The sequence below is a fragment of the Triticum urartu genome, chromosome 7A, assembly GCF_056163025.1.
Source record: "Triticum urartu cultivar PI428250 chromosome 7A, HENAU_Tu73, whole genome shotgun sequence".
Taxonomy (NCBI): Eukaryota; Viridiplantae; Streptophyta; class Magnoliopsida; order Poales; family Poaceae; genus Triticum; species Triticum urartu.
Genome location: NC_141879.1, coordinates 31311777 through 31382192, shown reverse-complemented (window position 1 = coordinate 31382192; position 70416 = coordinate 31311777). Strand labels below are relative to the sequence as shown.

Sequence of the window (70416 nt, the reverse complement as noted above, 5' to 3'; positions counted from 1 at the left end):
GTTGTGGAGAGAGAAGTCTTCACTTTTTCTTCGCTTGTGCCCTTTGCTTATTGCGCTGTAACCATGGATAATCTTCATCGTTTATCAGGGTGCTTGGATCAGCCTTGACTTTGAAGGGAGGAATTTCATAAAACTTCTCATAATCTTCGGACATGTCTGTCTTGCCCTCCACTCCCACGATCTCTCTTTTTCCTGAAAGAACTATGTGGCACTTTGGCTCATCGTCTGATGTGTTCGTTTCCTTATCTTTTCTTTTTCTCGGTTTGGTAGACATGACCTTCACATAGAAAACCTGTGCCACATCATTGGCTAGGACGAACGGTTCGTCAGTGTACCCAAGATTGTTCAGATCCATTGTTGTCATTCCATACTGTGGGTCTACATGTACCCCGCCTCCTGACAGATTGACCCATTTGCACTTAAACAAAGGGACCTTAAAATCATGTCCATAGTCAAGTTCTCATATGTCCACTATATATGTTACCATAATATGTGTCCTTTCCCCTATTGTTTGCTGCATCAAAGCGGACACGGCTATTTTGTTTGGTGCTCTTTTGATCTTGGGTAATCGTGTAAATTGTATTCCCATTTATCTCGTATCCTTTGTAAGCCAATACAGTCGAAGATGGTCTCCTAGACAACGAGTACAGCTCATCACAAACAGTGTTGTCACCTCTGAGATGTGTTTCCAACCAACTGCCGAAAGTCCTGATGGGTTCACATGTAATCCAGACATCACACTGCTCTGGGTGTTTAGAGCGCAGACTGTTCTTGTGTTCATCGACATACGGGGTCACCAAGGTAGAGTTCTGTAGAACTGTGTAGTGTGCTTGAGACCAAGAATGCCCGTCCCTGCATATTATTGAGTCCCCTCCAAGCGTGCCTTTTCCAGTTAGTCTCCCCTCATACCGCGATATAGGGAGACCTATCTTCTTAAGGCTAGGAATGAAGTCAACACAAAACCCAATGACATCCTCTATTTGATGGCCCATGGAGATGCTTCCTTCTGTCCTAGCGCGGTTACGGACATATTTCTTTAGGACTCCCATGAACCTATCAAAGGGGAACATATTGTGTAGAAATACGGGGCCCAGAATGACAATCTCGTCGACTAGATGAACTAGGACGTGCGTCACGATATTGAAGAAGGATGGTGGGAACACCAGCTCGAAACTAACAAGACATTGCGCCACATCACTCCTTAGCCTTGGTATGATTTCTGGATCGATCACCTTCTAAGAGATTGCATTAAGGAATGCACATAGCTTCACAATGGCTAATCCGACGTTTTTCGGTAGAAGCCCCCTCAATGCAACCGGAAGCAGTTGTGTCATAATCACGTGGTAGTCATGAGACTTTAGGTTCTGGAACTTTTTCTCTGGCATATTTATTATTCTCTTTATATTCGACGAGAAGCCAGACGGGACCTTCATACTAAGCAGGCATTCAAAGAAGATTTCCTTCTCTTCTTTGGTAAGAGCGTAGCTGGCAGGGCCTTCATACTGCTTTGGAGGCATGCCGTCTTTTTTGTGCAAACGTTGCAGGTCCTCCCGTGCCTCCGGTGTATATTTTGTCTTCCTATACACGCCCAAGAAGCCTAGCAGGTTCACGCAAAGGTTCTTCATCACGTGCATCACATCGATTGAAGAGCGGACCTCTAGCTCTTTCCAGTAGGGTAGGTCCCAAAATATAGATTTCTTCTTCCACATGGGTGCGCGTCCCTCAGTGTCATTCGGAACAGATAGTCCGCTGGGACCCTTTCCAAAGATTATGTGTAAATCATTGACCATAGCAAGTACGTGATCACCAGTACGCATGGCAGGCTTCTTCCGGTGATCTGCCTCGCCTTTGAAATGCTTGACTTTCTTTCGACATTGATGGTTGGTCGGAAGAAATCGACGATGGCCCAGGTACACATTCTTCCTGCATTTGTCCCGGTATATACTTTCGGTGTCAGCTAAACAGTGCATGCATGCGTGGTATCCCTTGTTTGTCTGTCCTAAAAGGTTACTGAGAGCGGGCCAATCGTTGATGATTACAAATAGCAACACGTGTAGGTTAAATTCCTCCTGTTTGTGCTCATCCCACACACGTACATCGTTTCCATTCCACAGCTGTAAAAGTTCTTCAACTAATGGCCTTAGGTACACATCAATGTCTTTACCGGGTTTCTTAGGGCCTTGGATGAGAATTGGCATCATAATGAACTTCCGCTTCATGCGCATCCAAGGAGGAAGGTTATACATACATAAATTCACAGGCCAGGTGTTGTGATTGCTGCTCTGCTCCGCGAAAGGATTAATGCCATCCACGCTTAAACCAAGCCATACGTTCCTTGGGTCACTTGCAAACTCAGCCCAGTACTTTCTCTCGATTTTTCTCCACTGCGACCCATTAGCGGGTGCTCTCAACTTCCAGTCTTTCTTACGGTCCTCTCTGTGCCATCGCATCAACTTGGCATGCTCTTCGTTTCTGAACAAACATTTCAACCGTGGCATTATAGGAGCATACCACATCACCTTCGCAGGAACCCTCTTCCTGGGGGCTCGCCGTCAACATCACCAGGGTCATCTCGTCTGATATTATACCACAATGCACCGCATACCGGGCATGCGTTCAAATCCTCGTACGCACCGCGGTAGAGGATGCAGTCATTAGGGCATGCATGTATTTTCAGCACCTCCAATCCTAGAGGGCATCCGACCTTCTTTGCTGCGTACGTACTGTCGGGCAATTCGATATCGTTTGGAAGCTTCTTCTTCAATATTTTCAGTAGCTTCTGAAATCCTTTGTCAGAAACATCATTCTCTGCCTTCCACCGCAGCAATTCCAGTACGGTACCGAGCTTTGTGTTGCCATCTTCGCAATTGGGGTACAACCCTTTTTTGTGATCCTCTAACATGCGATCTAACTTCAGCTTCTCCTTTTGATTTTCGCACTATGTCCTTACATGAGCAATGAACCGGCGGAGATCATCATCATCGGGCACATCGTCTGGTTCCTCTTGATCATCAGCAGCTTCCCCCATTGCAGCATCACGATATTCAGGGGGCACATAGTTGTCATCGTCCTCTTCTTCTTCGTTGTCTTCCATCATAACCCCTATTTCTACGTGCTTCGTCGAAACATTATAGTGTGGCATGAAACCATTATAAAGCAGGTCGATTTGAAGGATTTTCCGGTCAGAATAAGGCTTCGTATTCCCACATATAGGGCATGGACAACACATAAAACCATTCTGCTTGTTTGCCTCAGCTACTTCGAGAAAATTATGCAGGCCCTTAATGTACTCGAAGGTGTCTGTCACCGTACATCCATTGCCGTTTCATCTGCGTGCATTATATATAATTATGTGTGTCAAAAGTAAGAAAATTAGACAAGTAACTATCTAAAGTAAGAATTGTTTTTCTTTCAGAAAGAAGATAAGAACAAGAGGCTCACCACGGTGGTGCCGGCGACGAGATCAGCGCGGGAGATCGACGGCGTGAAGACAGGGACGGGACGTGACGGACCGCTAAACCTATGCAAATCTCAGGGAAAATGGAGCTTGGAGGTCGAGCTTCGAGAGGAGAAAACTTAACTAGCGTGGCTCGGGCATTTCATCGAACACCTCATGTGCATAGGAGGTGAGCTAGAGCACACAAGTGCCCTCCCCTCGCTAGCCAAAAAAAAAACAGAGCACTGTGGAGTGCTCTGCTGCGGCGAGGGGGTATATATAAGCAACTCATATGTCTCGGTTCATGGCTGGAACCGGGACTAAAGCTCCCCCTTCTGTCCCGGTTCTTGCCACGAACCGGGACCAATGTATGTGGGCCAGGAGGGAGCCCCATTGGTCCCAGTTCGTGCCAGGAACCGGGACAAATGGATCCAGACGATCCGGGGCCAATGCCCATGAGGCCCCGGTTGGCCCCTGGGCTCACGAACCGGGACGTATGCTCCCCATGGGTCCCGATTCATGGCTGAACCGGGACTAATGGGCTGTCCAGGCCCGAACCAAAGCCATGTTTTCTACTAGTCTAATTACGTATTATTTCATACCTTATTTATATGAGGTAGAGGATAGGAAGTCATATGGTATAATCCATCAATTACGTATTATTTTCTTCATTGTTTGTGCGAGGTGATGGAGAAAAAATGTCATATTTTATTATCATTACTTATCCTTATAATTACTAACTTAGCATCATGCATTGATTACGTATTACTTCCTTGAATAATTGTACTAGGTGGTGGAGAGGAAGACAATTCATATAATTCTAATAATTGATCACTCTTTATATATGAACTTATCAGCATGAATTAATTGAGTATAACTTTGTGGTAGAGATGAAGAGATTAATTATCTCTGCTGCATTGGAGGATTTTCTCTACAAATCTACCATATCTCTAATGAGAGCACACTAAGAGCCAGAGATGGCTTGATACTTTGTAACAAATAAAGCTAGTTAAATAAAGAAAGGAGAAACCAAGTTGCAAATAATATCTATTTTGAACCCTCGTTAACTTCAGTACTTGCAATAATGAGTAAGATACTAATGCTAACAAATAGAAGATATGCCTTTTCTCTCCATCAGTTAACAATGGAGGTGAAAATGATGAAACAATCAAACAGCAAGCCTTAGCACCACACCATGTCGCCACCGTGTGGGCCCCCTTGGATGTTCTATCCAAAACAGATGCAAGCAAGGGAAGCAGAAAATGTACAAGTAACCCCGCCATCCAGTCCTCTTCCTCTTCGTCACAACTTTTCAAAATAAATGTTCCGATTTTCAATGAACGAAAAGATTTCGGGTGCAGTATATATTAACACACAAATATAAGTAAACTACATCCACAGTCATTCCATATGCGTAAAAGTTGGGCAGCTTTCTGGGATACCCATGGAAGAACTACATGAGATGGGAGGGGGAAAGAATTGTAGGGAGGTTGGACGAGAGAAGAATGAAACATAAACCTTACATTCTTTTTAAGTAATATATATAATATAAGCAGAAATAGTGATTATGTACCATTTTATTATTACGGCAATGCTAATAATCTGATGTGGGATTTTTAAGCATAGCAATTCAAATGTTTTTCATGGAAAATTTAGTTTGCATGAGGATGGCAAATTTAGTTCACGAGGATGGCAATTTCCTGGAAAAAAATATAATAAGATGAACTGAGGTGGATTTGCCATGCCTGCGAACTAAAATTGCCATCATTAGCAAACACAAATTGCCATAAAACACGTTCAATTTGCCATGGTGAAAAATTGGACGCCGGATTTGTAGTGGAATCCTATTAGCAATGTGGTCCGGAACTTAAAAAATAGGTTTTATTTGGTAAGAACTTATCCTAACAAAGATAATATTATTTTATTTGCTAAATTAATCCTCCATTCCTAAATATAAGTCTTTTAAATATTTTAATACGAACAACATACAGATGTATGTACATCATGGTTTTGGGTACTGCAAGAGAAATTCAGATACCGAGCGGTAATTGCATTTCTCGCCGCCCCTTGAGAAATACCTATCTGAGCAAACAAATCCAAATGAATAATATGAATTTAGATGCTCAATGTATACTAAATTAACTTTGTTTCTCATTTAAGCCAAGATCCTTACTCTGGCGTAACCATGTTCGAGTCCTCCTACCGCAATTCTTTTTTTTCAGAATAGGTAAGTAAATAATGTGAAAAAAAAATGAGGACCCAAAGATTTGAAATCGCAACCTCAACACATATAAGGCCGCACTTGTTTGACGTACCACTGAGCTACTACCTCTTTTCCAAATAATATTAGTTCAAGATATTTTTATATTAATTTAAAAGAGTTTGAATTCAAAATTTAATTGTAAATTGCATCCGGAATTTGTTCGGTATTTCTCAGTAACCGTGGTTATCGAGAATATCACCCACCCATGAGAAAATTTGACCATTTGGGATCCAAAATCTTGATATAGACATAATTTAATGTATATATTCACTCATTTAGCTCCGTATGTTCTCCATATTAAAATCTCTAAAAGGACTTATATTTAGGAACAAAGGGAGTAAGACATGCGGTAGTTGAGGTGGTTTTTAGGGAAACCATTAATTACCTATGTTAGTACTCCCTCCGTTCCTAAATATAAGTGTTTTTAGAGATTCCAATATATACTACATACGAAGCAAAATAAGTGAATATATACTCTAAAATATGTCTATATACATCCGTATGTAATGCTTATTGAAATCTCTAGAAAGATTTATTATTTAGGAATGGAGGGTACTAACTTATCATCATGTATTAATTGATTCCTTATTTGCACTATCGGATAGAAATACATATAGTAAATAATATCATTTATTGCAATTAAAGATTTGCTAACTTATCATCACGCTCTGATTGCAAATCATTTCCTTCTAATTTGTACGAATATTATTCATATAGTTAATTACTCTTTTTCTATAAACTTATCACCATGCATTAATTAAGTATAGACCACGATATTTGGCACATGTGTGCCATATAAGCAAAACTATCACACACACCTTTTTCCTTATCTCTATCTACATGCATGCATGGATTACCATGATTTCTCCCCTTTCCCGTGCACCCACTTCTTCTAATTATATGCATGCACTAGAGGACAAAAGAGTTGATGTCATCCTAGATTCTCCTTTTCCCAAAGATTTAAAATGTTTTGTAGCTCAAGCCGTCGGTCCGATGCAAAAACCGTTTTCACATAAAAGATTCGTCGCGACGAGATCTTCGAAACTAGATCCCATGTTGGTATGTTTCGACGAATTTTTCTAGGGGTCAAAAGTTACCACGTCTGTGCTACATAAGTTATCACGTCTGTGATATGCAAGTTATCGTGGTATTTTCACATAAGTTACCAGGGGCATAAAAATGGTTCTCCCACCATTTCCACATGCACATGCATGTCTACACAAGAGTACACAAAAGTTGATATCATTCTAGATTGTCCTTATTCTGAAAATTTAAAATGTTTTGTAGCTCAAACCATCGGTACAACGCAAAAAATCGTTTTCACATAAAAGATTCATGGCGACGAGATTTTCAAAACTAGATTTCATATTGGTATGTTTCGACGACTTCTTTTTGGGATTCAAAAGTTACGACACCTATGATATGCAAGTTATCATGGTATTTTTCACATAAGTTATTGGGAAACGTTTTTCATCAACTTTTTCCCAACTTGGTCAAACTTATCACGGTGTTTGTACATAAGTTATCGGGTACGTGACGCGTATATTATTGTGCTATTTTCACATAAGTTAGCAGAGTTATGTTTTTCAACAACTTTTTCCCCTCTTGATCAAAGTTAACATGGTGTTTGTACGTAAGTTATCGGGTATGTGGTTCATATATTACCGTGTTATTTTCATATAAGTTAGTGGGAGGGGGGGGGGTTATGTTTTTCAACAACTTTTTTCCGACTTTGTCAAACTTACCAAGGTGTTTGTACATAAGCTATCAGGTATGTGGAGTTATTGGGGGTATGTTTTCAGCAACTTTGACCCCCTCCTCAGTCAAAGTTACCACGGTCTTTGCATGTAAATTATCGGTATGTGTTCCTATATTACCGTGTTATTTTCACATAAGTTACTGTGGTTATATTTTTCAACAAAAAAAAAATCCGACTTCGTCAAAGTTACCATAGTGATTTTACGTAAGTTATCAGGTATATGGTTCATATATTACAGTGCAATTTTCACATAAGTTAGCGAGGGGGTATGTTTTCAAAAACTTTTCCCCCTCCTTGGTCAAAGTTACCGCGGTGATTGTATATTACCATGATATTTTCACACAAGTTACCGAGGGGGGGGGGGAGGGTGTTCAACAACATTTTTCTCTCCTTGGTTAAAGTTACCATGGTGTTTGGACATAAGTTATTGTGTATGTGATTCGTATATTATCGGGTTATTTTCGTATAAGTTACCAGGGGTATATTTTTCAAACAACTTTTTTTCCTCCTTGGTAAAAGTTACTGAGATGTTCCTACGTACTATTTTCACATAAGTCATTGGGGCTATGTTTTTCAACTACTATTTTCCCCCTTGATCAAAGTTACCACGGTGTTTCTACGTAAATTGTCGGGAATGCGGTTCGCACATTACCGTGCTATATTCACATAAGTTTTCAGTGGTATTTTGTCAATAACATTTTCCCCTCTTTGGTCAAAGTTATGCGTAAAGTATTGGGTAGGTAGTTCATATATTGCTGTTTTTACATAAGTTACAGGGGCATGTTTCAACAATTTTTTTTGCTCGGGTTCAAATTACCATGGTGTTTTCACCAAGTTCTCAGATTTGCGGTGCGTATATTATCATGCTATTTAAACTTAATTTACCATGTGTATATTTTCAAAAAAAAATCTTAACATGGTGTACATGGTGTTTCAAATTACCATGGTGTTTTCGCCAAGTTCTCAGATTTGCGGTGCGTATATTATCTGTGATACGTATATCCTCATGCTATTTCCACAAATTTTACCGGGTATCTTTTCAACAATTCTCTTCCCCATGACGAAAGTTACCACAGTGTTTGTACCTAAGTTATCTGGTATGTGGTGCATATATTATCATGCTACTTACAAAGAATTTACAATGTGTATGTTTTTAACAAATTTTTTCTCGGGTCCAAAAATACTGCGACGTTTGCACCTACATTATCAGGTCTACGGTGTGCATATTACCGTGTTATTTACACAAAAGTTACTGTTGTGTACTTTTTCAACAAATACAACAGAATATGGACATGGTTAATATGGGCAACATATGTTCATGGCACCTTAAGCAGAAATGAATAAAATACAATTTTGCTTGTTTAGAATGTCATGCTAAGATGCTAACCCAGGTCAATTACTCTCACAACAAAGATTCTGATGTAAACATGTTACTTTATAGAAGGCTTATGCATGTTCTGCATATGTACTAGATGAAAAATGTCACCATCCAACATTGGATGGTTCTCTGAACTAGCAGCAGGATGGTATGAGAAGGCCACATCCAGAACAGAGGTTGGACTTTCATATTCTTGTTCACAACATAAATTTAATTCACTATATAAACTATGAGCTAATCATGTGCACGTCGAAGACAATCAAAATTGTTGAGTATCGTATGGATGACTAAACTGAATCATGTCCAGATGTATGGAAGAAACCATACTCAATCAGACGGAACTACAAACTTTGGGAAAAAGAACAATGGCAAATAATCTTGATTACAGTCTGTTCTATCAAGGCAGAATAGCAATAGATCATAATAATGTGGTTATGTCACTGATACATGTGCTACATCGTGCATGTAGCAATCATTTTTGCACACCAGGATCGAGGCACATTTATGCGGCTTATTCTCTACTAGTACATCAGAATTCAGAAAAGTCCACCCGCAAAAAAAAAATCAGAAAACTCACCTACCTAGAATCTATACCTTACGGTTGATGCACTGGAGGGCTGCAGCCAGTGCCCGGGCCTATCAGTCCATGAAGGTGATGTCTAGCTTCCGCAGCTACACCTTCAGACTACTGCTGATATTGTATGGGATGAGCAAGACAAGGACGAGCTCGGACGTATGTAGAAGGAGGAGTCTGCTCGCTGATCTCAAAGAAACAAGCAGGACAGGAATGAGCACGGATAGGAACCTAGACAAGGACGAGCTCGGAGGTCAGCTCGACGGGGAAAGCGGCCAAGCCGGCGGCGTATGAGCAGAGGTGAGGTTGAGGGCGAGCAGCGGAGTTGAGATCAGATCGAATTACTGGGCATTGATGGCGTGGTCGACAGGGACGACCAGCCCGGCCGGCGGTCGGCTCGAGGACGAGCCACGGGATTGAGGTGGACGAATGCAGAGTATTGGCGAGTGGCGACTGCGGCCAACAAGAGTTTCCATCTTATCACGGCATGGTGCACGACTTTGATCAAGCGAATCGGTACGCTGGGTTCACTTAGCGGTGGCATACATGCGTGAATACGTACATCTCAACTCCATTTTCTGTGTTTCCAGCGCCTGAGTGGTGAGATCGCGACCTCGGCATCTACAAACGGACGGCATCCAGGTGGGTTGGCAGTTTTGCAAAAACGATTTGGGTTGCCACATACATATTTCGATTAAGTATTAGTTCCTTTTATATTTGTACAAAGGTGGTGGAGAGGAAGACATAGATGACGGTAACTATAGGCTTCAATTTTTTTTTTGAGATTACTATAGGCTTCAATTTAGTATCATATAGATTAGTCACTGGAGGAGGGTGATTTCTGAAACTCTGCCATATCTTTTAGGAGAGCACGCGAAGAGCCAAGGTAATATATTGGGATTGGCTTGATATACATGGTAGCAAATAAAAGCGAGTGAGATAAAGGAAGGACAAATCACCGCCGATCAAACCCGATGTGTTTTTATTCCCGAAAAGAATGTTCGTATGGAATCCTCCGTATATTTCTAGTACTTGCAATAATGAACAAGAAACTAATTAAGGGTAATAAATAGGGAATAGAAGATATGGCCATTTTCCATCAATGAACAAATAGAGGTGAAGATGAGGAAGCAGTAATGCAGCAAGCATTAATTTGCATCCAAAAGCGACGCGAGTACAAGTAATCTCCTTAGTGTTTGAGGAAGAGGTTCCTGCGCTCTATTCCCCCTTCCTCCTACTCCTCTACGAACGTCCGTTTCTGTGTAGCTCTACCCCTCACTCTTGCTAGCCTAGCCAAAATGAAGATGCTCTGCTGCTTCGCGATCGGCGCGAGACATGCTCAGCCTGTTCCTGGGAAGGATCAATCCGTCGTGACGGCCAGCGTCGGCGTGAACAACTTCCCCGCGGCCGGCCAGGGCGGAGTCGAAGCACCAAAGGGCTACGAGGAATGCCACCTGCCGGCGTGCCGCCTTCGCGGGAGCCCTCACCTCGCAACCGTCGCGAAGGAAAAGGAGGGCTCCGGTGCGGCAGTGCGGGCGGCGTGGCGCGGGGCGTACGGGGCGGCGGGGAAGCCGCGGGAGGACGCGGTGACCATGCAGGACACCGTGTCGATGCGCCCGTCCTTCTGCTCTTGGGTCGACGGCTCGCGCATGCACTTCTTCGCCGTCTTCGACGGCCACGGCGGCCCCGTGGTAACCTCTCTACGAACGTGGCCACACTCAAGCTCATCACCGACTTGTATGTACTCAGAATTTCCGTGGTGGTGCAGGTGTCGGTGGTGTTGAGGGACCACATGCACGCGATCCTGGCGGACGAGCTGACCCGCGCGGCCGTAGCCTACCGAAAGAAGCAGCAGCAAGACGAAGAGGCGGAGCTGTGCGCATGGAAGGGCGCGCTGAGGCGGAGCTTCGCGCGGGCGGACGAGCAGGCGGCGTCGGGGGTGCCGACGGGCACCGTCATGGGGTCCACGGCGGTGGTGGCGCTCGTGGTTCGCGGCCACATCCTCGTGGCCAACTGCGGCGACTCATGCGCCGTGCTCTGCCGCGCCGTCCCACTCTCCCAGGACCGCAAGGTGAGCATGCTGCTGGTGTCATGTGTAATTGTGTATTGTGTTTCTTTCCTCGTCCAATACGAGGTGCGCCTGTCCTTCTCCTCGCTGGGGATTAATGTGAGCTTGATGTGTATGTGGATGCAGCTCACACGGCTGGACGACATGGCGGCGCCCGGTGGCGCACGGATGTACCACTACGACGGGGTGCCGCGCGTGCAGGGGATCCTTAGCAGGTCGCGAGCTTTAGGTATGCACAAGTAGCGTTAACCTTCTTTCAAAATAGTTAATGTCTTTTTTTTGCGAGGTTAAAAAATTTTATGTCAAGAAACTAAAAAATGTCCACGCAAAAAAAATATAACAACAACTATCGTTCATGCATGTATGGAAAATTTGTTCTTAGCTATGCATGCGTCGTGTCATGTGACAAGCAAACAAAGAGTCCTTCCTGGCTTTGTCAGCTACTGCCTACTGCTCACTTAAAAAAAAAAAAGCTACTCCCTACTGCTCAATGCCTCTGTTAGCATTGGCCGTTCAATCGTCCTTATGAAATATATTTTTGCGACTATCTTTTTATGAGAAAGAAAGAAAAGCCTACTATATATTCGTCACGCTGGGTGAGGAATAGTTATTCTTCACCCACTTCTATTTTACCATCAATGCATCATAATTTTACGCTCCGTAAGTTTTGTCTTATTTTCGACGCAAAAAGAGACCCTAATAAAATATATAATCTCCGTAAAAAATATTTTATGTTATGTAAAATTACACACGTAAAAACATAGTCTAAAATACACATAAACTATAAATTTTCATGTCTTATGACCTATATTTTTTTATGTCAAATTTTACGTAGTGAATCAATAGGAATGTAACTATTTGAATTCCAAAAGTAATTTAATTATAAAATGATCGTAAGATTTACTTCGGTTGAAGAATAACTTATTCTGCACCCTGGGTGATGAATAGTAACACTATATATGACTATTCGTCACCCTGGGTGAGGAATAATTATTCTTCACCCCCTCTATTTTGCCATAAATGCACCGTAATTTTACGTTCCGTAAGTTTTGACTTATTTCTAACATAAAAAGAGACCGTAAGAAAATATATAATCGTCATAAAAAATATTTTATGTTATGTAAAATTACAAACGTAAAAACATAATGTAAAATACACATAAACTGTAAATTTTCTTATTTTATGACCTATATTTTTATTTTCTTATGCCAAATTTTACGTAGTGAATCAATATGAACGTAACTATTTGAAATATAAACGTAATTTAATTATGAAATGATCGTAAAATTACGTCGGGTGAAGAATAACTTATTCTGCATCCTGGGTGATGAATAGTAACACTATATATATATATATATATATAATAATGTGGTAATTTGTCAAGTAATTCGTTTAATAAGTAAAAATATGTCGTTTTGCTCACATGCATTATTAGTGCTGGATTTGTTAAGTTCTTTTTTCGTGAATACATTCGATGCGTGTATCTTTGCATTGATAGAATAGAGAAAAGATTACATAGTGAAATCGTCAGGCCACGTACACAGAGAGGCATGGTCGATGATGCAAAGTGAGCGTTAGGAGCGTGTGTTCTGACCTAGGTGTTGCTAAAGTTCAGGTTACATGCAGCTGGAATTTTGTCTATTCTAGGCCAGCCTAATAGCAGTTTCAGAAATTCTTAACAAATCCTAAAGGCCCATGTAGTCCATTTATACAAGGTAAGAGGTGGAACTAAAGTTTAGTGTCACATTGCTAGTTTAGAGAGAGTTGGACCTCTTTATAAGGAAGGTTCTTTCCTCACATGTATGAGCATGAGAACAAGAGGGACATACGCGCGCCTCCTACGCTGCCCGCCTCGCCGCGACGCGGATTGCGGGAATGAGCCGAGCCGATGTCTAATGTTTTTCCAATCTGAATGGCTCGCCTCTTCGACTGAAGTCTGTTCCCTTCGTCTCCCTCTTCCGCTTCATCTCCCGTCGCTGGCCTCTCGCCTCCTTCTCTTGCGTCTATAAAGGGAGGTCGCTCCTCTCAGAGAGATGCACAAGAACTTCTTCCTCTCGCCACCGGTTCCAATCTCTGAACTACTACTGTCTTCCTGATCCCGGCTTGCGGCGTGCACCGCAGGTCGGGACAGTAGGCCTCCGAAACCGCACCTCTTTGAGTCCTGTACGGGAGAAGGGTGATAAGGTTTTTGTGGAGCGCTCCGCGCGACTACTGACTTCTTTGTCACGGACACCCGGACTCCGACGAAGACTTCTTTCCCAACGTCGACAACCTCCTCGACGACATGGCTGGCGAGGATGTCGACCCCAAGTCCAATGCTTCTACTGCTGCTGTCCCGTACGTGTTCTTGTTCTTTCTGTTCGGGGTCCTACCACAGTTCCATATTCTAGTGTTTGCCCTAGATATGTTAGGTTCTACTTCATAATTGCAACTTGCTTTACTATCTGATCTAGATATGTTTGGCTACAGTTCATATATGCAGATGCTATTTACATTCTCTCTATCAGATCGCATGAATTATTCTATCTCTGCTATATTAGTCATGCTTTATATAGTATTTCTGTTAATAAAATCATTCGGTAAATTGCTCATATTTCCAACACATGCAATATCCTGTCTCGCACTTTCGCACCTGTGGCAGCCCAACGACGTGCTTCGTCAACTATGACAGTGATAAGTCGTGCTACTACGTTTCCTTGTCTTGTGAGCACAGGACACGGAGAGGCTCGTGCTGAAAACGGCGGGAGGCAATGCGATCAATAGTCCAGCATCTGTTATGGGAAGCAAACCAGACGAAGAATTTGACATTGAGAGGCGCCAGTTGCGCCAGATCAAATGCCAGAAGGGGTCTAAGGTTGATCCAAGGAAAATCGCCTTGTATCAGGATTTTGCCAAGTATTGCCCATTCTCGAACGAACACCAGGAAATTGAGCCTGGTGCCACTATGAGGGTGAGCTGCTGGATGCGCCTCCACAAGTCGACATACCCAACCATGGCGATGGGGCCGCCATGGATATACCCAATCAAGGTGAATTCATCAAGGGCTTCGCAAACCAGCTGAGAGTGGTGACTCCTATGGGAAACAAGAGTTGCAATTGATGACACAATTTTCAAGAATCCAAAAGTGGCAGGAGCGGACATCTCCCAAGGTCCAGACTGTTTATGCGTGGAAGAGGTCTTGCACCTCGAGATCACACAACAAGTGCAGATGGTGCCAGGGTCAAGAAGCCACAACTAGCGCGCATGCACAGGGAGATGCCCGTGCACTGCAAGTCTCAGACGCCAAGGCCGCCAAACTCAAGCTGTCGACAGATCTTTGTCGTGCTGACAAGGCAACAACCCACCTTTCATCCTTGCAACATTGACAGAGGAAGTCGTAGATCACTCTGGTGATCTTCTTGAGGATCGGCGGGGAGATAGCCATCGCCATTAGGATGTACGTGGGCATCACGATGAGGACATGGCAGACGAGGGTCTGCTCTCGCCGCACAAATGGGTCTATCCACCAAGGGCATAAGGATTGCAGAAGAAACTTTTTGCATGGACAAGGGAAGCCCAAAGAATTGAATGGGGAAGGCCATCATCGAGCAAGAGAGGGAGGAACCGATATCATCAGAAGCCTACTGTGAGCAGCAAATGGGCGTGTGTGAGCATTTGAGAAATTGGTGCACAAGGTAGAAGCTTTTTTGAACATTTGCAGAACTGTAGGGATGGCAGAAAATGACAACGTCATCGGCGAAGAACAAAACGCTCGATGTTGCATGGCATGCTGTGAGGCACTTCAACATACTAGAGCTAATCGCATGCTGCAATAGGGAATTGAGGGTGTCGATGACAATTGCGAACAAAATGGGTGAGAGGATCCCCTTGGCATAATCTGCGAACACGGGGGAAAGGTGGGCCTGGTTTCCCGTTCACCAGGGCCCGGGTGGAAGCGGTGGAGACAATAATCGAGATCCATTAACACCAATGGTTGCCAAATCTGAGGTGCCGCGGGGTATCGAGGTGGAAGAGTTCCACCCCACCTAGTCCATCTATTTCTTATGGGTTGTTGTTGTCGATCCAAATTCGAGCCCTACAAATTCCACCCTACCTTCCCCGGGGTTGGGTAACGCTACTTTGCAGTGTTGTGCCACCAATGTGCACCCCAAAGGAATACTTGTTGCTTTTGTCATGCCCCCCCTGCCCACATGGATCCCTCGGCTGATCCGATCGCTACGGATGTGGATCTCGAGGAACCCCCATTGTCTGGCATATTGGGCCATGCCACAGAACCCATATTTGCTCTGATCACTGTCACCCTACCGCCCTGGTACAATGACACGTGTGCCGAGCTGCATCAATCTATAAAAGATATGATGGTAGTTCGGTGGTTGGATATGAATTGTGTGTATGAAACTACATGAGACGTCTGGAGAGCTGCATCAATCTATAATGAGGTCGGCTACTTGTGCGAGGTTGGAAGTGGCAAAATTTGGAAGTGTGTAAATGTAGTAACATCTTATCAAATAGCCAACGCAATACACCAATTACCTTTTTTGGTGTGTAGTGGAAAGGTAATGATAAACATATGGGCACAGTTTCCCATAAAAAATTATCTACATGTCTAGTTAGACAAGATGGAAACTGAGGGATTCATAGACTGGTGAAAGGTTAGTCATCATGTATGTTTAGTCTCTAATACAAGATAAAAATTGAAGGGGCGTCATATGCAAAATTAAACAGAGTACAAGTCTACATAACGTACTATATCTAATATAGATTATCGTTGCAGTTTACATCATTGACCTCATAGGACCCTCATCGACTAACGCTGCTATCAGTAGACACATATCATTAGAGATAGAATGGCCCTCTGTATGATTGGAAGATAGTTATATCTAGGTAGCATGATTAAAGAGTTACAAGATGGATAAGGACAAATGTCAATTGTAGAGGTATCCTATGGAGGTGAAGAAGGGACACCAAAAAGGGATCGAGCTTCTCATGAACATGTCCAAATTATCTTTCATGTGATTATAATCCACACCCTATAAGGCATCTGCCATCGTCAAGATTACTACTTCATGGTCACCTAAGTAGACTATGTTACCAAGGCAAAGGACAAGGAGCGAATCTTTTTTACATCTCCACATGGGTCTTCTATCGATCATGTTGACTTGATCTTAGTTCTTTATGCTACCATGTAATCTTCTTTTCAAACTTTATGTCCACTCCGTCTGGTTACATGTTTGTTACCTCTATAAATTTGTACCATTATGTGCATTTGTTTGATGAAGAGAATCGAAGGGAATGAAGTTCTACATATGTATCTAAATAAAGCTATATGCATGTGCGGTGACCATTTACATTGAAGCGTACCCACCTTTATCAAACCCGAGGCCAAGTTACATTTGCGCTACACATTATCCCATGTCATAGATGGTGTATTTTGTAGTCCGAGCCTGATATTTATTATTTAACCATATGCAAAAATGGGGAGAAGCCGTGTGCAAATTTTTGTCCATAAGAAATGATTGCTCCCAATGAACCACATTCCAAAATTAACTGCCTCCGGTGAGAGTCAAACTATGGCCGATAAACATGTGCTATTGCAATGCAACTACAAGGCTATCTCAAAGTACTTCGTAATTCATAACTCAATGTACACCATAGGATGACTTTGACAATCACATGTACCAATGGGTACGAGAGATGTGGCATATGTGTCAAGGAGAGATGATAGTCTTAAATGATGTACATTGTAGAATCAAGTGCCTCCAAAGAGTGAAACCAAAGTCGACGAAAATGCACCCGCTCAATTCCACCACTAGGCTATCTTGAAGCCCTTAGTATTACATAACTAAATGTTCTCCATACTGTGATATTGATATACTGCAAACCTTTTGCTAAGCTTTTGTGCACCAATTACGATGAAGGCACATCTTTGGCCCACTAATGGATAGCAAAGTCATTTGAACCTGGTATCCAGTTTAGTATACCAAAATTTAACGTTAATATGTCATGGATTCAGACATTCATGTTAGATTTGCGTGTTATTCATCTCCACATATATGTTTCTAAGTCAGATATTTATGCCTTATTAATATTAACTAATATTTAAGCTCGTGATAATTTTTTTGATTTTACGTGGAAATTGTATCTACTTTGAAATGAAACTCGAGACCTAACCAACACATGTACAGTTCCCATTCAATGAGTACGGTACCTATTCAATACATGCTACTAACTAGTTCACCCAGAACCTTAATCTAACGAAGAAGAGTGGATAATATTTTTGAATGCTCAACTCGCATCTAGGCTCTTCTATACTCGATGGGGGGTTGACATAGGCCGCAACTATTTTTATTAGCACTATGTTGTCTAGGTGTTGAATTCAAGTTTTGTTTTATAGATACCACATTGAACCGCATGCACCTCATAACTTTGCCCAAAAGCTTAAGCTTACAAAGAAGTGTTGCCAATATATTTCAACATCCTCTTACTTGCATCTTTTAGAGGCACACGATGAATTGGTTGAACAATAAACTTTTCCTAAGCGTTAAATTTAAAAGGAAGCATAAGATTGAGTATTAATCTCATATTTTAATTATTTTGGTAAATTTAAAATGAGGGCAAAATGCTACTAGTTCCCGCAAAGAAAAAAAGACGAGAATTTGTTTTGATCATGGACTAGAGGGAGGGGTGAAAACTGTCAAAGCGCCCTGTGACCCTTGGGAATGTCTATATGGTGCAATGGGTGTAGTAAGAAATGTCACATCGTGTCATATATGTAACTAACAAAATATACAGGTTATAGTTCTTACAAGTTCAAATGGCTATATCATAAGACAAAACTACATGAGAATTTTTTATCTTCTATACAAAAGCGTTCGTTCTTGAGTCTAATATAGAAATTTTATTTTAAATAATCTACGTAAAGGCACTAGCTTCTCTAGTTGCCAAGGGGATTTTATGATTACTTATCCTATAATTTAGTTTATCAAATTATTGAAAACTCATAAATACAGAATTCTCGATTTTGATGGTTGCAAATCTATATGTTTTGACTTTGGAAATCACAGAAAGTAAGGTTATCACATATCATTGACATACTTTGTCCTTGGTTGTCCTTCTAAATTTGGTTTATTCCTTCATTTTTGTTGATTTCCATTGTCATACAAGGTTGATATATTTGTCTCCGACCTTAGGTTTCTTACTGATAGTTGAACCTTATCATATGTTGACCCGCTTACCATGACGAGTCACCCTCCTATTGGTGGCTCTGCTATAAAAACCTTAGATAGCTGCCACCTCCTTCCTCTCCTCCCTCTACCCACCTCTTTTGACGGTGCTGCGTGCGGACCAAATTAGTCTGGTTGATCGTGAGGGGGTGGTGGGGCTTTCTCCATGATGGAGCTAGTAGAGTTGCGCTTGGAGGGAGATTGTTCCCTATGTCGCAGTGGCGACGGGCTTTGTCACCCCTGCACCTAGTCGGTGCACTATGTGCATCGATCTGATGTGATCAACCATGCATGCACTGTCCTAGCCGGGTAGATTTGGCCGTAGGCTAAGGTAATATCGTTGCGGCTCTCAGAATGTGTTGCACCTACGTGAACAGCACCTGGGTGGCTTGCCCACGGGCCGAATCTTGGAGCAAGCAGGCCATGGTTGTCATGCACCATTTCTGGTGGCGGGGGCTGCTACACGCTGTTGTGGAATGCACCATGTCTGTTCAAGTGATTGCTCTTTTGGTCGGCTAGTTCGGGTGTGGGCAGGCCGGTAATAAGGTTGATGATGACACTTACGGTCAACATCTAGGTTGTGTGCACACCAGGTGAAATCCCATAATTTAGTGTTCTTGCTTGGTCTGGAAGCACTACCATCCGCACACCATTCATTCTTACAATGTGTTATTGGTTTTATAGTATGGCTGTTTACTAGAATCACCCTGTAGAAGTTGCAGATGCGGCAACTCACCATATATAGTTTGTACCACTTGATGAATGGCTATATTTTTGGTATTTGCAGCCTACTATCTAGTTATGTAATTTAGTGTGCTTTTGCACCTCGTTAGTCGGTAGTCACTAATTCTACCTTTTCTACAGTAAGTAGCGAATAGACATCAACAAATTTGATGGATGTCAAAAAAATAGTAGCCGTTCAACAGTATGTTAGCTACCATTGCTGCTCTACTTTTGGCAAGTTTTTTGAACAACTAGCTTGTATGAATAGTTTATTTGCATGAACCTAGAAAAGTGATTGATTTTGACCACCTATTATTTGAATAGATGCATATTTAATATACATTTTTTACTTTTGTGTGTCATTAAACTAAGTAGAATTAGTGAGGATATTATTTATAAAGCCCGGAGTATTTTGCGACAATACTTATGAAAATATTGTTTCCTTTGGTAAACTGTGACTTGGTATATTTTTAACAGTCTTACCTTTATGAAGGATGTTATTCTGTACTGTATCATTATCATTGATGTCGTATTGAGAGTTCATACTCCCTACAAAACACAAATGAAGGTTCATTTGGGAATTGTTATTTGCTTATAAAATCTTTGACGAGAAGCCTACTTATTTGGGTTTTGTAGATATGTGAGAGTTAATTCCCTAAGTAATTTCAAACGAGAAATAACATAAATTCCGTTTCATCTTTTTTGAGAAGTTCGTTCATTTCTATAACAAGTTTTATTTTCTTAGTATATAGTTCTGATTCTTCAGTTACTGAATCTCATTTGAATTCGAACTATGTTTGCAGGGCACACATTCCTCAATCCTCAAATGACATGTGAGCCTGATATTACCATAACCGCAAGGTCGGACGACGATGACTGCCTGATCCTTGCGAGCAATGGGCTGTGGGATGTGATCTCAAACGAGAAGGCATGCAGCATAGCTAAGAAGTGCCTGGAAGACAAGAGCAAGGGTGCGAATGCACCGGTAGGAAAGGAGGAAGAGGTTCAGTGTGTCTGTGCTGCTATCCGCCTAACAAATCTTGCCATCAATGAGCATAGCCTCGATGACATCAGCGTGGTCGTGCTTGATCTGAAGGTGAGGGGTTAGCTAGGTTGATCAGATTAAATCAGATCGTCATCATCTCCTTTGCAGCTTAGACTTGATAGGTAGCTTAGCTCTCTGCATTCTTAGCAAAGCAAAGGTTCGGAGCTATTTTCTTCGTTCATTGGATTCTTAGTTCCCTAGCTAGTTCTTCTAAAGTTGGTTGGTTTTATGTTTGGTGAAAAATGTCTTCAGCACAACTAGTAATATGGGTGGATGAAACATTGCCATGGATAAAAAAAGTGAGAATGTGTGAAACGAAAAGAGATCTATAGAAGGACGCATGGATGATTGATAATGTGCAAAATATGATGCTCACATTTATTTTTGTTGCTTAGAGCATCTCCAATAGGCGCCCAAAAAATGCCTCACATGCTATAAACCATCTTTTTTGCGCCGGAGACAAAAAACAGCGCCCCGGCAGATGCTGTAAAATAGAGCGTGCATAAAAAACTTTTAGCGCATGCGCTAAAAGTGGTATCCCAGGCGGATTGTGCGCCCTGCAAAATCTGGGCTGCTGCTGGTGGGGCGCCGGATTCGGCGCCGTGTTTTTGTGCATCTAGAAAACCACTTTGTCGCTTCCGCACGCAAAAAGACTATTTTGACGCTGTAAAAGAATTATACCGCACCGAGGCGAAGCGCGCCCAATGGAGATGCTCTTACCATTACCATTAAATTTCTTGTGGTAGCTTGGTGATTTGCACTGGGAACTATTGTTAGGGCAAGCCACGTGATGGCGGCCTGCCATTGCTCTTGCAAATTTGGCGTTTGCCTCAGGTTGAAAGTTGAGGGACGCAAGGCAGGAAATTGCGAGGCTGCAATTAAGGGCAGGCAAAAGGAACACTTTCCAAGAGCAACTGATATGTTTGGAGGAGATTCGGGTAGGTGGTGTGAAGATGCAAAGGTAAAGAAGATTGCAGCGGACCGTCAGTGGATAAGAGTGGGAAGAAGGGGGTTAAGGTCTTCAATGATCAGTAGCAAACATGCCCGTGCGTTGCAACGGGAGAAAAAAATTGACATGCTTCGTTGCGAAGCAAACGCCAATTATCATTAATGAAGTTGGACAGGTAGAGGATAAGTTTGATGATGACAACAATGATGGATTAATGAACAACAATATTCTTTGGGCGCTAGTTCAAAACTTGCGACCAGAATCGTAGTCAACTAATCACGTGAACACACTTATCTTTAGATTACCGTACTGAAAATAAAAATATCATAGATGTGGTGCTTATTGGACTTACCAACATCAGATAATAAAAATGTGGTATAGTTCGTTCGATGTCCAGGCTTTATTAATGACTTTAAATCATGGTGGTAGGATATAATAACTTCCAAAGTAATTTTACCTGGATGCTGCGGTTTCAAAGTAATTTCACCTGAATGCAATTATTGCTGTTCCTCCATAGAATTAATGTCTGGACCAAAAGTGTGTATAAAGTGGTTGCCAAGTTCCTTCATACCTCATCCAACATGTCCATCTTTAGGGACTTCAAGGCATGGCGTGCCTAAACCTATGTATATATGTTAGTCTAACATAGCATATATGCCCGTGCTTTGTAACGGGAGAAAAACTATATCCCAAAACACACATAACTACACATACATTATAATAAAAAGGTGCTGCCCTGCAAAATTCATTTTCTTAATACAGGTAAGGAAGCGAAAAAATGGCATTATACTCGCTCCGTCCCACAATATAAGAAGTTTCCATAAGCTATGTAAGCTTGCAAAAACATCTTATATTATGGGACTGAGGGAGTAGCCCTTTATAATAAGTGGTCGAAGTTTTTTTGTACATGATTGGAAAATAATCTAATTATTCCTAAGCACAGCCAAAACTTCTAAAAGAATAAGATCAGAAGATTTTTTTTTCTCACTGCCAAAATGCCCAGAATTGCACCCCCAAAATAAAGCCCAGAACGTTCTGGGCATTTTGGCAGTGAGAAAAGAAATCTTCTGATCTACCGTTGTGTGGGTTTCTCTGTTGGAATTATGCCCTAGAGGCAATAATAAAAGGATTATTATTATATTTCCTTGTTCATGATGATTGTCTTTTATTCATGCTATAATTGTGCTATCCGGAAATCGTAATATATGTGCGAATACATAGACACCAACATGTCCCTAGTAAGCCTCTAGTTGACTAGCTCGTTGATCAATAGATAGTCATGGTTTCCTGACTATGGACATTGGATGTCATTGATAACGAGATCACATCATTAGGAGAATGATGTGATGGACAAGACCCAATCCTAAACATAGCACAAGATCGTATAGTTCGTTTGCTAGAGTTTTTCCAATGTCAAGTATCTTTTCCTTAGACCATGAGATCGTGTAACTCTCGGATACCGTAGGAGTGCTTTGGGTGTACCAAACGTCACAACGTAACTGGGTGACTATAAAGGTACATTACAGGTGTCTCCGAAAGTGTCTGTTGGGTTGGCACGAATCGAGACTGGGATTTGTCACTCCGTATGACGGAGAGGTATCTCTGGGCCCACTCGGTAATGCATCATCATAATGAGCTCAAAGTGACCAAGTGTCTGGTCACGGGATCATGCATTACGTTACGAGTAAAGTGACTTGCTGGTAACGAGATTGAACGAGGTATTGGGATACCGACGATCGAATCTCGGGTAAGTAACGTACCGATTGACAAAGGGAATTGTATACGGGGTTGCTTGAATCCTCGACATCGTGGTTCATCCGATGAGATCATCGAGGAGCATGTGGGAGCCAACATGGGTATCCAGATCCCGCTGTTGGTTATTGACCGGAGAGCCATCTCGGTCATGTCTACATGTCTCCCGAACCCGTAGGGTCTACACACTTAAGGTTCGGTGACGCTAGGGTTATAGAGATATGAATATGCAGTAACCCGAAAGTTGTTCGGAGTCCAGGATGAGATCCCGGACGTCACGAGGAGTTCCGGAATGGTCCGGAGGTGAATAATTATATATAGGAAGTGCAGTTTCGGCCATCGGGAGAGTTTCGGGGGTCACCGATATTGTACCGGGACCACCGGAAGGGTCCCGGGGGTCCACCGGGTGGGGCCACCCATCCCGGAGGGCCCCATGGGCTGAAGTGGGGAGGGGAACCAGCCCATAGTGGGCTGGTGAGCCCCCCTTGGCCCACCCCCTGCGCCTAGGGGTTGGAAACCCTAGGGTGGGGGGCGCCCCACTTGCCTTGGGGGGTACTCCACCCCCCTGGCCGCCGCCCCCCTTGGGAGATTCAATCTCCAAGGGCCGGCGCCCCCTAGGGGGCTATATAAAGGGGGGGGGGGGGAGGGGCAGCCGCACCCTGAAGCCTTGGCGCCTCCCTCTCCCCTGCTACACCTCTCCCTCTTGCAGTAGAACGGTGAAGCCCTGCTGCGGTGACTCCTGCATCCATCACCACGCCGTCGTGCTGCTGGATCTTCATCAACCTCTCCTTCCCGCTTGCTGGATCAAGAAGGAGGAGACGTCACGCTGACCGTACGTGTGTTGAACGCGGAGGTGCCGTCCATTCGGCGTTAGGATCTCCGGTGATTTGGATCATGTCGAGTACGACCCCCTCATCCCCGTTCTCTTAAACGCTCCCGCTCGCGATCTACAAAGGTATGTAGATGCAATCCGATCACTCGTTGCTAGATGAACTCATAGATGGATCTAGGTGAAACCGTAGGAAAATTTTTGTTTTCTGCAACGTTCCCCAACATTTTCAAACATATTTATTAAGTAATTTATATTTTTTATTTCAAAATAGTTGACAGCTTATTTCCATTGATATCTTATTTTCATTCTTCAAAAAATGTATGGAAGATGGTAGGCAGAACCTACTATTACAATGATGAAGCACAATCAACTTATAAGGAGAAAGATGGTCTTATCGTATTTTTTACTGATCTTGAGAATTACAATAGCTATTATCAAACTCCTCCACATTATGGTCAATACGTGCCACTAGTGCACGTGTTGAACTACGGTACCATCAATGAAGATAGCATGGTAAGATTTTCTACTATTACGACATCCGTGCATCTTTTGCATAAATTCTTCTAAAACTAAACTACATTGCTAACTACAAAGTTATTACTATGTTTTTGAACAGAAAATCTTGATGGATTGTGTGCCTCATCTGATGTTGCCGAGAGGTCGCGTTGATGTTATGAGCTTACGACCACCACGACCAGGTGTCCATACTGGGTTTCTAAAAGCGAGGAAGCCATGATAATAAATGATTTGAAAAAATGTTTCGACCATCATAGAGAGCTACTTGGAAGCAACATTGTGCGTAGGCCAAGACTTGAAGACAAGATAATCTCCGTTCATTATTATGGAGAGTCCATTTACCTTAATGGAGAGTCAATGCCTATGTTGTTTTATAATAGTTTACCTAAGAGAGGGTAGAGTAGGTCCTATAAGAGGAGTAGGTCCTAGGTAGAATGTGTTATTATGTGTACAATGTGTTAGAGTTGATGATGATGAGGAGGAGTTGTGATTATGACTAGTGACCAACTTGTTATATGATGTCTCATTGACAAACATTGTTTGGTGGTGATAACTAGTGATAATGAATATGTTATTTAAACAGACTAGTTCATGATGAGTTGTTATTGTATAAAAGATATATCTATTTAAACATGTACAACGTCAAAATGAGAAAAAAAAAATTTAGCAGTGGCACGGGCCAAAATATTACCAGCAGCGCTCATTTACCAGTAGCACTTTCTAGTGGCGCGCTATTAGTATCTCAACATACCAGTAGCGCTGGCCTAAACAAGCGCTACTACTACAAAATAGCTGTAGCGTCGTAGCAGTAGCGCGGGCGCCTACGCTACTGGTAGCTCAAAAATCAGCGCTACTGGTAAGATTTTCCCTAGTAGTGGATGATGGTGGTTGTGTGGTGGGTAGCTGTCACGTGGCAGCAGTACGGATCTAGCGGGCCATCACCAACCAGCCGCACGGACCTTCTCGGGGTGCTGATCTGGGCAATGATTGGGCGGCATGATTTTTCTGGTTTGGCGGCATTGCGACCTGTGTTGCTGGTGTGCGCGAGTGCCTCGTCAAGGCCCTGTTTGGTTCAAATAAGTCACCTCACTTATAAGTCAGGTGACTTAAAACCAGTGACTTATAAGTCACGTCTGTTTGGTTTTCACCTGACTTATAAGTCACCTGGTCACACCTTCCCACCTTGTTTTTTTATGTAAAGATGATGAGACCCATGCAAAAAGGGGTGACTTATAAATTTTAAGTTAGGGTGGAGCAACTTATGACTTATAAGTTAGGGTGACTTATAAGTTGGGTCTGTTTGGCAAAATAAGTCATTTTTTTCACATTTCGACTTATAAGTTGGTGACTTATTTAGAACCAAACAGGCCCTTAGTTGGCTTCGGCGGGCGACAAGTATCTGTTTTGTGGTGGTGGATGACATTTCGCGATATTCAGGAATAGAGGGGGCCTACTTGGTGCACGATGGTGCAAGTTGCCACGTTGTGATCCCCTTGATTTTTGGCGTCAGCCTGAGTCGAGCTCTCTTGTCGCTTCTGCGTCACTGAACAGATTGGCACATAGGCCATGGAAAACTGGGTTAGAATGTTTACAAGTTACAAATGCAACACATATGACTAAGTTGACGTCTTATACTAAAGTACCTTCAAGAACAATAACTGATTATCCAGAAGTGTAGTGGATCACTACAGTCTTCAAGGGAAATATCACACAAGGGACCAAAAAATATTTGTAACCTTAGCAATTGAGTTATCAATTTAAGCACACTTGGAAACAAATACTTGGTCGAGAGAACGTATATAAAATAGATATAGTGGTTCTGACTGGATTGCAGTGATGTAATAGAATTCAACAGTTGCCATGTACTGCCTCCGTTCCATACTTCATGTCATGGTTTTCGTTCAAGTTTATTTGAAAGAAAACACAACATGAATTGTGGCACGAAGGAAGTGAAAAGTAAGTAAAGAGAGCGACAATGAGCATAGGCATAGGGATCAAACATGGATGTTGCATGGTAGAATCAATTATGTAATAGCAGCAAAAAGGCCACAATAAGGTAGTTCCAGTTCAGTAATTATAAGTAGGCTTGTATTCTGGTGTAGTTGTACATGCCTCAAATAAGAACATACACAACATCTCCTGTTCTACCCTCCCGTTTTAGCGGTGTTCTAATGGAAATAATGAAGGAAATATGCCCTAGAGGCAATAATATTGTTATTATTTTATTTCCTTATATCATGATAAATGTTTATTATTCATGCTAGAATTGTATTATTCGGAAACATAATACTTGTGTGAATACATAGACAAACCAAACGTCACTAGTATGCCTCTACTTGACTAGCTCGTTAATCGAAGATGGTTATGTTTCCTAACCATAGACATGTGTTGTCATTTGATTAATGAGATCACATCATTAGGAGAATGATGTGTTTGATATGACCCATTCCATTAGCTTAGCACCCGATCGTTTAGTATGTTGCTATTGCTTTCTTCATGACTTATACATGTTCCTATGACTATGAGATTATGCAACTCCCGTTTAGCGGAGGAACACTTTGTGTGCTACCAAACGTCACAACATAACTGGGTGATTATAAAGGAGCTCTATAGGTGTCTCCAAAGGTGAATGTTGGGTTGGCGTATTTCGAGATTAGGATTTGTCACTCCGATTGTCGGAGAGGTATCTCTGGGCCCTCTCGGTAATGCACATCACATAAGCCTTGCAAGCATTGCAACTAATGAGTTAGTTGTGAGATGATGTATTACGAAACGAGTAAAGAGACTTGCCAGTAACGAGATTGAACTAGGTATTGAGATACCGACGATCAAATCGCTGGCAAGTAACATACCGATGACAAAGGGAACAACGTATGTTGTTATGCGGTCTGACCGATAAAGATCTTCGTAGAATATGTAGGAGCCAATATGAGCATCCAGGTTCCGCTATTGGTTATTGACCGGAGACGTGTCTCGGTCATGTCTACATTGTTCTCGAACCCGTAGGGTCCGCACGCTTAAGGTTTCGATGACAGTTATATTATGAGTTTATGCATTTTGATGTACCGAAGTTTGTTCGGAGTCCCGGATATGATCACGGACATGACGAGGAGTCTCGAAATGGTCGAGACATAAAGATTGATATATTGGAAGCCTATATTTGGATATCAGAAGTGTTCCGGATGAAATCGGGATTTTACCGGAGTACCGGGAGGTTACCGGAACCCCCCGGGAGGTATATGGGCCTTAGTGGGCTTTAGTGGAAGAGAGGAGAGGTGGCCAGGGCTGGGCCGCGTGCCCCTCCCCCCTAGTCTGAATAGGACAAGGAGAGGGGGGCGCCGCCCCCCTTCCTTCTCTCTCTCTCCTCTTTCCCCCCTCCCGAATCCTATTCCAACTAGGAAAGGGGGGAATCCTACTCCCGGTGGGAGTAGGACTCCTCCTGGCGCGCCCTCCTCCTGGCCGGCCGCACCCCCCTTGATCCTTTATATACGGGGGAAGGGGGCACCTCTAGACACACAAGTTGATCCACGTGATCATATTCTTAGCCGTGTGCGGTGCCCCCTTCCACCATAATCCTCGATAATATTGTAGCGGTGCTTAGGCGAAGCCCTGCGACGGTAGTACATCAAGATCGTCACCACGTCGTCGTGCTGACGGAACTCTTCCCCGACACTTTGCTGGATCGGAGTCCGGGGATCGTCATCGAGCTGAACGTGTGCTAGAACTCGGAGGTGCCGTAGTTTCGGTGCTTGATCGGTCGGGCCGTGAAGACGTACGACTACATCAACCGCGTTGTGCTAACGCTTCCGCTGTCGGTCTACAAGGGTACGTAGATCACACTCTCCCCTCTCGTTGCTATGCATCACCATGATCTTGCGTGTGCGTAGGAATTTTTTTGAAATTACTACGTTCCCCAACAAATAAAGGGTATTTAAAGTACTCCTTTCACAAAGTAACAAAATGAAGCATTAATAATTAATTAATACATGTAATTCTCGTGTTACAAGCATTCCCTTTGATACCCTGATTACTATCACTCAACGTCTCCGGTTCAGTACAACAATAGGTGCATGCACCTTGCTAGAGATGATCCAAAACACGCGCATATTCATGAAAACATGGACAATTGATGTTTCAAAACATGGCACTCGGGTCCTAGTGTCAAGCATTATGTATTCTTAGGACATAATGGATATTAGGTATCAAACCCTAATAAATTTGACATTTATTACATAAGAGATCTCATCCACTTCCATCCCATGTGCCTACGGAGAAATTACTCACACAACAGAGGTGAGATCATGAAGCTGATGATGGGGAAGTGATCGGTGATGATAACGTTGAAACATCCCACTAGTAGATAAAGGGCCTTTAGTCGTTCTGGAACCGGGACTAAAGGGTTGTTACTAAAGCCTCCCCCTTTAGTCCCGGTTCTTATACGAACCGGGACTAAAGGCCCTCCACGTTGCCGCTGCCTGGAGGTTCACATTTAGTCCCGGTTCGTAACACCAACCGGTACTAAAGGAAATTTTATGATTTTTTTGAATTTTTTTTATTTTCAAATTTCTGAATTATTTTAACCTCTAATCTCTAATCACCCCTCATCACTGCTCAATTTAACCTCTAATCTCTGATCACCCCTCATCATTCCAAATCATCTAACTTCCCGGACGGTCACCCATCCTCTCACCACTCCAGCCTGAGCACGCTCAACATCCGGGTTCTATTCTCCCTCGTTTCCAAGTCTGCATTTGTTGTTTTCCTGACAATAGTAAGATGTCAATCCTATTAACCCTCAGGAATTTAGCTTGAGCATGAAGTCACACATTTCAATGTTTGAGTTTGAAATTATTTAGTAACACTAATATTTCTTGAATAAGTAGTTTGACCACGGTTTGACCATAGTTTGACCACAGCTTGACCATAGTTTGACCAATGTTTGACCAAATTTGACCAAAATTCAAAAAAACTGAAATAATTATTTAGTAACACTAATATTTCTTGAATAAGTAGTTTGACCATTGTTTGACCACAGTTTGACCACAGTTTGACCAGATTTGACCAAAATTCAAAAAAACTGAAATAATTATTTAGTAACACTAATGTTCTTGAATAATTATTTAGTAACACTAATACTTCTTGAATAAGTAGTTTGACCAGATTTAACGAAAATACAAAAAAACTGAAATTTGAGCATAACTTTTTTTCCTTTTAGAATTTGAGGATTATAAAAATTTGCAAACACGCCGTAGATATATTATACGTTTTTTTCCGACATCGTATGCAAAAGTTATAGCCGTTTTATGTTTTCCCTGCACTTTTTGCAAAACATGTCCAAATTTAAGTTTTTTAATTTTCCTAACTAGTAGATGTAGTAATATAACTACCTCTCGAAGGATTTTATTTTGAAGTTTTTATCATTTTCTTTTGATTTTTTCAAAACAAAAAAGGCGATCCCCGGGGGGAGGGGGGTACAGTTTGAGAATTGGACCTTTAGTCCCAGTTTGAGACACAAACCGGGACTAAAGGGCATCGCACCCTTTTGTCCCGGTTCGTGTCTCAAACCGGGACTAAAGGTCTAATCTTTAGTCACGGTTTGAGACACAAACCGGGACTAAAGGGCATCGCACCCTTTAGTCTCGGTTCGTGTCTTAAACCGGGACTAAAGGGCTCAGGTGAACCGGGACTAATGCCTTACCCGCACGAACCGGGACCAATGCTCACATTAGTCCCGGTTCATGACTGAACCGGGACTAATGTGAATATTGCCCTGTGACCAAAGCCCTGTTTTCTACTAGTGTCCCCTTCTCAGGACGCCAAATCAACCTCTAGTTAGACCTCCGGGATAAGATGAGTGATGGCGGCGGCTCTGTCCTGAACATGCTGAAAAATATGTGAAGGGTATTCGAGCGTAAGCCATATTATGCTAAACAGCATCGCGAGGTGTACCCCGGGGTCCCCACGCGCCCCTAGCTCTCCGCCAAGGGGTCACGAGCTTGGGCCGCATGGTGGCCCTGGGCATCCCTAGACCCCATCTTTCGGGTCAGTGGCTCATTTTTCGTGTGAACTTCGGGCATTTTTTTTCATTTTTCTGCATAACTTTTATTCGGCACAAAAATAACACCATTACAATCTTGATGAAAACAACACTGGTCTAGTTAGTATCCATTCAAATTATGCAAGTTAGAGGGCAAAGACATTGCAAAATTGTTAGAAATGTACATACGGTGGAGATGTAAACAATAACATGCCTCACGCTACTATTCTGTGTCTAAGTGAAGGTTGCCGGGACAAGGATTTTCATCCTTTATGTCAAGATCAACCATTCAAGGCCATCACACAGCCGATACATGACGCCTTAAAAAAGGTAACAGCACAAATTCTTCATTGTTGAGCCCGATTAATAAAGGCTAGAACAAGAGTTTTGACCCCCGACATGAAGTTGTGTTTAAGTCACATTCTTGATCATTGATTTTCAAAATATCATGCCAACCAGTACGCCCTGCCAGGAAAAGTGGCGCTAGTAGAGGAGTGCGACACAATCCCACCTGAAAATCAATGTTACTTCCTCCCTTATTTGTGCATGGTGCTGGAGAGGAATACGTACATGATAATGACCACATGCTCCAATTTAATTATAGTATTACACATAAATCATATAAGATGAATGCATTGGTGTTTTCTCTAAAAATCTATCACATCTCTTAGGAGAGCACACAAAGAGCCAGTGTAATGGGATGGGCCAGGTATGCTGTAGCAAATAAAAGCCAGTAAATAAACTCTGTGTTTTTACCTTTCTCCTACCATAATGATATCGGCAGAGAACTTGCTTTTTATTTAAAAATGATGAACGTGAAGAAAACCAAGGAATTTATGTATACGAAATGAAAAAACATAAATATTTTCTATCAAATTTCTATAAAAAAAGTCACCAATTTTTTATTAGAAATTTCTGCTATGTTGACTTCAAATTTTATGGTTTTTTTCCATGGTATTCATGACATCTGGAATTAGTTTTCCAGTTTTCTGTTTTTGTCTTTCGAAAATTTCTTATTTACTAACTTATCATCATGTATTAATTATGCGTTAATTCCTTGCTTATCTATACTAGGTGTTGGATAGAAAGACATATAGTATAATGCAAATTACAGATTACCATTATCATTTTCTAACTTATCATGATGCATTGATTACAAATTATGTCCTTCCATATTTGTATGAGTTGATGAGAAGGAAGATATATCATATAATCCATATCATTAAATATTCTTTATCTATTTACTTACGATCAAGCATTAACTAAGTATGCAAGGTTGTTGAGAGAAAAACATAGATGATGACGGCCATATCCTTCATCTTAATAGCATGTATTATATTAATCATATAAGTTACAATGCATTGGAGGGTTGTCCCTAAAAATCTACCATATCCTTAAGGAGAGCACACTAAGGGCATGTTCGGTAGTTGCCCACAGCCACAAAATCCTCAACTTCAGCGCCCAACTCCACCAGCCAGCTTCCCACGTGAACTCCTGGAGCTAGCGATCTGTTCGGTGCGGCAGCTCCTAGGAGCCAGCGATCGGCCAGGCCAAAAGGCCAGAAACTGCGTATTCAGCACGTTTTGGTTGGCCAGGCCTGGGCAGTAGTGGGCTGCTGTGTATGATTTTTTTTTTATTTGCATTGTGTACAGGAATGGTTGGCCTGTTCGTTGGTGATGTGTACTGTCCCTTTTCTTTGTATTGTTCCAATTTCGCTATATACAAAAGCAGTTTCAGCATGCATAGAGAGCAAGGTAACAAAAAGTAGTACTTTTTTTGCTTGTAGCGATTTTCCTAGTAACAGAGGCTAAACCGAGAGCAAGTACAGAGAGACAAAATCCATATTTTAAACACAAAATGAATGTGCAGATTTTGAAACAATGCATACCATGGCATGAGCATCAGGTTGCACACATGTTTCATAGTACTTAAGCCTCACATTTTGCATACGTTTGCAAATCAAAAGGGGCACATAAATGTCTCTAACATCAACGCTTTACCTCGTAGTTTTGCATAAGTTTGCAAATCAAAAGGGACACGTATCAACAATGCCTCACCAACTTACAGCAATGGTTGTAGCTAGTTCTTGCCTAAACACATCCATGTCTTCACCATTTTCCGCTGTAGTTGATGTATCTGATGCATGAGAAGGAACAGCAAATCTCTTGTATCGTTCCGGAATTGTTGGCACATAGTCCGGGTCCCTATCACATCGAACAAAGTGAATATCTTCTTCATCATGGAAGCGAACATAGTTGTGCAAAGTCATAGTAGCGGCAACAATCATCTTTGTGTTCCAATGGGGTAGCTTGGCATCTTCAGAAGAATCTGCCATTTCATCTTCCACACTCCAAAGGCTCTCTCTATGCAATTGCGTTTGGACGAGTGGAGCCTATTGAACTTCTCTTTAGGAGTATTGGGTGGAACACCTCTATGAAAGTCAGGCACATGATATCTTTCACCTTTGTACGGTGCGAGATATCCCTTTCTATTAGGATAGCCAACATCCACAAGGTAGTACTTGTCTACGGAAAATAAAGAGAAGAATGAATGTTAGAATTGGCATACATGAAATGAGTTCTAGCATTCTGAGTCATGGGGGAAGGGGCCCTAGTCCACATGCTCACCCTTTGGAGGATGGGGGAAGGTGGCCTTGTCCACATGCATTGCATGAAATAGCACACTTGTGTCATGCATAGAACCAGGTTGTCCAATTGAAGCATAAGTGAAATGCATATCAAAGTCACATATTGCCATCACATTCTGAGTGACTGCGCCTGTCCTTCCAATATATCGGATTTGCTTGTCTTCTAGAATCGAATCTCTAATGTGAGTCCCATCTATTGCACCAATGCAGTCTTTCATCTGTGGATATGCTCGTTTCTCACCAAGGATCCTTTGATGCACAATGTGAAAATTGGGGTCTTTCGGCTTGAGGTAGTGAGAAGACATCCTGACCACACAATGCAGTACATCATGGAACTTGCGATGGATAGTGTCAGGTGAACGTTTGAAACGATTTTGGGTCCTTCTATTTGATTCACAACCCCCAAGGTCCACAAGAACATAGCAACAGACTCGTAGCTGCTAACAAATGGAGAATAACCGAGACCATAGTCCTTCACCAACAAGTCATGAAGCTGAAAGAAAACTCTTGTCTTCATTCTGAAAATTGTAAAGGTCTCCCCTGGTGTTCCAATAGTCTCTTGCAACCATCCAAATCCCGTCAAGATAAATTTCCTAGGCTCATTCTTCATGATCCGACTACTGCAATACTTTCCAACTATTTTTGTTGCTCCTTCACAAATGACCGACATATGCTCAGAATGAAGACAAATCAATTTTTTCTTCAATTCATATTGGTTGTCATCATCACTATCATCATCACATGACATCTGCACATCCAGAATCATGCATTTGTTAGATACCAACTAGCATGCAAGTACCAATAATTCATCCTAAAAGTGCAAGTACCCAGAACAAGCAATTACCAATAATTCATCCAAATAGAAAATGGTGGTTCAACATTACATAAATATCATCCAGATAGTGCATACATAAAATGGTTCAATAGTGCATACATAAACAAAAGACATGAGCAACCATCTAGTGGAACCAACTATTTCCCATACATCATCGCAAACTTCCTATGAAGCCAATCTTTACGTGCGCCAGCACCCATTTGTAGAAACATCTCTCTTTGCTCTCTTTTGATGAACAACTCGGTAGCAATGTAGTGTTCATCACTTCCCTCTAAAATACCACAAGCAAGCACTTCATTCATGGTAGTGGCAACAGAAGTGGCATCCTCATTCTTTATGAATGATCGAACGGTTTCTTGGGACTCCTTAGCAATGTTTTTAATCTATGTAATCTCATCCTGCATCACTGTGCAGTCCTAGGTTTCTTGTGCTTGTCATCAATGGTTTTTCCAAGCCTCTTGTTCGTTGATGACACGAAAGGAGAAGGTGGCATAGTAGGATAAGGTGGCATAGCAGGAGAAGGTGGCACTTGGGGATCTTCTAACAAATCAACATCTGTGATCGCTTCAATATCAATGGTATCTGGTATTGCTGCACTAGAGGAGGGGAGTATGCCTGTTGAAGGACTCCAATGATCTGTGCCATCACTGGTGATGTCCTCAAACATAATGCTCAAGTTTTCTTCATTGCGTAGTCCACGCTTTTGGAACTTGCCGTGCGGCCTGGAAGGTCCTACAATACATTGCAAACAAATATTAGCAATAACAAAAGTTATACGACTTTATTAAAAATAAATGCAATCCATAAACATGACAACTCACAATTTTTGCTTTCTTCCACCACTCCTTAGCTTGTTTGACAGTGTTGATAACAAAGTCCCATCCCCCTCCGGTCTCCTTTAGCTTGAGCTTCTTGAATAAAGTGTATTCTGCTTTCAGCTTGTCCCATTTGTTTTTCATTTGGTGGCTCGTGTAGTCCAATCTGGTTCTCACTTTGAATTGCAATGCCACTTCGTCGAATGCACTAGGGGTCAAGATTTTGTTTGGCCTATTTCCAGCCCGCACTTGCGTGACCATCAAGTTGGTAACGATCCTAGTGTTCTCTTCATCCCACTCGGCAGTCATGCTCGAAGACATGCTTTGAACTTGACTATAAAAAATATGTGAGTGCTTAACTATAAAAAAACATGTACAAGTGCTGTTGCTATCATTATGTACTAGCAGGAAAATGCAATCAAGATATATAGCAGCAGAACATGCACTCGTCAATCAACTTGTAGCAATACTGCAATAGCAATATTCATGTCTTTTCTGAACATATAGGAACAGAGCATGTACTGAACATATAGCAGCATAGAATATACTGAACATATACATCTCTTTTCTGAACATATGGCACCAGAGCATATAGCAGCAGAGCATGTACTGTAACATCTACATCTCCTTTCTGAATATAGCAGCAGAGCATATAGCAGCAAAGCATGTTCTGCATCTCTTTTCTGAACATATAGCAGCAGAGCATATAGCAACAGAGCATGAACATGTACAGGGAGAGGTGGTCGGACAGCAAAGAGGGCATCACCTTAAAAAATCGGAAGAGGTGGTTGGGGAGGCAGAGAATCGACACAACGGCCGGGTTCTTCGGCGGAAGACGGCGAGCAGGACGGGGATGACTTGTCGGGGACGGAGAAGCCGGTCGGTGACGGAGGCAGACGAGGGCGGGGATGGGTGGTCGAGGACGGAGGAGACGGTCCGCGACGGCGGACGAGGGCGAGCAGGGCGGGGATGGCTTCAAAGCATGGACGAGCGGCGGCCGCCGGCGCTGAAGGTGCAGCCCGCCATGGCTGCTGCATGCGGTGGCTAGGGTTGCGGGAAGGGGAAGGAGGAGTTATGCGTCTGGTGGAGTTGCCTCGAGGGAACGGTCAATCGATCACTTGGCGGTGGCACTCTTCCGTAATTCTTTACGAATCCAACTTCTCAATTTCCTTGGAGCCAGGTTTTTCCAGCTCCGCGACTCCGTCAAATTTGTACGCAGGTTCGAGCCAGCTTCTTGGTCCAATAACCAGGAGTGGAACCGTTCGGCTGGAATCCGAGTCTGGATTCGAGGATTTCAGAAGCGAGAGAGCTCCCGAACACGCCCTAAGAGCTAATGTATTGGGATACATGGTAGCAAATAGAAGCTAGTGAAATAAAGATGGGAAAAACCACCGGTGATCAAATTTCTATTCCCAAAAATAATGTATTTATAATCCTCGTTATCTTCTACTACTTCCAGTAATGAACAACAAACTAAGGCTAATGAATACTCCCTTTGTAACTTAATATAATATGTTTTTTGACACTCTCATGGACTCTAAAAACACCTTATAAAAAGTTAGGCCATTTTCCATGAATTATCAAGAAGAAGTGAAAATGAAGAAGCCTTGGCACCCCACGCTCATTGCATTCAAAAGAGAAGCGAGCAAGGGAAGAAAAAAAAGTAAAAGTAACGTCCTCGCTGTTTGAGTGAGAGGTTTCCGCATTATTTCCCTCCTTCCTCCTCCAGTGCTCCTCCTCTTCTGCACTCCATCGATTGTCCGTTTATATTTTCCTCCTTCAGTTTCTTTTGTTTCTTCTATAGGATTTTACTCACTCATACTAGCCAGGACGGTTGTTAGAGGTGTTGGAGATGAGGACATTCATATCATATAGTCCATATCATTAATTACACCTTTTGTACTAGTTATCATGTGTTAATTCTTCCTCCCTTATTTGTGAAAGATGGTACAAAGGAAGGCATAAATGATGATGACGACCAAGGGCTCCACTTCAGAAAACTAAAGATTAGTCATATAAGATACTGTGGAATGTATTTGATCTCTAAAAATCTCTCATATCTCTTGAGAGAGAACGCTAAACGCCAATGAATTGAATTGGCTTGATACAGCATATATAGCAAATAAAAGCTCCTCAAATATAGAAAGGAGATACTCTCCCGCAAGAGAGAGAGAGAGAGAGAGAGAGAGAAACTGATGTAGAAAATTTATATGTTTTTTATTCAAAGAAAATGTGTGTGTGTGTGTGTGCACAGCCGGAATCAGCAGCTATGCCTACGGTCCAAGGCCACAATGTCGTCGGCATAGGCCTATGCCTACGGCTGCCGTCGGAATACCCCCATATCGACATAGAATGCTTCAGCGTACTCTTGTCAGACCGTCGACATACTAAAGCCGTCAGCATAGATACCTATGCCGACGGCTTCCGTACAGCCGTCGGCATAGTTTCACTGTCGGCAAAAAATGGACGAGACGGCAGCTGATGGCGCCGTCGCTATGTCCAACCAACCAGGAGCTGCCACGTGGCGAAACTATGCCTACGGCTTTGCCGTCGGCATAGTCCTGCCACATGGCAGCTCATGGTTGCTCCTGGTTGAGTCCTCGGCTAGGAGCTACCACATGGCATTTATGCCGACGGCTTTGCTGTAGGCATATATGCAAACCTATATTGATGAATAAATAACACAAGTGATATTGCAAAAAGTGAATAACAGAAACTATATTCACAATATATGGAACACTATAATTATTTGGTCTGAATAATAAACAATAGACTTTATTAATATAAATGTCAATTACAAGCATTCAGGAATTACACCAGTACCTAGCTCCCAAACTGGGAAAAAAAATCCATTCATATGCAGCAGCCCAAACTTGACTTTGAGAGAGCGGACTGATTAACATTTTTTTGTTGCGTCGAATTTTTCACAAATAGAAGCACTCTAGCAACTATCAGAATAAATCATATAGGCTGGCCGAACTAATTGGCACACTCAAACGATGCCTGAGAGCGGCCTGATGAACACATTGTTAGAGACGCACATCTAGCTAGTTTCCTGTATATCAATTAAGCTACTAGCTTGGTTGCTTCTTTTAGCTAGCTAGGCGGAAGTGAAGATTGACCAAAATCACATTCATATCAAGCAATGTGAAGCATCATTATACAAGGAAAAGGGGGGAACAGAGAGGAGTGCAGAGGGGCTTACCATGGGGGTGCTTTAGCCGATGCAGTGCACCGCCGTCACGCCGTGGACAGGGCCGCCGTCTCGCCGGAGTTTAACCGCCGCGTGCGTCCGCCCTGCAGCCACCGGGTCCAGGAGCACTGACCACGAGGCGGAGCCACCCGTGGGACTTGCCGTGGGCATCGGAGAGGGCGGAGCGCAGTCGCCAGCGACACGACGGAGTTGGAGGGGACGCCACCCTCGAAACCCTAGCCATGGGAAGGGGTCGTGGGTGAGCTCTCGGGGCCGTGAGAGGCGGATCTGGCTGGAGGGAAGGGAAGAGCGGAGGCAGGGGAGCACGGATCTGTGCTGTGCGCCGGCAAGGGCCACCCGAACACGCCGGAATCGAGCGGCGTAAGCAGCAGCGGCGAGGGTTTCGTGGGTGGGGGGAGGGAGCAGGGAGAGACGAGCGAGAGAGGGAGAGGGAGAGGCGTGCGGTGGGTTTCTGTCTTGTTTTTCGTTGTTCTTTTTTGCCTCCTTTTCTTTAGATGGATGGATGTGGCATGTGATGTGGAGCCGAAATTTTATTAATAATAATTAATAATTCAATAATTACGAAAGCAATAAAGGGTAAATAGAAAATTGAAAAATAGTAAGGACGCAGTAGATAACAGCGTCCCAGCCTGGACGCAGATGCAAAGAACGTCCCAATCTGGACGCTGTTGTTGCTAGCATCCACCATTTGGTTGGGCCTGACCCCGACTCCTAGACCCAGATAGCATGCTGGCGGCCGCTGCCTCATCCCTGTCGCCAACCTTCATCTCCCCGCCTCCCCCGCCAGCCTGGCCTCCGGCTCTCTCTGCCGCCCACCTTCCTACGGACTGGCCCGGCCTCCGCCTCGTCGCCCCGACCTCCGGCTCATCTCCGTCGCCGACCTCTCCACGGATGTCGCGAACCTCCTCACAGCAAAATGGTGGGCAGAGGATGACGCTGCTGCAGAGGTGGTCGTCCATGTCACTCCACTGCTTGTATGTACATCGTCTCAACCATTGGTAGTAGTGTGGAAACGTCGCATGATGCAATACGACACTGTCATTTGTCCTCATAATAGGTACACATTCTGCTAGTCCCCAATTAAACGGTAGATGCTTTCAAATTACATCTGATTAACGATTTACTATTTGTCTCTTATTCCGGTTAATAGATTGGTATTGTGCATTGAACCTAAATAATATAAATTTTAGAACTATTATGAAATAACCTAGTACTAAAGCAGTGAGCATAATTGATTGAGATGCTATCTTGATGTAGCTTTACTGATTTCACTAACTGCGTAGATGAAAACATTGAATTGTTTGAGCTTTATTTATTAGTGTTATATTGTGAAGAATTCAAATGATTGCTTTGATATTTCATTTCAACATCTTACTCGTTCTGTTTATGCTGTAATAGGGTCTTCCAATGGATACAAAGGGGCATTTCAATGATTTGTTATGGATGCCTCACAGCCAACACAAAATATCCTAGCTTGGGAAAATGTGAGTATCCTTCAAATTCGCATGTTCTCCGTTAGGCTTAGTGGTTAACTAAAGACTAATTGTGGTATCGTGTTGGCATGCCATTTGATCCTCTATGTAGCTTAGCTTTAGAGAACCTTGGTTTGTATCGGATTGCTAAGACGAGGAAAATCAATGTCTATCAATATTTGATATCAGCATTGGTGGAGCGTCGGCGGACTGAGACAAATAGTTTTCACCTACTTATACTAGAATTTAAAAATTCACCGATGGATGTTTGATGCAATGATGAAAGCATTGCACTTTCATACCTTTGTGATTCCCTTTCAATTGTTTGTGTGTTTCTTCCACCGCTGACTTGGCTCAACATGTCTCGATCTCGCATGAAATAAACATCTAACTCTGTCACTTGTCATGTTGTCTGGGATTTGGTCTTCTAAAACATGTTCCATCCTGTTTCCTCATATACTGGAATTAATTGAATATAATTTGGTCTAGGAGCCCCATTATCAAAGCGAGCTTGGATATTTAGGTTGTTTTGAGCACTGGCATTATCAGTTCCAATTCCTCGACATGTCTCACTCTTGATGTCTTCAAAAGTGGTTTTCTTGGAGGAAATGTTAATTTGGGAGGAACACTATAGTCCACACCTATGGACCATGTTGCACTTCACCATCCACCTAAACCAGAATGATTACCATGTTCTTATATTCACCTACAAAAATGAACGTGCAGGAAGTGAATATCTTAATTTTAAATTGATGTAATGTAGACTCACGAGTCACGACTAAAAATTTGGCTTCTCATAAACTAGGATAATTTAATTTCAGGGAGGTTCTATCTGTCAGTAGGAAACGACCAGGTTTAGTTCAATCTGATGGTTGAGTGAATAACATAACTGGACGCTGTTTGTGATAGCGTCCACACCTGGACGCAGTCCTCGATAGCATCCAGCCCTGGACGCCATTGTTCATTGCGTCCTTCCCATTTTTAAAATTTCCACCCACCATTGACTAGTTTCAGAATCAATGGATTATTATTTACTATTAATAAAAAATTCGGGATGTGGAGAGATGGATGGATAGATGTGATCCATGTCATCAATCCATGCCACAATTGGTTCCACCAATGAGATTTAAGCTATTGCAATTGTATTTTCTCCTCTTATTCCGAGTAATAAACACTTAACAATTTTGGAGAAGGGCATCGTTCTAAACAGCTCGCTCCTTCCCATGCTTCCCGACCAGGCCGAGCTAGCCACAGTAGGGTGTGGTAAAAGTTTGAGCATGTTTCGTAGAAGCCTGGCCGGAGGCCTCTTGTAAACTACACGATCTCCGAGGTAGTATATGGCTATCAAGAGAGAACTTGTCCGGTTTGTGTAGGAAGTGTGTTGCCCATTTCTCTAGGAAGTGTGTTGCCAATTTCTCTGCTGACCTCGAAACTTCTCGTGATCTCAAAGGGGGCCATCGCATGACAGGTGGCAGGACATGGAATTTTTCGGGGCCGCCTGCAATATTTGAGACATTTATTGCATCCGTAGGGTTTCAATGCGGGAAGTTACAAATCTACATGGCGACCACCTAAAATGATGTCCAGAAGTGTTTTGTCAAATCATATATGATGTCTTTGCGGTATGTGTAGGCCTAGTGCAACCAAAGGAGGGGCAGGCCCCACCATCAAAGGGTGAATGTGCCTCAGCGACATGCCGGATCTAGCCGTTAAAATCCATGGAAAATCATACGATGCTGGAAATTCTCAAGACCTAGCACGGTGGCATCATGTGGCCCCTGTAGGTTGTGGTAAAAGTTTGAGCGCATTTCGCAGAATCCTAACCGAAGGCCTCTTGTAAATTGTACCATTTCCGAGGTAGTATCTATCTATAGAGAGAATGTGCCCGATTTTATGAAGGAAGAGCACTGCATGTTGCTCCGTTGGCTATTTCAACCCTCCATCGCACTTGTATACATATATTAAGACACAATGCAAGTTTGGGTACCATTGCTACCCCCAAGGACCCCGACCGGCCTAATCCTAGCCCGGTTGACCCGAAGATCTAGACCTTTGACGTTCACCGGACGACCTTTGACCAACGTACTTTTCCACCTGGTTGTGACAGGTCGGCCCATAGGATCATTTCAGAACAAGGTCTGGGCCCAACCCACCAGTGGACCCCCCTCGTGTCGACCCGATGCGGCCATTTCCCCCCTCCAAGTGCGGGCGGCAGCGCCTTCCGTGAAGGGGTTCACACTCTGGAGCCGCATGTCGTTTGTTTGCTCCTAACAGCACACTTCCAGACATGTAAGATGACCTGGTGCAAGATTTGGTGGCATAGCTAGTCCCCAAAGGCCCCCGACCACACTCGTAGACACGGGAAGAACAATCTGTGCTGGGTTTTTTTTCACATACTCCTGCATCTTACAAAAATATAAGAAATTGCCACGCATATTATATCATATGTGTCTGCACTGTGTAAAAATCTCATGAATTGATTACGCTCCAAGTGTTCAGGAATATTCATGCAACGCCAAAACCGCAGAAGGTTTACTTCAGTTTCATCGCCGTTCATGAGGGTGAACCTCACACCAGAGCCGGGTATTGCCTCTTTAGACATGAAACCACACCTTTCGACATGTATGAGGACTTGGCGCGTTGCCCTGGTGGCATTGCTAACCCCCCCCCCCTCGAAGGCCCCCGGCCAGCCTAACACTGGATAAGTTGACCCGGAAATCTACGCTTTTGACTATCATCGGATGAGTTTTGACCAATGGACATTTACCCCTGGTTGTGATAGGCCGGCCCATAGGAACACTTGAGAACAAGGTCTGGTGTCCATGGCCGTTTCCTCCCTCCAAGTGACAGCGACATCGGTGTCCATGGAGTTTCACACTATTGAGCCAGTTGCCGACCGTTTGTACCCGCCACCATAATCCAATCCTTGAAACAATTTGATGGATGCAGATATAAAATTTGTCTCGTTTGGGCAAGGAATGACAAATATACAAAAAGTCAAAACAAGAGGGTGTTTTCTGTAAATCTGAAGCAAGCATGATTTAAGTTTGTTCAAATTTGAAACATAGTACAGCACAAAATCCTTTCAAGATTCTGGTAAAACCCATATAAATTTTGTCAAAATCGATCCAAGTATCGATTACTTATGATTTTAGCAAAGCATAAGGACCTATATGCAAAAGTACAGGAGGCCACATTTCTAACATACTCAAAAACAAAAATAAACTGGATATTCATAATCTATGGAAAATTCTATCCTAAATCGATGTAAAATTTGTGTATCTTTAAGTTTAGATTTAAATTAAACAAATTTTAACTTAAAAAATAAAAATAATTTAAAATAAAAACAAATAATATCTATGCATACGGCCTTGAGGTAGGCATAGATGGAAAACTATGCCTACGACTTTGCTGTCAGCATAGCTCTGCCACGTGGCAACTCCTAGTAAAAAAATATAGATAATATCTATGCCGACGGCTGCCTTTAGGGTCGTCGGCATAATTTGAAGGCGTTAGCCCACCGTTTGTCCCTGGGCCACCAGGGCTACATCTACGCCGACGGCCTAACTATGCCTATGGCCACCGTAGGCATAGATCGATATATGCCGACGACCTAATGTTGGGGAACGCAGTAATTTCAAAAAAATTCCTACGCACACGCAAGATCATGGTGATACATAGCAATAAGAGGGGAGAGTATCGTCTACGTACCCTCGTAGACCGTAAGCAGAAGTGTTATGACAACGCGGTTGATGTAGTCGTATGTCTTCACGATCGACCGATCTAGTACCGAAGATACGGCACCTCCGCGATATGCACACGTTTGGCTCGGTGACGTCCCACGAACTCACGATCCAGTAGAGCTCGAGGGAGAGCTTCGTCATCACGACGGCGTGATGACGGTGATGATGTTGCTACCGGAACAGGGCTTCGCCTAAGCACCGCTACGATATTACCGAGGTGGATTATGGTTGAGGGGGGCACCGCACATGGCTAAAGATCAATGATCAACTTGTATGTCCATGGGGTGCCCCCCCTCCCCGTATATAAAGGAGTGGAGGAGGTGGAGGGGGCCGGCCTCTCTAAGTGCGCCCCAAGGAGTCCTACTCCCACCGGGAGTAGGATTCCCCCCTTCCCCGTGTTGGTTCTAGGAGAGAAGGAAGGAGGAGGAAGAAGGAATGAAAGGGGGGCCGGCCCCGTTACCAATTCGGATTGGGCTTGGGGGGGCGCCCCTCTGTTGATTCTTTTCCCTCTCTTCCACTAAGGCCCAATAAGGCACATATACCTCCCGGGGGGTTCTAGTAACCTCTCGGTGCTCCGGTATACTCCCGATTTCACCCGGAACAATTCCGATGTCCAAACATAGGCTTCCAATATATTGATCTTTACGTCTTGACCATTTCGAGACTCCTCGTCATGTCCGTGATCAAATCCGGAACTCCGAACTACCTTCGGCACATCAAAACACATAAACTCGTAATATCGATTGTCACCGAATGTTAAGCGTGCGGACCCTACGGGTTCGAGAACTATGTAGACATGACCGAGACATGTCTTCGGTCAATAACCAATAGCGGAACCTGGATGCCCATATTGGTTCCTACATATTCTACGAAGATTTATATATCGGTCAAACCGCATAACGATATACGTTGTTCCCTTTGTCATCAGTATGTTACTTTTCTGAGATTCGATCGTCGGTATCTCAATACCTAGTTCAATCTCGACCGGCAAGTCTCTTTACTCGTTCCATAATGCTATATCCTGTAACTAACTCATTAGCTACATTTCTTGCAAGGCTTATAGTGATGTACATTACAGAGAGGGCCTAGAGATACCTCTTCGACAATCGGAGTGACAAATCCTAATCTTGATCCATGCCAACTCAACGAACACCATCGGAGACGGCTACCTCTTGAGCACTGCGTTGGATTTCCTTGAAGAGGTAAGGATGATGCAGCAAAGTAGCGTAAGTATTTCCCTTAGTTTTTGAGAACCAAGGTATCAATCTAGTAGGAGGCTACGCGCGAGTCCCTCATACCTGCACAAATCAAATAACTCCTCGCAACCAACGCGATAAGGGGTTGTCAATCCCTTCACGGTCACTTACGAGAGTGAGATCTGATAGATATGATAGGATAATTTTTTTTGGTGTTTTTTTGATAAGGATGCAAAGTAAAATAAAAGCAAAGTAAAAAAGCAAAGGAAATAACTAAGTATTGGAAGATTAATATGATGAAGATAGACCCGGGGGCCATAGGTTTCACTAGTGGCTTCTCTCAAGAGCATAAGTATTTTACGGTGGGTGAACGAATTACTATTGAGCAATTGACAGAATTGAGCATAGTTATGAGAATATCTAGGTATGATAATGTATATAGGCATCACATCCGAGACAAGTAGACCGACTCCTGTCTGCATCTACTACTATTACTCCACTCATCGACCGCTATCCAGCATGCATCTAGAGTATTAAGTTCATGAAAACAGAGTAACGCCTTAGGCAAGATGACATGATGTAGAGGGATAAATTCATGCAATATGATAAAAAACATCTTGTTATCCTCGATGGCAACAATACAATACGTGCCTTGCTGCCCCTACTGTCACTGGGAAAGGACACCGCAAGATTGAACCCAAAGCTAAGCACTTCTCCCATTGCAAGAAAGATCAATCTAGTAGGCCAAACCAAACTAATAAATCGGAGAGACTTGCAAAGATAACCAATCATACATAAAAGAATTCAGAGAAGATTCAAATATTGCTCATAGATAATCTTTATCATAAACCCACAATTCATCGGTCTCAACAAACACACCGCAAAAAGAAGATTACATCGAATAGATCTCCACAAGAGAGGGGGAGAACATTGTATTGAGATCCCAAAAGAGAGAAGAAGCCATCTAGCTAATAACTATGGACCCGAAGGTCTGAGGTAAACTACTCACACTTCATCGGAGGGGCTATGGTGTTGATGTAGAAGCCCTCCATGATGGATGCCCCCTCCGGGGGAGCTCCGGAACAGGCCCCAAGATGGGATCTTGTGGATACAGAAAGTTATGGCGGTGGAATTAGGGTTTTGGCTCCGTATCTGGTCGTTTGGGGTACGTAGGTATATATAGGAGGAAGGAGTACGTCGGTGGAGCAACAAGGGGCCCACGAGGGTGGAGGGCGCGCCTGGGCGGGGGGGGGGGTAGGCACGCCCCCCTACCTCGTGGCCTCCTCCTTTATTTCTTGACGTAGGGTCTAAGTCTCCTGGATCATGTTCGATGAGAAAATCACGTTCCCGAAGGTTTCATTCCGTTTGGACTCCGTTTGATATTCCTTTTCTTCGAAACCCTAAAATAGGCAAAAAAAACAGCAATTCTGGGTTGGGCCTCCGCTTAATAGGTTAGTCCCAAAAATAATATAAAAGTGGATAATAAAGCCCAATAATGTCCAAAACAGTAGATAATATAGCATGGAGCAATCAAAAATTATAGATACGTTGGAGACGAATCAAGCATCCCCAAGCTTAATTCCTGCTCGTCCTTGAGTAGGCAAATGATAAAAACAGAATTTTTGATGCGGAGTGCTGCTTGGCATAATTTTAATGTAATTCTTCTTAATTGTGGTATGAATATTCAGATCCGAAAGATTCAAGATACATGTTAATATTGACATAAAAATAATAATACTTCAAGCATACTAACTAAGCAATTATGTCTTCTCAAAATAACATGGCCAAAGAAAGTTCATCCCTACAAAATCATATAGTTTAGTCATGCTCCATTTTCGTCACACAAGAATGCTCTCATCATGCACAACCCTGATGACAAGCTAAGCACTACAAGAAACCTGTTAATACATGACAGGTTTCCAGTGACAAATTCAGAAACCGTCATGTACAAACTAATACAGCCCCGCAAGCCCACCTAAGCCCGCCCGAAGCCCTAAACCATTCCCGGTGTAAAAACCTAGCCCCAAAGACACTCCCCACCCCACTCTTTCCCCTTCTCCGCCGCTGCCCCATCGTCTTAGCCCTCTATACTTCCCGACTTCCTGCCCTCCCCACGCCGCGTCACCGTCTCCTCCATCTCCGCTGCACCGCCGCCGTCCTGCTCCTTCTCCCCTGCCGGAACCAACCGGAGCATGCCTGGAAGCGACGGAAATCCCCGTCCATCTCTCTACTGGATCTGGATCGGCTCCCATGAATCTTCCTCCCTCTGTTGGTAAGGACGTACTAGCTCTGCTACTACCTTTTGCAGTGAAGAATTGAACCAAATCCAGTTCAATACAGATGTATCTTTTATCTTCGCGGCCTTTTGCGCAGATCCGGCATGGAGGTCAAACTTGACATCGGCTTGTTGGGGCGGAGCGGCCGTGCGGTTGGTGGTCTACAGCGGCGGCTTGCTGGAGGAAGCAGCGACCGCGGCACAGCCGTCTCCATCACCATCCTTGAGGTCTGATCTCCGGCCCGCCCCCTACACTTTATCTCTAGATCCACATGTTCTTGTTTTTCCCATTTTTCTTTGGACTAATCTCATAGCTTCTTGGTCAGTTCGTATTTTATCTTCCATAACCCCAAGATAATTTCCACGAATCAGTATCTTAGTTCATTTTGGTCTGAGCCTACGTAAGGCTAGAGCTAAAATAGAATAGAATAAGGTTGAGTGGGTCGATCTGAAACTAAGGAGGCAAGCATTTCAGTCTAGGTTAGCTCGTGGTTTTGGAGAAATGTTGAACGCCCCTGAAAGAAATGATCTGCACACTGGAGAAGAAAGAAAATGGTATTTAGAAACATCTGAATAACATTTCAATGCACTGAGAGCGCCATATCTATGCTAGAGCTGCACTTGTCGTTTTTATTTCTTGCCATCTGATTTGCTCTTACGTTCTCAATGTACATATGTGCTTCATTTAAAAAAAAATCTTGATGATTAACACTTTTACTTGAGGAGATATTTCCACAAGCAAGTTTAGTTTCTTTCTGTGCTGGGTTCTACTGTGTTTGCTTATTCTGAATCTGAACATGACATGACGAACCACTGAAACAAGATCAAATCAATTTTTTCGTGTGTGTATATAACAAGGTCCTTTGATTGATTGGCAGACATCTCACTTGCACAGGCTGGATCCCGGCGGTGTTTCCAACCTCTGCCCTCCGTGTCCTCCTCCCTGATGGCAGTGTGGAACCAATTCTGTGTTCTGCTACCCCCGACCGTGGGCTAACACGCACGGACTGAAGTGTTGGTCAGGCGCCCACACCCACTGCTCAGGTCTGCACGTCTGGGTAATCAAAGATAATCTATTCTATCACTTCTTTAAAATGAGATAGTGTGCTTCTCTGATCCAGTTGTACCAAGTTGTACAAGGTCTTAGCTGGTTGTCAGGGAGGAACCTTCACCTCATGGCCGAAACTTGGGTAATACTGTGGGCATAAAAATACATCTTTGTTTTTGTTGCCTTACCAACATGGCTGTGAACGAACCGAATGTTGGCAAACAACTGTGTATCCGTTCTCACTTACTCTAATATTTCTGAAAGTGAAAGGGACTAAGGATAGCGTATAGAGCGAAGAACACATGGGTTATGTTGAAAAAATTGGTTGAAGTTACAGTCCATTAGCTGGCATAAATATAGCACAACGTTGATGGTTAGATATGCTTGACAACTAACTAACAAGATCAGATTATTCATTTCGTAAATGTAGAAAAAATAAGTATGGTCTCTTCACAACGTCCACCATTGAATATCTTTGCACATTTCTAGACCTTGTTTTGATATAAAAACAATCCAATATATCTTTTTGCTTATGTCGTGGATCTCACTATGACTGGACTCTCTTTCTTTGATTTCTTGATACACAACTTGTTGCAGATAGGTGTAGATGTTGAAACCTTCCTACTGTAGGTGTCCCTTTCACATGTTTGCTGAGCTGTTTGATCACATCAAAAAAAAGAAAATCTGGTCTTAGGCAATTCCATCAAAATAGCTTAGTGGTTGCTACTGCATGGTGTACATGTAAGTCCCCCAAGGTCCCACATCCTACTTAATTAGTTGTGTGCATGAAGTATTTTAGCTTACATAAACTAAGGTGACTTCTTGCTATTATGTATATGCGTGTAGTAGTTCAGGCTTGCATACACTAATTAAGATCACAAGAAAAATAGACATGCTTTTGATTTGCATAGAAGATGTTAAATGTGAAATTATTGGAGGATATGTGCTAGGATTTTTTTAGTTAAGCAGTGCTTTTTCTAATGGTGATACCTTTTTGGTTCCCTTAGATTGAGCATATCTACCATGCAATCTGTACAATATGAACAATTGAAAAAATAAGAACTTCAGACTTTGGCTTGTACCTTGACAAACCTTGCACTACTCCGATAAACTACTAGAGTGGCCATCACCCGCTCTTCATGTGTTCTGATTCGGCTTGTACCATAATAGCCATGAAGTAATTTTTTAAGCCATGTATAAACTACTTTTGTAGTTCTCGCGAAAGCCGATGAGGTTTGCTACACATGCGCCAGCCCTATTCCTACTGTTTTCACCTTATATAAATATATACATGTTCATTTCATTATATTTATTGTTTCCTGTTATCAATAATGGTACTATGCTGGTCAAGTGGGCAGCATGTAGAATCGTTATGCACAGAAGTAACATAGATAATTAAATCAATAGGTTTATGATAGAAAATATTTTCTATCTATCATGAATGAATATAAACGACGCATAATCATTTCAAGCTGCATTTTCCCATCTGCAGCATAAACATTGGGTTTCATGCCGCTGCTCGTCGACTCGGCTGCTGTAAACTTCAAATGTTCATGTGTCAACAAGTTTACACATCACGACGGGGTTATTGTTTGTAAGTGATGCCATTTTGTTGGCAGGTCTATATCAACTACTGCTGCTATGGTACTTGGAGTTCTGTGATGTGTGTTTTATCACTTTCTCATTTGACACTCTTTTCTTTGGATTAATTTTAACCAACCTCATGTTTACTCTTGTTTTATAGTAGTTACAATATTATTCCCATTTGTAAGCACTATTAGATATAAAAAATTTGGACAACATGTAATTCATTTTTATATTTTTTGCAATTCTCTTATTTCTACTATCTAATCATTTCCACAAATATCTAATATTCTTGTAAAAAATTTAGGTAAGATCAGGCTACTTGGTGTTGCCCATCACAATCTGCCACGACATGATAGTTGCCATCAAGAGCGCGGACCGGAAGAGCCTGAATAACAGCCTCAATAGTTTATATGTTCTGTTGATGTAAAATGGATTGTACTAGTTTCTAATCCTGTTGTGGCATATATTTTATCAATCTATATGTTGTAAGTTATAATTTCATAGAGGATTTTGTAAACTGCAATGTTGTGGATACATGTAGATGGCTGCATGCTTGATAAATAAAATCGTGTAATATTTGAGACTTTGCAAATACTTGTTGTTGGGCCAAAATTGCCATCAGGATTTGTGTAACGCACCAAAAATGTACTGGGACAAATTTGGGCCAAAAGAAATGGGCTCATCCAGTTTTAAATTGCCCTTCAAATTGTGCCTAAATCCATGACGCTTTTTATGACGGAAAGTAGTATCCATGTAGGCAGCCACGTCATTTGAATTGGTCAACTGAAAATCCTATGTGGCATTAGTCCATGACGGATTACTCTGTCACAAAGCTTTGGGCTTGGGCGGGCCTGGGGTAGATCCATGACGGCCAAGAATCGTCATGCAAGGTAGGATATGAAATTATGACGCGATATACATGACAGATTTGAAATCCGTCAAGGATGGGTATCGATGACAATTTTCCACTGATCCATGACGGACATGATCCATCACGTATTAACAGATTTCTTGTAGTGAAGCAATTGTTTCATACTTTAGTAATCTCAAACCTATAAACTTTCACGCAATATATGAGCGCGAGCCATGGACATAGCACTATGGGGGGATTAGAATATGATGATGGGGGTTATGTCCAGAAGACAAAAAGGAGAAAGTCTCACATCAACGAGGATAATCAATGGGCTATGGATATGCCCATCGATTGATGTTAATGCAAGGAGTAGGGATTGCCATGCAACGGATGCACTAGAGCTATAAATGTATGAAAGCTCAACAAAAGAAACTAAGTGGGTGTGCATCCAACTTGCTTGCTCACGGAGACTTAGGGCACTTGAGGAGGCCCATTGTTGGAATATACAAGCAAAGTTCTATAATGAAAAATTCCCACAAGTATATGAAAGTGACAAAACAAAAGAGTAGCTATCATGAAGATAATGGTGCTACTTTGAAGCACAAGTGTGGCAAAGGATAGTAACATTGTCCCTTCTCTCTTTTTCTCTCTTTTTTTGGGGCCTTCTCTTCTTTTTTATGGCCTTCCTCTCCTTTTTTTTATTCCTCACATGGGACAATGCTCTAGAAAATGATGATCATCACACTTCTATTTATTTACAACTCAATGATTATAACTCGATGCTAGAACAAAAGATGACTCTATATGAATGCCTCCGGCGGTGTACCGGGATATGCAATGAACCAAGAGTGACATGTATGAAAGAATTTCGAACGGTGGCTTTGCCACAAATACTATGTCAACTACATGATCATGCTAAGCAATATGACAATGATGAATGTGTCGTGATAAACGGAACGGTGGAAAGTTGCATGGCAATATATCTCGGAATGGCTATGGAAATGCCATAATAGGTAGGTATGGTGGCTGTTTTGAGGAAGATATAAGGAGGTTTATGTGTGAAAGAGCGTATCATATTACGGGGTTTGGATGCACCGGCGAAGTTTGCACCAACTCTCAATGTGAGAAAGGTCAATGCACGGTACCGAAGAGGCTAGCAATGATGGAAGGGTGAGAGTGCGTATAATCCATGGACTCAACATTAGTCATAAAGAAATCACATACTTATTGCAAAAATCTACAAGTCATTAAAAACCAAGCACTACGCGCATGCTCCTAGGGGGATAGATTGGTAGGAAAAGACCATCGCTCGTCCCCGACCGCCACTCATAAGGAGGACAATCAAAGAACACCTCATGTTTCAAATTTGTTACATAACGTTTACCATACGTGCATGCTACGGGACTTGCAAACTTCAACACAAGCATTTCTCAAATTCACAAATACTCAACTAGCATGACTTTGATATTATTACCTCCATATCTCAAAACAATCATCAAGCATCAAACTTCTCTTAGTATTCAAAACACTCATCAGAATTTTTTTACTAATCTTGAATACCTAGCATATTAGGATTATTTAAGCAAATTACACTATTTAAGACTCTCAAAATAATTTAAGCGAAGCATGAGAGATCAATAGTTTCTATAAAACAAATCCACCACCGTGCCCTAAAAGATATAAGTGAAGTACTAGAGCAAAACTATATAACTCAAAAGATATAAGTGAAGCACATAGAGTATTCTAACAAATTCCAAATCATGTATGGCTCTCTCAAAAGGTGTACAGCAAGGACGATTGTGGTAAACTAAAAAGCAAGGACTCAAATCATACAAGACGCTCCAAGAAAAACACATATCATGTGGTGAATAAAAATATAGCTCCAAGTAAAGTTACCGATAGAAGTACACGAAAGAGGGGATGCCTTCCGGGCATCCCCAAGCTTTGGCTTTTAGGTGTCCTTAGATTATCATGGGGTGCCATGGGCATACCCAAGCTTAGGCTCTTGCCACTCCTTGTTCCATAATCCATCAAATCTTTACCCAAAACTTGAAAACTTCACAACACAAAACTTAAAGTAGAAAATCTCGTGAGCTCCGTTAGCGAAAGAAAACAAAAGACCACTTCAAGGTACTTTAATGAACTCATTCTTATTTATATTGGTGTTAAACCTACTGTATTCCAACTTCTCTATGGTTTATAAACTATTTTACTAGCCATAGATTCATCAAAATAAGAAAACAACACACGAAAAACAGAATATGTCAAAAACAGAACAGTCTGTAGTAATCTGTACCTAGCGCAAGATCTGGAACCCCAAAAATTCTAAAATAAATTTCTGGACGTGAGGAATTTATCTATTAATCATCTTCAAAAAGAATTAACTAAATAGCGCTTTCCAAATAAAAATGGCAGCAGTTCTTGTGAGCGCCAAAGTTTGTGTTTTTTACAGCAAGATATCAAGACTTTCCCCAAGTCTTCCCAACAGTTCTACTTGGCACAAACACTAATTAAACACAAAAAACACAACCAAAACAGAGGCTAGGTAAATTATTTATTACTAAACAGGAGCAAAAAGCAAGGAATAAAAATAAAATTGGGTTGCCTCCCAACAAGCGCTATCGACATAAAAAGCAAGGATAGATCTAGGTATTGCCATGTTTGGTAGGCAATCCGTAAGTGGCTCTCATAATAGATTCATAAGGTAATTTAATTTTCTTTCTAGGAAAGTGTTCCATGCCTTTTCTTAACGGAAATTGGAAGCTAATATTTCCTTCCTTCATATCAATAATTGCACCAATCGTTCTAAGGAAAGGTCTACCAAGAATAATAGGACATGAAGGATTGCAATCTATGTCAAGAACAATAAAATCTACGGGAACATAATTCCTATTTGCGACAATAAGAACATCATTGATTCTTCCCATTGGTTTCTTCATAGTGGAATCCGCAAGGTGCAAGTTTAAATAGCAATCATCAAAATCATGGAAACCTAACAAATCACACAAAGTCTTTTGAATCGTGGAAACACTAGCACTCAAATCACATAAAGAATAGAACTCATGATCTTTAATCTTAATTTTAATAGTTGGTTCCCACTCATCATAAAATTTTCTAGGGATAGAAACTTCCAACTCAAATTTTTCTTCATAAGATTGCATCAAGGCATCAACGATATGTTTAGTAAACGCTTTATTTTGACTATAAGCATGAGGATAATTTAGCACGGATTGCAACAAGGAAATACCATCAATTAAAGAGCAATTTTCATAATTAAATTCCTTGAAATCCAAAATAGTGGGTTTAGCAACATCTAGGGTTTTAATTTCTTCAGTCCCACTTTCATCAAATTTAGCATTAGTAACAGGAGCAATCGGAGTGCTAATAAAATCATTGTTGTTGCTATTGGTAAAGTCACACAATTTAGTATTATCTTGAGCCATCGTGACAAGCAAGCAATCCAACACACAAGCAAACAAAAAGCAAGCAGGCAAAAAGAGGCAAATAGAGAAAGAGAGGGAGGATAGAGAGAAAGGGCGAAAAAACCGGCAAGGGTGAAGTGGGGGATAGGAAAACGAGAGGTAAATGGAAAATAATGTAATGCGGGAGATAAGGGTTGTGATGGGTACTTGGTATGTTGACTTTTGCGTAGACTCCACGGCAACGGCGCTAGAAATGGCTCGTTGTCGGGAGTCAAATCTTGACTTGCGCAAACCTCCCCGGCAATGGCGCCAGAAATCTTCTTGCTACCTCTTGAGCACTGCGTTGGATTTCCTTGAGGCCTCGTTTGGTAGGAGAGGATCGAGGGGTTTTTGAAGGGAATTTCCTCGCGTGGACCAGAAACCCTGCAAAACCTCGAAGGCCCATTTGGTACATGGGGTTTCGGCGGCCCAACCCCCTCTGACCCCCTCCCACACCCTCCTTTCCACGCGGTTCAGAGCCCTCGAGGGGGGGACGCGCAGATTTGGGGAGAAACGACACCATGCCGCCGTCCACTCACAGTGCCGCCGCCTGACTCCTCCTCAACGCGCCACCGACCAACTCATCGGCACCGACGTACCTCCTCCGCCGGCTTCTCCCCGATGGTAAGCCCTCGCCTCGTCTCCCCCTCTTTCCCCTCGTCGTTCAGGTTTCTTCCATCCACCCGTCCATGGCTGCCGCCTGGTCTTCCCCGGTGAGCTCGCCAGGCACGCCGTCTCCGAGGGCACCAGGGCCGTCACCAAGTTCACCTCCTCCTAGACTGATGATATATTGTTGGTTTCTGTATCTGCACTGTTGACTATGCCTATCTATCTGCAGGTAGTGGTAGTAGTACGTGTTGTTGATTTTTTTACTTGGTGACTGAATTGATCTCTGCTACGCACATTAGGTGTATCATGGAGCTGCTATAGTAGTAGCTTCAGATTTGGTTCCAACGGTGCTCTGTAGTTAGGTGATGGTGTGTGCTCTGACCATGTTATCCTACTCCAAGATTTTTGCTGGAAATCATGTTCTTGGATAAATCAGAAGTGGCATATGCAACTGAATTATGTCACTCTTAAGTCTTAACTAGCAAATGTGCAGATGTTTGCCGTTTACTGTGTAGCAAACTGTTAGCAATGTAGTACTATTTTGGCCATTAGTCTTTTTTCCGAACCATGCATGTATGAGACCTGATAAAGGTACAAAAGAGGTTCATCTAGAGGATACACTACACTCATGTTCTTATTTGACAGCCTGCCGCTTGGATTCTTGTTTGGGTGGATGAGTTGCCTCCATCTTTAGATTCTTACTAATGGTTGTTCATGTTCTAGAATTGTCTCGGTTCCCCAGTTCCAAGTTCCAACTGGTGGAATACATCTTTTTGAAGAAGTAATTGTGTGTTACTGATTCAATTTGGCTGTTGCGACGTAAAGAGCAGGTTGTGGTAGATATGTTGTTCACCCTGCTTCATCCAGGCTGCTGCTTGTGGAACTGTGCGAAGAATGGAATACTTGGCTGCTTGTGAGATGATGGGCTGGCTGAGTCCGAGCAGTGAACTACTAGGAAGAGGAACCCATAAGCATCTAGATGGATGGAGAGGTTAGTGGGATTAACTTAATTAGTACTCAAGTCCCAGCATTTGCATGATGTGCTCATATACACCCACACATATGTTCCATCCATATAAAAGGATTCAGATATAGTTGCATGAAAGTGTAGCACATGATTTGACTAAGATCCGATTTGGGGAACTCAAAGTGTTTGTTCATATTTGTGGTCTGACATTGATATATTGTTCTCTGCAACTACTGTACTGGACTAGAGAGGAGATGTTATTCTGAAAAACATCACTCCTTTGGGTGCCTTGTTTTTGTTCAATAGTTTTTTTCCTTGTTTGAGTGTCGCTTTGCTAATTTTTCTCTATTTGCAGGCTATCATCTGAGAAGTCATCCATTACCCAGCTTAAGCCAATACAGGTTACACTCCAAACAGACCGGGCAAGTGATTGTCTCTCTGTAGATATTATATAGGCAATATTCTACCAAGCTTAGAAAATATATATTATACCAAGTTTGGTGTATATTCCGCCAAGTTTTTTTTGGAAATGGGGCATGCCTCCATTTCCAAAAAAATAATTCCCAAGTTTGGTGTATATTCATTTTTATTTGCATTCGTTTATGTTTACTAGTCGTCAACCCGTGCATTCGCACGGGCTAGTCAAAAAATATTAGAAATGTTCTATAAATGCACCTTTGAAGTATGGAGTTATAATCCCTGATTTTTAGGTTAACTAAAAGTTGCATGATTTGAGAATGTATGCTTAGTAGATGTGTTTTTGTATTCGTATCCCTGTCTTCTCTTCAGTTTTTGTTTGCAAGACTAATTGCTTCGCCTATGGGAATTGAGTTGTTAGAATCTTTTTGGGATCATTGCTTGTAACATTTGAATGCATATTTCTTCTGGTATATCTATTTGAAACATGATTTATCTTCGTCATATTATATATATGAATTTTCTTTTTAGCATTACTCTATGATGGTTCTTGCTTCCTAAATGACAGTCGAATTGTTAGAATCTACATGTAATTGCTACACATAACATTGGAATGCATTTTTTTATGGTAAAGTCATTTGATATTGTCCATCTTTATTATATAGCATAGAAGATTTTTTTTTTGCGGGGGAATGCCATAGAGGAACTTAATTGTAGAAGTGATGTGAACATGTCATGTAGTAGCACACAGAACTTCCATCTAAACAGTTTGTCCTAGATCTCTCTTGCCTATATAGTTGATTTGTTCTTGGTCTTTTCCTTAAGTATTTGTAATTTTTTGGAAACTAATTCGATTTTTAGTGAAAGAAAATAGGGAGCAAAGATGGAAATTCATTTTTTCTGTAATTTCGAAGTACCTCTATATGTCAATGTGAAGATTATGACTCTAATAGAGATGTTACCTAAAAGAATGAACACGCCAAGGAGATAATATTTTTTTACATATTGTCAATTATGCTTTCCTTGTCTTGTAGGGTTGGCCGCTGGATGCTGGATCATCAACCTTTCTTCCTCTCCCCCATCCAAATAAAACAAAGAGCACGGAGAATATGGGCAACTTACATAAAAACGGTAAAAATAATATCTTTTTCACAGGAAACGGTTCTCATAGAAGGACTTCAATGTGCTAACAAAAGGCAATAGCACGGGTGTGCCACGCACAGTGGATTAGTGACATGACTGAACAATAAACTTGGGGACTTCTATGTGTTAGATCATAATAGTGTTAGATCATAAATTTGTTCTCAATGAACACTGCTAGGACCAGCACATTAGTGCCCAAGAAGAAGGAATTTGAAAGCATGACACATGAAATCCCTTCTTTTTCACATTGAATTTCATGGGTAACTTATTTGTAATGAACATAAATGAACAGTGATAAAGATGGGAAAATACAATCACCTTTTCACCATGTTGTTTTCTAGTGTACTTTGGAACTTTAGTTAGCATCGTATGTCCCAGGATCATGCTCCACCAACTGCCCATGTGGCGTCGAGAGAAACAACTCATCCTCTTGTCTATAATGTTTATTCATGTTCCTTCTTTATCTGTACATGAGCCTTAAGAAAAGGAAGCTCCTGAAGGGAAGGCCATCTCATACTTTCATTAGATTCTAGAAAGGAGTCTCTTTCTCTGTTGACATCAAAGCAGCATACAGGTTAACAACCAAAAAACATACTGGGATGGCGGCTAGATGCTCTTACTCTGAGGCCCTCAATTTTAATTAGTCTACCAAGATTAACACTAAGAAATTATTAATTGAGTAGTGGAACTTTTTCCTAACACGGCATGTCTGACCTCGTCACATCCGCCACTCTCGGTGACGTCACTGCCACCGCCTTGTTCAAGAAGACATGATTTATCGAGCTCATGTAGTTTTTGATCATGAACTCCCCTGTAGGCATTGGAAATTGTCCAGCAATTGCCTTGACCATGGGGTGATCTTCAACTCGCGGTTGTGCAAGATGACATTTGAGATGTTGAGACAACCGGCGAGGCGCGAGTCATGGTTGGACAACTCTAGACATGAAGTTGACGCTATCGTGGTAGGGTTTCTAGCTTTGAAAATCAACACGACGGCAAGTACCTCAGACTGCACGGGCTTGGTGTCCTGCTAGTCGCCGCATCCCAGGCAGTACCAGTGCAGCAAACCAAGCCTCAATAGCACATATAAGCCCTCTCATAGTAACTCAAGGTCAAGGAACCTATCAATTTGTTGCCCTAATTGTTCAATCATCACCAGTTTAATTGTTGGTCTTAATAATATCCAAACATTACTTAGTTGTAACCTCAAATAAGATTTTATATCATCAGGGATCGGGTTCTCCTACATCAATTTTTGAAAAAAAATACTGCAATAAAAGAGAGCAGAAACTAAATGTATCTAAGCTTAACATTCTCACGATTTGTGTGCGTTGTTTCAAATAACGTTGTGTAACCATTCAAGCTATTTTTCATTACCATTGATTCATGTATATGACTTATTTCACCATATATGTATATTTAGCTCAAAATTCCTCAAAAAAACTAATATTATTTTCATAATATGGTAGTACTTTCCTTGTTTATGAAGATATCAGCTAGAAAATATATGAGATTCATCGACACAAAGTATTATACATGATTGTCCAAATAATGTGTAGACAAATATTCTTTTTAAAAAGGTTATTCTTTAAAATATGAATCGGAGGGTCAAATGGTTTGTTCGCCTCTTAAGAATAACTTGTCGAGCTGACTATAACTTGTGGAACTGAGAAGGCATTTAATCATTTAATAGCAGGATCAATAACAATACGTATACCCTGGACATGCGTTATGCCAATTAGGCTATATAGCACATGTTTATTTAACATACAAATCAGGGTACCTTCATTGCACTGGAGTTGTACCTGCAACATAGAAAGCTAGAAACACTCAAACTGTAATCTTGTTGGGGGGGGGGGGGGGGGGGGGGGTTCATATATACTGAAGTGCAAATGTGCCAGATTTCAAATGGGTGATCTGATTATCAATGTACAAATTCATCATGCTCGTAAACACATACCTGGCTTGACATAATGTGTGCCTTAAGAGGTCCGATTTAACGGCCCCGCGTATGTTCGTCTTCCTCCACTGCGACATATTATATTACTTGTGAAATCGACCCCGATGGTACGACCAACAACTTCATCGTTTAATCCTGTTCACCAGATGTGTGATATCGAATTGAAGACCCTGCTGCATGCTCCTACATAACGTATCTGACACCTCGATGGATCTATTGCAGACCCGGGCAGCGGTGTTATGGCGCACCACATCATCCTTCACAAGCTGCACCCATAAGACAACAACAACCAGCAATATCCCTCCTCCCTTCAATCTGGAACGATACACACAGGACGGTGCAACAACTATTGATTGGAATAGGCATCAAAAAGGGTACAATGATGGAGATGGAGACCAGAAGATAGAAGGGGATCGGGATGAGAGGGCAATGGGAGATACATACATCGTGAGGATTCTTTAGAAGGGGATCGCGAAGAGAAGGCAATGGAAGATACATACATCGTGAGGATTCTTTTTTTTTTTTGAAACTTACATCGTGAGGATTCTTTTATCGAGAGTGGAGGCGGGATATCAAGGGATTCGGGAGAAGGCATTGGGATTTTACGTACATCGAGAGGATTCTTCGAGGACAGACCGATCTTGAGGCCAGATATTTTTTTAAGGGGATCTTGAAGCCAGATTTTTTTTGAGGGAATCTTGAGTCCAGATTGGTTTACGTGAGGTGTGTGTACGTGTATAATGGATATTTCATAGACTTGAGGATTTCTAGGTTTGATCTACACCCTACCTCGGCCCCACCAGTTTACTTTTTTTTATAGACTTAGAAATTTCTAGGATTGATCTAGACCGTAATAACTCGGCCCCACAGGATTAACGGACACCCCACCTCGAGCCCATCAGTTTGCTTTTTTTATAGACTTGGGAATTTCTAGGATTGATCTAGACCATAATAACTCGGCCCCACCGGATTAACGGCTCCTAATTACTGATTAATGTGAGAATTTCTTGGGAGTCGGTAATTAGTAGAAGTATAGATAGATATAGATATAGATATAGATATAGAAGTATAGATAGATAGATATAGATAGATATAGAATAGATATAGATATAGATATAGATAGATATAGATATAGATAGATAGATATAGATATAGATATAGATATAGATATAGATATAGATAGATAGATATAGATATAGATATAGATATAGATGTAGATAGATATAGATAGATATAGATATAGATATAGATATAGATATAGAAGTATAGATATAGATATAGATATAGATTGACGTAGTGTTGTCTTTGCAAGAATTCAGCTTCATTAAGGCCTTTTTATGGTGTATGTGCCTGCTCTTTTGCTGAATCTTAAGAAAATACTCGCTTTTAGGATGTGCTTCTTCAGTTCTGGGCTTTATTTTGGGGGTGAGAAAAAAATCTTCTGATCTTATTCTTTTAAAAGTTTTGGCTGTGCTTAGGAATAATTAGATTATTTTCCAATCATGTACAAAAAAACTTCAACCACTTATTATAAAGGGCTACTCCCTCAGTCCCATAATATTAGATGTTTTTGCAAGCTTACATAGCTTATGGAAACTTCTTATATTGTGGGACGGAGCGATTATAATGCCATTTTTTCGCTTCCTTACCTGTATTAAGAAAATGAATTTTGCAGGGCAGCACCTTTTTATTATAATGTATGTGTAGTTACGTGTGTTTTGGGATATAGTTTTTCTCCCGTTGCAAAGCACGTGCATATATGCTATGTTAGACTAACATATATACATAGGTTTAGGCACGCCATGCCTTGAAGTCCCTAAAGATGGACATGTTGGATGAGGTATGAAGGAACTTGGCAACCACTTTATACACACTTTTGGTCTAGACATTAATGCTATGGATGAACAACAATAATTGCATTCAGGTAAAATTACTTTGAAACCGCCGCATCCAGGTAAAATTACTTTGGAAGTTATTATATCCTACCACCATGATTTCAAGACATTAATAAAGCCTCGACAACGAACGAACTATACCACATTTTTATTATCTGATGTTGGTAACTCCAATAAGCATCACATCTATGATATTTTTATTTTCAGTACGGTAATCTAAAGATAAGTGTGTTCACGCGATTAGTTGACTACGATTCTGGTCGCAAGTTTTGAACTAGCGCCCAAAGAATATTGTTGTTCATTGGTCCATCATTGTTGTCATCATCAAACTTATCCTCTACCTATACAACTTGATTAATGATAATTGGCGTTTGCTTAGCAACGAAGCATGCCAATTTTTTTCTCCCGTTGCAACGCACGGGCATGTTTGCTAGTATTCTCTATAGCATGTGCTACATCTTGAGCACTGCGTTGGTTTTCCCTTGAAGAGGAAAGGGTGATGCAGCAAAGTAGCGTAAGTATTTCCCTCAGCTTTTGAGAACCAAGGTATCAGTCCAGTAGGAGACTATACGCAAGTCCCTCGTACCTACACAAACAAATAAGAACCTCGCAACCAACACGATAAAGGGGTTGTCAATCCCTTCACGGTCACTTACGAGAGTGAGATCTGATAGAGATAATAAGATAAATATTTTTGGTATTTTTAGGATATAGACGAAATTAAAGAATGCAAAATAAAATAGATTGGAAACTTATATGATAAAAGATAGACTCGGGGAACATAGGTTCCACCAGTGACTTCTCTCAACATAGCATAAGTATTACGATGGGTGAATAAATTACTGTCGAGAAATTGATAGAAAAATGCATAATTATGAGAATATCTAGGCATGATCATGTATATAGGCATCACGTCCACGACAAGTAGACCGAAACGATTCTGCATCTACTATTATTACTCCACACATCGACCGCTATCCAGCATGCATCTAGACTATTAAGTTCATAAGAACAGAGTAACGCATTAGGCAAGATGACATGATGTAGAGGGATAAACTCAAGCAATATGATATAAACCCCATGTTTTTATCCTCGACGGCAACAATACAATACGTGCCTTGCTACCCGTGCTGTCACTACGAAAGGACACCGCAAGATTGAACCCAAAGCTAAGCATTTCTCCCATTGCAAGAAAGATCAATCTAGTAGGCCAAATCAAACTGATAATTCGAAGAGACTTGCAAAGATATTTAAATCATGCATATAAGTATTCAGAGAAGAATCAAATATTGTTCATAGATAATCTTGATCATAAACCCACATTTCATCGGATCTTGACAAACACATCGCAAAAAGAATTACATAGAATAGATCTCCAAGAAGATCGAGGATAACTTTGTATTGAGATGCAAAGAGAGATAAGAAGCCATCTAGCTAATAACTACGGACCCGAAGGTCTGTGGTAAACTACTCACACATCATCAGAGAGGCTATGATGTTGATGTTGAAGCCCTCCGTGATCGATTCCCCCTCCGGCGGAGCTCCGGAAAAGGCCCCAAGATGGGATCTCTTGGGTACAGAAGGTTGCGGCGGTGGAAATAAGGTTTCGTGGTGCTCCTTGATGATTTCGGGGTATATGGATATATATAGGAGGAAGAAGTAGGTTGGTGGAGCTACGAGCGGCCCACGAGGGTGGGGGGCGCCTCCCTGCCTCGTGGCCACCTCATTTCTTTTTTTGGCGTCTACTCCAAGTCCCCCGGATCACGTTTGTTCCAAAAATAACTCTCCTGAAGGTTTTATTCCGTTTGGATTCCGTTTGATATTCCTTTTCTGCGAACCACTGAAATAGGCAAAAAATAGCAATATGCACTAGGCCTTGGGTTAGTATGTTAGTCCCAAAAATAATATAAAAGTGTATAATAAAGCCCATTAAACATCCAAAATAGATAATATAATAGCATGGAACAATCAAAAATTATAGATACGTTGGAGACGTATCAAGCATCCCCAAGCTTAATTCCTGCTCGTCCTCGGGTAGGTAAATGATAAAAACAAATTTTTTTATGTGGAATGCTACCTAGCATAATTCTCAATGTAATTTTCTTTATTGTGGCATTAATATTCAGATCCAAGAGATTCAAGACAAAAGTTTAATATTGACATAAAAATAATAATACTTCAAGCAGACTAACTAAGCAATCATGTCTTCTCAAAATAACATGGCAAAAGAAAGTTCAACCCTACAAAATCATATAGTTTGGTCATGCTCCATTTTCGCCACACAAGAATGCTCTCATCATGCACAACCCCGATGACAAGCCAAGCAATTGTTTCATACTTTAGTAATCTCAAACCTTTTTCAACTTTCATGGAATATGGGTGGAATAGAATATGATGATGGGGGTTATGTGGAGAAGACAAACAAGGAGAAAGTCTCATATTGACGCGGGTAATCAACGGGCTAGGGAGATGCCCATCAATTGATATCAATGCAAGTAGTAGGGATTGCCATGCAACGGATGCACTAGAGCTATAAATGTATGAAAGCTCAAGAAAATAAACTAAGTGGATGTGCTTGCTCACGATGACCTAGGGCATTTGAGGAAGCCCATTGTTGGAATATACAAGCCAAGTCCTATAATGAAAAATTCCAACTAGTATATGAAAGTGACAAAACAAGAGACTCTCTATCATAAAGACCATGGTGCTACTTCGAAGCACAAGTGTGGAAAAAGAGATAGTAGCATTGCCCCTTTTTATTTCCCTTTTTTTCTTTTTTTTGGGCCTTTCTTTTTTTGGCCTTTCTCTTTTTTTATTTGGGACAATGCTCTATTAAGGATGACCATCACACTTCTATTTATTTACAACTCTATGATTACAACTCGATACTAGAACAAAATATGACTCTATATGAATGCCTCCGGCGGTGTACCGGGAAGGGCAATGAATCAAGAGTGACATGTATGATAAATTATGCATGGTGGCTTTGCCAAAAATACGATGTCAACTACATGATCATGCAAAGCAATATGACAATGATGAAGCGTGTCATAAATGAAACGGTGGAAAGTTGCATGGCAATATATCTCAGAACGGCAATGGAAATGCCATAATAGGTAGGTATGGTGGCTGTTTTGAGAAACATATAAGGAGTTTTATGTGTGATAGAGCGTATCATATCACGGGGTTTGGATGCACCGGCGAAGTTTGCACCAACTCTCAAGGTGAGAAAGGGCAATGCACGGTATCGAAGAGGCTAGCAATGATGGAAAGGTGAGAGTGCGTATAATCCATGGACTCAACATTAGTCATAAAGAACTCACATACTTATTGCAAAAATCTACAAGTCATCAAAAACAAAGCATTACGCGCATACTCCTAGGGGGATAGACTGGTAGGAAAAGACCATCTCTCGTCCCCGACCGCCACTCATAAGGAAGACAATCAAAGAACACCTCATGTTTCAAATTTTTTACACAACGGTTACCATACGTGCATGCTACGGGACTTGCAATCTTCAACACAAGTATTTCTCAAATTCACAACTACTCAACTAGCACACTCTAATATCATCATCTTTATATCTCAAAACAATTATCAAGTATCAAACTTTTCATAGTATTCAATGCACTTTCTATGATAGTTTTTATTATACCCATCCTGGATGCCTATCATATTAGGGCTAATTTTATAACCAAAGAAAATTACCATGCTATTCTAAAAGACTCTCAAAATAATATAAGTGAAGCACGAGAGATCAATAATTTCTATAAAATAAAACCACCACCGTGCTCTAAAAGATATAAGTGAAGCACTAGAGCAAAATTATCTATCTCAAAAGATATAAGTGAATCACATAGAGTATTCTAATAAATTCCAATTCATGTGTGTCTCTCCAAAAAGGTGTGTACAGAAAGGATGATTGTGGTAAACTAAAAAGCAAATATTCAAATAATACACTCCAAGCAGAACACATATCATGTGGTGAATAAAAATATAGCCTCAAGTAAAGTTACCGATGTAAGAAGACGAAAGAGGGGATGCCTTCCGGGGCATCCCCAATCTTAGGCTTTTGGTTGTCCTTGAATTTTACCTTGGGGTGACTTGGGCATCCCCAAGCTTAGGCTTTTGCCACTCCTTATTCCATAATCCATCAAGTCTTTACCCAAAACTTGAAAACTTCACAACACAAAACTCAACAGAAAAATCTCATGAGCTCCGTTAGTATAAGAAAACAAACCACCACTTAAGGTACTGTAATGAAATCATTATTTATTTATCACCAACCTACTGTATTCCAACTTCTCTATGGTTCATACCCTCCGATACTAGCTATAGATGCATCAAAATAAGCAAAACAACACACGAATAACAGAATCTGTCAAAAACAGAACAGTCTGTAGTAATCTGTAGGTTTCGAATACTTATGTAACCCCAAAATTGTCAAATAAATTTGTGGACGTGAAGAATTTGACAATTAATCATGTGCAAAAATAATCAACCTAATCGCACTCTCCAGTAAAACATGGCAGCAAATCTCGTGAGCGCTAAAGTTTCTGTTTTTTACAGCAAGATCGCAAAAACTTCCCCCAAGTCTTCCCAAAGGTTCTACTTGGCATAAACACTAATTAAAAGCATAAAACCACATCTAAACACAGGCTAGATGAATTATTTATTAATAAACAGAACCAAAAAGCAATAAACAAAAATAAAATTGGGTTGCCTCCCAATAAGCGCTATCGTTTAACGCCCCTAGCTAGACATAAAAACAAGAATAGATCTAGGCATTATCATCTTTGGTATGCAATCCATAAGTGGCTCTCATAATAGATTCATAAGGTAATTTAATTTTATTTCTAGGAAAGTGTTCCATGCCTTTCCTTAACGGAAATTGGAATATAATATTCCCTTCTTTCATATCAATAATTGCACCAATCGTTCTAAGGAAAGGTCTACCAAGAATAATGGGACATGTAGGATTGCAATCAATATCAAGAACAATGAAATCTATGGGCACATAATTCCTATTTGCAACAATAAGAACATCATTAATCCTTCCCATAGGTTTCTTAATAGTGGAATCCGCAGGATGCAAATTAAAAAACACTCATCAAATTCACGGAAACCTAACACATTACACAAAGTTTTTGGAATCGTGGAAACGCTAGCACCCAAATCACATAAAGCATAGAATTCATGATCTTTAATTTTAATTTTAATAGTAGGTTCCCACTCACCATGAAGTTTTCTAGGGATAGAAACTTCTAATTCATGCTTTTCTTCATAAGATTGCATTAAAGCATCAACGATATGTTTGGTAAAATCTTTATTTTGACTATAAGCATGCAGAGAATTTAGCACGAATTGCAATAAGGAAATACAATCTATCAAAGAGAAATTATCACAATTAAAATTCCTTGAAATCCAAAATAGTGGGTTCATTGCTATGTAAAGTTTTGACCTCTCCAATCCCACTTTTACCAATTTTTGCATCAAGATCTAAAAACTCCGAATCACTGGGACACCCTTTAACTAAAGTTGACTCATCTCCAGTCCCATCATTATCAAGATTCATATTGCAAAACAAAGATTTAATAGGATACACATCAATCACTTTTAGATCTTCATCCTTATTATCATCAATACTAGAAGAACATTCTTTTATAGAAGCAACCTTTTTTAGCACGCATCCTAGTGGTTCTTTCTTTGCACTCATTGTTACCATGCTTAGGTGGAATAGATCTAAGTTTCAAAGAATCAACATCAAGAGAAATTCTATCCACGTTCCTAGCAAATTCATCAATCTTAGACAATTTTTCTTCAATCAAAGCATTGAAACTCTTTTGCGAACTAATAAATTCTTTAATACTAGATTCAAAATCAGAGGGCATTTTATTATAATTTCCATAAGAATATTTGTAGGAATTACCATAATTATTAGAGGAATTACTAGGAAACAACCTAGGATTAAAGTTTCCTCTATACGCGTTGTTACCAAAATTGTTCCTACAAACAAAATTCACATCCATAGAGTCATTATTATTCTCAATCAAAGTAGAGAAAGGCATATCATTAGGATCAAAAGAAACACTTTTATTAGAAAACAATTTCATAAGTCCGTCCATCTTTCCACTGAAAACATTAATTTCTTTTATAGCATGAACCTTTTTACTAGTAGATCTTTCGGTGTGCCATTGAGAATAATTAACCATAATATTATCTAGGAGTTTGGTGGCTTCTCCTAAAGTGATTTCCATAAAAGTGCCTCCCACGACCGAATCTAAAAGATTTCTAGAAGAAAACTTCAATCCAGCATAAAATTTTTGTATGATCATCCACAAATCCAAACCATGTGTAGGGCTATTACGAATCGTTAATTTCATCCTCTCCCAAGATTGTGCAACATGCTCATGATCAAGTTGCTTAAAATTCATAATATCGTTTCTAAGGGAGATGATCTTAGCGGGAGGAAAATACTTAGAGATAAAAGCATCTTTGCACTTGTTCCAAGAATCAATACTATTTTTAGGCAAAGATGAAAACCAAGTTTTAGCACGACCTCTAAGTGAAAACGGAAATAGCTTCAATTTAACAATATCATTATCCACATATTTCTTCTTTTGGATATCACAAAAATCAATAAATTTGTTTAGATGGGTAGCGGCATCTTCACTAGGAAGGCCGGAAAACGGATCTTTCATGACAAGATTCAGCAAAGCATTATTAGTTTCACAAGATTCAGCATCGGTAAGAGGAGCAATCGGAGTGCTAACAAAATCAATATGGTTGGAATTGGAAAAATCACACAATTTAGTATTATCTTGAGCCATCGTGAGAAAAAATCCAACACACAAGCAAACAAAAGGCAAGTAAAAAGAGGTGAACGAAAAAGAGGCGAGCGGAAAAGAGGGCGAATAAAACGACAAGGGTGAAGTGGGGGAGAGGAAAGCGAGAGGCAAATGGAAAATAATGTAATGCGAGGGATAAGAGTTTGTGATGGGTACTTGGTATGTCTTGACTTGTGCGTAGATCTCACCGGCAACGGCGCCAGAAATCCTTCTTGCTACCTCTTCAGCACTGCATTGGTTTTCCCTTGAAGAGGAAAGGGTGATGCAGCAAAGTAGCATAAGTATTTCCCTTAGCTTTTGAGAACCAAGGTATCAATCCAGTAGGAGACTACACGCAAGTCCCTCGTACCTACACAAACAAATAAGAACCTCGCAACCAACGCGATAAAGGGGTTGTCAATCCCTTCACGGTCACTTATGAGAGTGAGATCTGATAGAGATAATAAGATAAATATTTTTGGTATTTTTATGATATAGATAAGAAAGTAAAGATTGCAAAATAAAATAGATTGGAAACTTATATGATAAAAGATAGACCCGGGGGCCATAGGTTTCACTAGTGGCTTCTCTCAAGATAGCATAAGTATTACGGTGGGTGAACAATTTACTGTCGAGCAATTGATAGAAAAGTGCATAATTATGAGAATATCTAGGAATGATCATGTATATAGGCATCACGTCTGCGACAAGTAGACCAAAACGATTCTGTATCTACTACTATTACTCCACACATTGACCTCTATCAAGCTTGCATCTAGAGTATTAAGTTCATAAGAACAGAGTGACACATTAGGCAAGATGACATGATGTAGAGGGATAAACTCAAGCAATATGATATAAAACCCATCTTTTTATCCTCGATGGCAACAATACAATACGTGTCTTGCTGCCTCTGCTGTCACTGGGAAAGGACACCGCAAGATTGAACCCAAAGGTAAGCACTTCTCCCATTGCAAGAAAGATCAATCTAGTAGGCCAAACCAAACTGATAATTCGAAGAGACTTGCAAAGATAACGAATCATCATAAAAAGATTTCAGAGAAGAATCAAATATTGTTCATAGATAAACTTGATCATAAACCCACAATTCATCGGATCTCGACAAACACACCGCAAAAAGAATCACATCGAATAGATCTCCAAGAAGGTCGAGGAGAACGTTGTATTGAGATCCAAAGAGAGAGAAGAAGCCATATAGCTGATAACTATGGACCCGAAGGTCTATGGTAAACTACTCACACATCATCGGAGAGGCTATGGTGTTGATGTAGAAGCCCTCCGTGATCGATTCCCCCTCCGGCGGATCTCCGAAAAAGGCCCCAAGATGAGATCTCTCTGGAACAAAAGGTTGTGGCGGTGGAAATAGGGTTTCATGGTGCTCCTAGATGTTTTCGGGGTATATGGATATATATAGGAGGAAGAAGTTGGTCGGTGGAGCTATGAGGGGCCCACGAGGGTGGGGCGCGCCTCCCTGCCTCGTGGCCACCTTGTTTCTTTCTTGACGTGTACTCCAAGTCCCCTGGATCACACGTTTGTTCCAAAACTAACTCTCCCGAAGGTTACATTCCTTTTGGATTCTGTTTGATATTCCTTTTCTGCGAAACACTGAAATAGGCAAAAAAATAGCAATTCGCACTGGGCCTTGGGTTAGTATGTTAGTCCCAAAAATAATATAAAAGTGCATAATAATGCCCATTAAACATCTAAAACAGATAATATAATACTATGGCACAATCAAAAAATTTAGGTACGTTGGAGACGTATCAGCCTGCCGATCATCGGGCAAGTCAACCAAAGTCCATACTTTGTTCTCATACATGGATCCCATCTCAGATTTCATGGCCTCAAGCCATTTTGCGGAATCTGGGCTCATCATCACTTCCTCATAGTTCGTAGGTTCGTCATGGTCAACTAACATGACTTCCAGAACAGGATTAGCGTACCACTCTGGTGCGGAACTTACTCTGGTTGACCTACGAGGTTCGGTAGTAACTTGATCAGAAGTTTCATGATCATCATCATTAGCTTCCTCACTTACTGGTGTAGGAATCACTGGAACTGATTGCAGTGATTAACTGCTTTCCAATAAGGGAGAAGGTACAATTGCCTCATCAAGTTCTACTTTCCTCCCACTCACTTCTTTTAAGAGAAACTCCTTCTCTAGAAAGGATCCATTCTTAGCAACGAATATCTTACCTTCGGATCTGTGATAGAAGGTGTACCCAATAGTCTCCTTTGGGTATCCTATGAAGACACATTTCTCCGACTTGTGTTCAAGCTTATCAGGTTGAAGCTTTTCACATAAGCATCGCAGCCCCAAACTTTAAGAAACCACAACATGGGTTTATTGCCAAACCATAGTTCATAAGGTGTCGTATCGATGGATTTAGATGGTGCCCTATTTAACATGAATGCAGCCGTCTCTAAAGCATAACCCCAAAACGATAGCGTTAAATGAGTGAGAGACATCATAGATCGCACCATATCTAATAAAGTGTGGTTACGACGTTCAGACACACCATTACGTTGTGGTGTTCCAGGTGGCGTGAGTTGTGAAACTATTCCGCCTTGTTTCAAATGAAGCCCAAACTCATAACTCAAAACTCACCTCCAAGATCAGATCATAGAAACTTGATTTTCTTGTTACGATGATTTTCCACTTCACTCTGAATTTCTTTGAACTTTTCAAATGTGAAGGAAATATTCCCTAGAGGCAATAATATATTATATTTATTTCCTTATGTTAAATGTTTATTATTCATGCTATAATTGTGTTAACTGGAAACTTAGTACATCTGTGAATACATAGACAAACAGAGTGTCACTAGTATGCCTCTACTTGACTAGCTCGTTGAATCAAAGATGGTTAAGTTTCC

At 41.5% G+C, this 70416-nt stretch overlaps 2 protein-coding genes and 1 pseudogene across 2 annotated transcripts; 1 reads left to right on the top strand and 2 right to left on the bottom strand.

Moving 5' to 3' along the window:
* Nucleotides 1-10714: 10714 nt before the first annotated feature.
* On the top strand, nucleotides 10715-20715 carry LOC125520175 (putative protein phosphatase 2C 37). The gene is made up of 4 exons (XM_087537317.1): nucleotides 10715-11101; nucleotides 11179-11481; nucleotides 11605-11707; nucleotides 20228-20715. The coding sequence occupies exons 1-4, from the start codon at nucleotides 10715-10717 to the stop codon at nucleotides 20530-20532; spliced, it is 1098 nt and encodes a 365-aa protein (XP_087393443.1). The 3' UTR covers nucleotides 20533-20715.
* An 11710-nt stretch (nucleotides 20716-32425) lies between these two features.
* LOC147957309 (uncharacterized) lies at nucleotides 32426-33872 on the bottom strand (annotated as a pseudogene).
* A 302-nt stretch (nucleotides 33873-34174) lies between these two features.
* LOC147957308 (uncharacterized) lies at nucleotides 34175-35325 on the bottom strand. The gene is given in 3 exon segments (XM_087531639.1): nucleotides 34175-34443; nucleotides 34446-34769; nucleotides 34855-35325. Coding segments are annotated over 3 exon segments (912 nt in total). The 5' UTR covers nucleotides 35174-35325.
* Nucleotides 35326-70416: the final 35091 nt, after the last annotated feature.

Coding starts and splice junctions, on each gene's coding strand:
- LOC125520175 (XM_087537317.1), top strand. CDS start 10,715: ATGCTCTGCTGCTTCGCGATCGGCGCGAGACATGCTCAGCCTGTTCCT. Junction 11,102..11,178: donor ACGGCCACGGCGGCCCCGTG/GTAACCTCTCTA, acceptor GTGGTGGTGCAG/GTGTCGGTGGTGTTGAGGGA. Junction 11,708..20,227: donor TAGCAGGTCGCGAGCTTTAG/GTATGCACAAGT, acceptor CTATGTTTGCAG/GGCACACATTCCTCAATCCT.